General features: G+C 34.2%; 1 protein-coding gene and 1 pseudogene across 2 annotated transcripts; both read left to right on the top strand.

Moving 5' to 3' along the window:
• Positions 1–418: 418 nt before the first annotated feature.
• On the top strand, positions 419–48,034 carry EFCAB7 (EF-hand calcium binding domain 7; the record flags this gene model as incomplete). The annotated part of the gene is made up of 13 exons (XM_079728461.1): positions 419–605; positions 8,128–8,339; positions 8,964–9,050; positions 9,626–9,821; positions 10,235–10,353; positions 20,919–21,060; positions 24,765–24,874; positions 27,169–27,326; positions 28,193–28,326; positions 30,654–30,802; positions 44,461–44,670; positions 46,828–46,935; positions 47,960–48,034. 13 exons carry the CDS (start codon positions 419–421, stop codon positions 48,032–48,034), a joined length of 1,887 nt encoding a protein of 628 aa, XP_079584587.1.
• Positions 48,035–48,122: 88 nt separating this feature from the next.
• LOC307064435 (glycerophosphodiester phosphodiesterase 1-like) lies at positions 48,123–49,753 on the top strand (annotated as a pseudogene). Its single transcript has 2 exons — positions 48,123–48,143; positions 48,726–49,753. The product of its transcript is annotated as a glycerophosphodiester phosphodiesterase 1-like (transcript).
• Positions 49,754–50,667: the final 914 nt, after the last annotated feature.

Here is a 50,667-nt window from a genome sequence, read left to right on the forward strand (position 1 = left end):
TATTTAGCGCTTATTATGTGCCAGGCACTGTTCTATATGCTTCACATGTGTTAATTTACTTAATCCTCATTACAACCCTATGAAGAGTCTCAATTGACTGTCCTCTAATTCTGAGAGAATAAATGTATGCTTTTCCTTTGCCCTGTGATTCTTCTCTTGTATTTATGTTACACCTTTGTTTTGGCTTTGTTCTTTTGTCTCTTTTATATATATATATTTAGAAAGCAACTGCCAAAGGCTTATTCTAGCTTAACATATGATAATATAACTGTATGCATATTATAATGTACATCTTTTTTCCACATATAAAAACCCTGATGTCTTGATTCCCCCCCGCCCCAGTTTGAAAGGTAAAGTGACACTTGAATTTTAGGATTAACACTGACTAAAATAAAATTTTAAATTATTTTCTAATAGAATGGCCATCAGTCCAGGAAGTGATGCAGCTTTCTCCAGTCAGAGATCAACGCTTTCAGAGAGTCCTCGCTCAAAGAAATTTCCACTAACTGAAGAGGAGATATTTTATAGGAATTGTAGAGCTGCCTACTTAACTGTTTTCAAAAGCAGCTTAGATAACATTATTTCTAAAGATCAACTTTGCTTAGGTAATTTTTTTTAACTTAAGTAGCTTGCCTTATTTGTTGAAAGTTAATAGATCAGAAAGACTGCAATTAGAATTACATTGTTGAATCATTCCAATTTCTTAGTTAAGCTTGAGTAGTGGAACTACCTTATGCTATTGTGCCATTTTATATAGCTACATAGTCTAAGAGGTTCAAAATAAAACTTTCAGTGTTCGAATAGACTAGATTAGTATTTTTAAAGCTTCCATCAATTACTTGCTTAAAAATATTTTAAAAATTCTTATCTTGGTACTTTAAGATTCATAAATTCTTATGTTGGTACTTTAAGATTTATAATGATAGAATTAAAACACTTCTGGCAACTGAATTACTAGTCTGAATTTGACCTACACTGGGGAAAATGTAAAGAGAATATATATATATATATATATATATATATATATATATATATATATATATATATATATATATATATGGTTGAATGATTGTAAAAGAGTAGTATTAGAAAATAAGTGAAATTTTAAAAGAAAATTAAGAATTCTGGGTTTTGTCCTGTTCTTTAGGGGTGAGGGTTTGAGAGAGTCGATCTTTTTTTGCTTCTTTCCATTATATTTATTTAGTTTATTTTTTATTGAAGTAGAGTTGAATTACAATGTTGTGTTTATTACTGCTGTACAGCTAAGTGACTCAGTTATATATATACATTCTTTTTCATATTTTCCATTATGGTTTATCACAGGATATTGAATGTAGTTCCCTGTCCTATACAGTAGGACTTTGTTTTCTATCTAGTCTATATATACCAGTTTGCAACTGCTAATTTCAAACTCCCATTCCAACCCTCTCCCTCCTCCCCCTTAGCAAGCACCAGTGTATTCTCTAAGTCTGTGATTCTGTTTCTGTTTCATAAGTAGGTTCATTTGTATCATATTTTAGATTCCACATATAAGTGACATAATATGGTATTTGTCTTTCTCTTTCTCATTTAGTATGATAATCTCTAGTTGCATCCATGTTGCTGCAAATGGCATTATTTTGTTCTTTTTATGGTTAAGTAGTATTCCATTGTTTATATGTACCACATCTTCTTTATCCATTCACCTTTTGATGGACATTTAGGTTGTTTCATATCTTGGCTGCTGTGAATAGTGCTGCTATGAACATAAGGGTGCATGTATCTTTTTGAATTATAGTTTTTGTCTAGATATATGTCCAGAAGTGAGATTACTAGATCACATGGTAATTCTATTTTTAGTTTCCTTTTTTTTAAATAAATTTATTTATTTTATTTATTTATTTTTGGCTGCGTTGGGTCTTTGTTGCTGTACGCAGGCTTTGTCTAGCTGCAGTGAGCGGGAGCTACTCTTCGTTGCAGTGTGCGTGCGTCTCATTGCGGTGGCTTCTCTTGTTGCGGAGTATGGGCTCTAGGTGCACAGGCTTCAGTAGTTGTGGCACGTGGGCTCAGTAGTTGTGGCTTGCAGGCTCTAGAGCGCAGGCCCAGTAGTTAGGTGCACGGGCTTAGTTGCTGTGCGGCATGTGGGATCTTCCCGGACCAGGGCTTGAACCCATGTCCCCTGCATTGGCAGGTTGATTCTTAACCACTGCACCACCAGAGAAGCCCTATTTTTAGTTCTCTGAGGAACCTCCGTAGTGTTTTCCACAGTGGCTGCACAAACTTTACGTTCCCACCAACAGTGTAGGAGAGTTCCCTTTTCTCCACACCCTCTCCAACATTTATTATTTGTTTAATGATGGCCATTCTGACCAGTGTGAGGTGGTACCTCATTGTAGTTTTGATTTGAAGTTCTCTAATAATTAGTGATGTGAATCATCTTTTCATGTGCCTATTGGCCATTTGTATTTCTTCTTTGGAGAAATATATCTTTAGGTCTTCTTCCCATTTTTCAGTTGGGTGGTTTGTTTTTTCATTGTTTAGTTGTATGAGCTGTTTGTATATTTTGGAAATTAAGCCCTTGTCAGTCGCATCATTTGCAAATATTTTTTCCTATTCTGTGAGTTGTCTTTTCATTTTGTTTGTGGTTTCCTTTGCTGTGCAAAAGCTTGTAAATTTGATTAGGTCCCATTTGTTTATTTTTGTTTTTATCTCTATTGCCTTGGGAGACTGACCTAAGAAAACATCGGTACAATTTATGTCAGAGAATGTTTTGCCTGTGTTCTCTTCTAGGAGTTTTATGGAGTCATGTCTTATGTTTAAGTCTTTAAGCCATTTTGAGTTTATTTTTGTGTATGGTGAGAGAGTGTGTTAACTTCATTGACTTACATGCAGCTGTCCAACTTTCGCAACACCACTTGCTGAAGAGACTGTCTTTTTCCCACTGTGTATTCTTGCCTCCTTTGCCGAAGATAAATTGACCATAGGTGTGTGGGTTTATTTCTGGGCTCTCCATTCTGTTCCATTGGTCCATATGTCTGTTTCTGTACCAGTACCACACTGTTTTGATTACTGTCACTTTGTAGTACTGTCTGAGGTCTGGGATGGCTATGTCTCCTGCTTTGTTTTTTTTCTTCAGCATTGCTTTGGCAATTATGGGTCTTTTATGGTTCCATATGAATTTTAGGATTATTTGTTCTAGTTCTGTGGAAAAGGTCCTGGGAATTTGATAGGGATCACATTAAATCTGTAGATTGCTTTGGGTAGTATAGCCATTTTAACAATATTAATTCTTCCAATCCGAGAGCATGGGATATCTCCATTTCTTTGACTCATCTTCAGTTTCCTTCATTAATGCTTTATAGTTATCAACATATAAATCTTTCACCTCCTTGGTGAGGTTTATTCCTAATATTTTATTTTTGGGGTTGTGATTTTAAAAGGTATTATTTTTTACAGTTCCTTTCTGATATTTCATTGTTGGTGTAAAGAAATGCAACCAGTTTTTGTATGTTAAACTTGTATCCTGCTATCTTACTGAATTTGTTTATCAGTTCTAGTAGTTTTTGTGTGGAGTCTTTAGGGTGTTCTATCTATAGTATCATATCATCTGCATATAATGACAATTTTACCTCTTCCCTTCCAACTTGGATACCTTTTGTTTCTTTTTCTTGTCTGATTGCTGTGGCTAGGACTCCCAATACTATGTTGAAGAGAAATGGTGAGAGTGGGCATCCTTGTCTTGTTCCAGATTTTAGCAGAAAGGCTTTTAATTTTTCACCATTGAGTATTATATTGGCTGTGGGTTTGTCATATATAGCTTTTACTATTTTGAGATATGTTCCCTCTATACCCACTTTGGTAAGAGTTTTTATCATGAATGGATGTTGGATTTTGTCAAGTGCTTTTTTTGCATCTATTAGATGATGATGTGGTTTTTGAGTTTTCTTTTGTTTATGTGGTGTATCATAAACAAAATTGATTGATTTGCATATGTTGAGCCATCCTTGTGAACTTGGGATGAATCCCACTTGGTCGTGGTGTATGATCTTTTTTATGCGTTGTTGGATTTGGTTTGCTAATATTTTGTAGAGAATTTTTGCATCTATATTCATCAAAGATATTGGCCTGCAATTTTCTTTTTTGGTGGTGTCTTTGTCTGGTTTTGGTATCAGGGTGATGGTGGCTTCATTGAATGACCTTGGGAGTGTTCCCTCCTCTTCAACTTTTTGAAAGAGTTTGAGAAGGATTGGTATAAGTTCTTCTTCGTATGTTTAGTAGAATTTGCCTGTAAAGCCATCTGGTCCTGGACTTTTGTTGGTAGGGAGTTTTTAAATTACAGATTCGGGGCTTCCCTGGTGGCGCAGTGGTTGGGAGTCTGCCTGCCGATGCAGGGGACACGGGTTCGTGTCCCGGTCCGGGAAGATCCCACATGCCACGGAGCGGCTGGGCCTGTGAGCCATGGCCGCTGAGCCTGAGTGTCCGGAGCCTGTGCTCCACAACGGGAGAGGCCACGACAGTGAGAGGCCCACGTACGGCAAAAAACAAACAAACAAATAAATTACAGATTCTATTTCAGTTCTAGTGATCCATCTGTTCAAATTATCTATTTCTTCTTGATTTAATTTTTGTGGGCTGTATGTTTCTAGAAACTTGTCCATTTCTTCTAGATTGTCAAATTTGTTGGCATATGATTGTTCATACTATTCCCGTGTGGTATTTTTGTTTTTCTGTAGAATCAGTTCTTATGTCTCCTTTTTCATTTCTTATTTTGTTTATTTGTGTTCTCTTTTCTTCTTGGTGAGCCTGGCCAGAGGTTTGTCAGTCTTGTTTATCCTTTCAAAGAACCAGCTTTTGGTTTTATTGACTTTTTCTATTGTTTTTTTTTTAAGCTCTGTTTTATTTATTTCCTGTCTGATCTTTCTTCCTTCCTTCTGCTGACTTTAGGTTTTGTTTGTTCTTTTTCTAATTCTTTTAAGTGGTAGTTTAGGTTGTTTATTTGAGATTTTTCTTGTTTTTTGAGGAAGGCCTGTATCGCTATGAACTTTACTCTAATAACTGCTTTTTCTGCATCTCATAGATTTTGTATGGTTGTGTTTTCCATTATATTTTAAATCTTCTGGTGCAAATATCCCCCAAACCAGTGAATTTGGTCCTTACTAGGTGTGTCAAATGACTTGGAGGTCTTTAGTCTTAAGAAAGTGGGAAACAACAATACCAGATAATACTATACTCATGTTGGTTTCATCAAGGCTAATAACTTTATGAGTAGAAAAACTGAGTTTTTTTGCCAACTTTAGAAGCAGTTTCCTGAAATAAAAAATCTGACATATTCTTGCAACAGTGTCTTGGATTTATATGCAATAAGATATCTATTTGAGGAAACCCATTTTGGGAAATATAAAAATTGAAAAGATTAAAATTTATATTTTATTATAAACTATAATTTCAGTTTTTTCTCTCTATTCTTTTGAATATTGGCTGAGATCATGAATCTACTAAGTTTAAAAGTTTAACATGCTTTCTGCTACTATGGCATTTAGTTTAAATCAATGAGTATGTATTACTAAGGTGTTATCAGTCGTATAGAATTATCTGGGAGGATAATAATGCAGTGTTCATCTCTTCAACTTTTGATTTTATGGTGGGATATTCTTTGTAAAATTGTAATGATTGATTTCAGATAATCTAGATTTTAAAAAACTGGTTGTGTGAACCAGTGATGTCTCTTTCTTAAGCTTTTATGCCTTCCATCTATAACCTTCTGCCACTTATGCACATACATGTGCTTTGAAATTCATTTTGAAATAGGATAAAGCAGTACTTTATCTTATTTGGAAATGGAAAGTCAAAGAGAACTTTAGAGTTCCTTTTTTTCCCACCTTACAAATAATACAGGTATTATAAACTCATGTCAAAGCTTAAAGTAAACCCTGGCAGAAGATCAGTATTTTGGTGTAAACCTTTAAACATCTACAATTACATTGTGTTTTCACTGTTATTGGACTTAATAATGAGCTCCAACTAATTCTAAAACTAAAGATTAAAGTTAGGTTAGTATTGTACCTATTTCTTAGATATGGGAATGTTTAGTTAATACATGTTTTGGGAAAAATAATTTTATTCTGAGAAAGTTGTTCTTTTAGACAACAGTAATTTTAAAAATATTTTTAAAATATTTTGTTATTGAAGATAGCAACAAGCATTTGAGCTGCCACTTGTGGGAAAGAGTTACACATCTATTTTTTCACAGCTGGACAGAAAATACCATTTTTTTCACATGGACTTTTGACTTTAAATCACAACTTCATTTAGGTCCTACTTGTATTCCCAGATTTTAAAGGGAGGAGGCTGACTGGGGATGGAATCCTAAAACACATATGCCCTTTTTGTGATTATCTTGATAGATGAACTAAGGAATTGTCCACTTATACACTAGGCAGAGTTCTTTTATTCCTGGGCAACATGGTATTAGGGCTTTTGTCTACTTCCAAAATAAACGTGTGGAAATTTTAAAAACCATGTTATCTCCACTGTTACAAATTTCCACAAATGCTTTCTAGGTGAATGGAAGATGGCAATTGGTACAGCTGTAACTTTTGGTAACTCTGAGAGTCACCTCTAGTTGATGATCTTGTTTCTGTTTCTTTGCCACAGTTTATGTTATCTAGGTACAATGCACTGGCATAATCTGGAAGATGGGAACATTTATCTTAGTCCATTAACTTCTAATATGTTATTAACCATAAATCTTGACCACAAGTAGCAACTTTACACTTAAGGTGTGGAGTTACTATTTAGATTATAAAACTTCTTAGGAACCAAGAAGCTTATATCTTTAAAAATAAAAAATCACCTCATATTATTCTTGTGTACAATGAATGTTCAATATAATGGACTCACAAATGTCTGCATTTTATTGCCTTGATCTGGTTTCTATTTCCTTGAGGATATTTCTTTATTTAAATTATTTTTTATATATTATTCCTTATTACATTAAATTGTAGAATATCTAGATTATCAATTTTTTTTAGATTATCAATTTTTAATGGTGATTGACAATGCATAGATCTTGTGAAATCTCACCTAAGATAGTTGGAAATATCCAATATAAAGTTTTATAAAGAAGTTTGTAGTATAATTCAGGACAGTTACACCTTTTAAAATTCTGTTAATTTTGTCTGTGGTGCTTAGGAAACTTACTATTGAATCATTTTAGATAGTGTTAAGATATTAAAGCCTTAATATGAAGAGGTTAGTCTATTTGCGAATTACCAAGTTACTCCTATTCAACTGTACAAAATATCTACAATTGTTTAAAACCATTATATTTTAGTGTGTTATGACCTGCAAATATACAAAGCCTTTCTCACATTGTAATTCTTTGCCTCTCATAGTTATAAGGGCATAGCTTTTAAAATAGGAATGTCTTATGAATAACTGGTTATAGGACTATTTTTAAATAGTCCTATATTTTTAAATGTTCTGGTTAAAAATGAAAAGTAATTTGACCATTGCATCTCTATAATAGAGTTCTCTCAAAGTTTGTTGACATTCTTGATTTTTAGCAGGGCTGTAACTGCAAGTAGGATACATTTTGTGCATGTATTTGGCATTTGGGGCATGATTCATGTTCTTGAAACTAATAGCTGGCAGTGATGAACATTTTAGATATCATGACTTGTTGTCAGCGATATTCTCAAACTAATGATTTACTCATTTCATTAAGATATTTGTTGAGCCAGAAAAAGTAATAATGTGTGCTTTTTTTTATTCCTATGTCCTCAAAACAATTAAGTGAATGGTTGTTTTTAAATCTTTTTTTTTCTCCAGGCATTCTTATGAAGTAACTCAGATATTGTCAGTTAATTAAACTATGTAAGTTGAGAACCAACTATCAGAATAGGAAAAATCTATTTAATTCTGGCATTTTAATATATTTGAGAATCTTTAGCTGGTAACATATATGTATATTGTCATTTTTGAAAGTCAGGCATACATTGATAGCACTAGATTATCAACATCAAAGGTAATGTATTGGTATGTGTGTACTTTTGTATAATATTGTAGTATATAATGATTTTTTTAAAATACACTTAAATACCAATTCCAAATGTTATTGTAACAAATAATACTTGTTTTATTGGGCAGCTCTTCAGCATGCAGGAAGAAATCCATCCCAAAAGACCATTAATAAGTATTGGACTCCTCAAACTGCCAAACTGAATTTTGATGATTTTTGTTTAATTTTAAGAAAGGAAAAACCTATTTCAAAAGCAGAATTGCTAAAATCATTTAAGCAATTAGATGTAAATGATGATGGCTCTATTTTACACACTGATCTTTATAAACTTCTAACAAAGGTAAGATCTGTGAAGCAGTTTTGTAATATGAATGTCTTGCAGAACAACTTGGAATCTAGCTTTGGCTACCAAAGTCCACATCAGAAATAACTATTTCACTGGCAGGTGAAATGAATCACATATATGTTGTTTGTAAAGTACTTAAGGATCCTTTTGGATGAAAGGTGCTTTATGAATAAAAGATAAAGTATAAAATTGAGCCTGTGTTGTAATCCTCTTGTGCTCCTTTGCAATTCTTTCCTGCCAGAACTCTTTGTAAATCAGTGATAGGTTCATATGTGATAATAAAAGAGAACTAAAGTATAAATGAGATTCAGAAACCATTCTGTTTCTTGGTACAGCATGAGAAAGTATTGTTACTCTGAATTTAATAGTAGTTATTACTGAATCTATGATATATATTGTTGAAATTCAGCACACTTTTATACAATTTAATTGTGAAAATTGTGAAATTTTATTTCATATAATAGGTTCATTTTTGCTTGACATAATACTCATTCTGAGATTTTTAATGAAACCATATATTCAAATTTACTTGTAGAAAAGATTAAAATTAATTTCCACTCTCCCCATGCATAACAAAGTGATAGGCATGTTGCTTTAAAATAAATCTTTTTTTTCCAGAGAGGTGAGAAGATGACTCAAGAAGAGGTAAATGCCATAATAAATTTGGCTGACGTAAATGCTGATGGCAAATTTGACTACATCAAGGTACATAAGTTCATACTGATGTAAATTTGCTTACTGTATAGGAGAAGTATTTTTAAAGGCACACATCTTTTAAATATTGACAATGATATATTTATATATTATGTACTAATTGTACTTGAAATTTAATCTCTCCAGTCCCACAATTGTAATCTGAATGACTACCTGAAAAATAATGTAACCAAGTTAAAATACATGCATGTGCTCACACACACACACACAAGCACACACACACTCTTCTTTGAAATATGCCTCTTCTTGAGTAGAAGAATCATAAAAATTATTTAGAACAAACTCAAGTCTGCACATGTCTTGTAAAAAAATAATAATAAATCACCTTTCTTTGTGTAACATTTTATTTTCACTCAGGGTATGGCCTCCTTATTGAATCATGGCTGCATTTCACTAGGTCACTTGAGGGTGGTCAATCTGATTCAAGAAAATAAAATGAGTAACCTAGTTCAATAGGAAATATATTCCATCTCTCATTCTATCCCTTGCCTACTAATGTGCATTTTCTTTCTCCTCCCAAATGTATGATTGAATGTTTTACCCACTGGAGTACTTGTTTCCTGTAGTTTTGTAAATTATATATGACAACCAATGAACAATGTCTCAAAACTACGCTAGAAAAATTGGAGGTTGACAGTAAACTGAGGTGTCAACAGTTTGGAAGCCACGTGGAAGGGTCCCCTGAAAGGGACCCATCACCAGGACCAAAACCATCACCCAGAATCATAAGAAAAACTGATCAGGAATCATTCTCAAATAAAGGTATTTACTTTTCTTGTTCAAGAATTAAGGATCGTATTCGGATAAATTTTTCTTTCCATCTTAGCTTATCAGTGATAAAACAAACTTTTGTGAGCTACTGTTTCTAGACTCACTTAGCTATAAAAATCTATTGAAGTAAAATTTTATTATGGAACTTGGCTTTGCTCATTATATTTTATTAAAACTAAAATTTCAGGCTAAAAGATGACAGATTGAAATAAAGAATCTTATTAGTAGATCAGAAATTAGGAGCCATTAAAGTCTGATAAATGTAAAACTTTTGAGTTTATTTCAATAGGAAGAACAAAGAGAATGAAATGAATACATAGTCCTTTCATACTACACTGTGTTTAGAAACAGACTTCTTAATGACTTTTCATAATGTGAGACTGAATAACTATTACTTGTTACAGGAGACACCAGGAGTTCTTTACTGACAACTAGAGAATTCAGAACATCTGTTTCTTTTACAATTACCATGGGCGCTAATAGTAAACAAAATTCAAAGTTAACTGAGCCAAACTCAATAAAGGTATAGTATTTTAAATGAATAGGTATGACTTTTTCTGAAAACAAATTTGACATTAAGTTTATTAATAACTTTTTGGTGTTTACAGAGAACAAGTAAAGTTTATGAAGTAATTCTTTGAGGTTTTTTGTGGATTGTAGTATTTCTACCTATAAGCCAGTTTTAATAAATTTAAAGTGAAAATGATGGATAAGAATATTATTAAATGGTCTTCAGTTTAAAAATGATGACTCTTCAATTTTTGAACTTGATGAATAGATTATGCAATTATGTACTTTCCCAAGCAATTTTTTTGGTTTTGTTTAACAAATACTTTTCATAGGTGTTTCTATAAATCATTCATTCAATATCAGTTCCTTTGAGAGAAAGACAACAAAGTCACTTTGCTAAGTCAATATTTGTAGAGTGTTAATATTGATCTTCTTCCTTTGTTTTCCCTTTCTAGACTCAACCTTTACTAGTTTTCTTTCAACAGAAAATAATAGCTACAGACATATAAAACATTAACTGGAAACTGCTAGGATACATTAAAAATGTGTACCTAGGAACCTCTGTAAAAAGGGGGAAAAATGGTTATGACCACATACTATAACTGCTGTTAGAAAACTGAACTGATTGTTCTCAAGAGCTACATTTTTGTTTCAAATAACAACTCTGTATTTGTTATTGAACTCTGAAGTCCCTTATATCTTTAAATTGCTAGACAGTGACATTTGTTCTATATTAAAATTTTAAAACATTATCTCCAAGGAATTTTGTTCAGACTGTTTAGGAATCTATACACCCTAAGCAATTTGGTGTGCATGTCCAACATGTTCACACACAATATTTAGTGTTCCAACAATATTATTTTCCACCAGTGGAAACTTTCTGTATTTTGCAACTAAATTAAATGCTAACTAATAAAATCAACTTAAATAATTGTTGCTTACCTGATTCAAAAGTGTAAATAAATATAATTTTATAAAATATAAATGAATATTAATATGGGTTATATTAAAGCCATAATAAAACTTTTCTCTGTTTCATGCTCTTATTAATTGGGTACATACCAATACAGTTCCTTTAATTTAGTTCAGCTCAACAAATATTCACTAAAAAGGTAACATATGCGAGCTATTTTGCTTAGTGTAATGAGCCCTGAATTAAAAAAATAAAAAATTTCATTTAATTATTAACAATATACCAAGTTAGTATAGCATTTCATTTATTCAACAAATATTTATTTATTTATTTAGGCCACACCAAGCAGTGTGGCTTGTGGGAACTTAGTTCCCCAACCAGGGATTGAACTCGGGCCCTCAGCAGTGAAAACGTGAAGTCCTAACCACTGGACCACCAGGGAATTCCCACAACAACAAATATTTATTGAATGACTACTTTGTGCAAAGCACTGTTCTAAGGTGGTGATTAAAACCTTTGAATAGACAGACCTGTGTTTAACTTTTAGCTTTATCACTTAATAACTGTGTGACCTTTGGTAAGTTAGTCAGCAGCCCCTCTGAGTTTTAGTTTCCTTATCTATAAATTGGGAATAATTATATTTAGTGTGTTTTTGAAAGATTTAAATCATCTAACATATATAAACAATTTAGCACAATGCCAGAGACATAGTTTTACTTTAATAAATAATATTATTATTAATATTATTACAGAACTAAGAAATTACTGTAGGTCTTTATGTGGGAATAACATGACGAAAGTATACTTTAAGAAAAGTTATTATACTGTTGTATATTGTATATGGAGACTTCAAATTAGGGAGACTATAGAGAGGCTGATAGAGTTATCCAGATATAAAGTAAGTACAGCTAGGCCAAGGGTAGTACCTGAACATAGTAAAGAAGGGACAACTCTAATAGACAACACCAAAATTAATCTGTAGGCCATAGTGATTGTATAACAAAAGACTAAAGTTTTGCATCTAAGACATCAAGAGCAAGGAAAGGTACTGATGATAATTAGGAATTAGGTAAAAGATAGTAGGAGAATTTAATGATTAAAAGAAGATGGTGTGCTGTCAACTCGTAAATTCTGTGACTTTCATATAAAATTTAATGTCTTTTAGAAATACTTCATAGCTTTCATATTACTTACCTGACTTTTTATGTCCTTTTTCTGATCTTGATATTGCCCACTGTTTGTACTCTCTGATATTTCTTAGATGAGCTGAAATCATTTTTTTTTTTTTTTTTTTTTTTTTTGCGGTACGCGGGCCTCTCACTGTTGTGGTCTCTCCCGTTGCGGAGCACAGGCTCCGGATGCGCAGGCTCAGCGGCCATGGCTCACGGGCCCAGCCGCTCCGCGGCATATGGGATCCTCCCAGACCGGGGCACGAACCCGTATCCCCTGCATCGGCAGGCGGACTCTCAACCACTGCGCCACCAGGGAGGCCCTGAAATCATTTTTTTAAAAAATCTGTGATCCTTTTGCTATTCAGCAGGATTCAGTTCTTTGTTTGCATTTTACCTTGAAGTTATTTTTTTAATTTCTTAAATTTTATATATTTCTTGAGTTTCACAACAACTTTAATAAGTACTTGGTTAGGAATACAATTATTGTATAATTTGTTTTAATTGAGATTGATAGAATAAGTTACTAAAAGAAGTATTAAATTAATTTTCTTCAAATACTTTAAATCTATTTTAAACAAGTTTGGGTACCCCAGTTTTATGTGGAGTGGAGAAGTATAGAATTGGGACAGAAAAGAAAGGTCTTTTCAGAAATTAGAAAATTATTGTAATGGGATACACATAAGCCAGATTTTAAATCATAAATCTACACAATGGTAAAAGACCTGAATTATAGTCTATACATGTGTTACTTTCTGTATACCATATGTAGGTACTGTATCACTATTCTTTTTTTAATCCTGAATTCTATCCATTTACTTAGGTTTATAATGTACAAGGAGTGTCAGAAATTTTTCTTTGAGAGACATATAGCTTCAGTTGCCAGTCATGACTAAAATTAAAGAAAGCCATGAGTTGTAAGCTCCAGAGATGCAATACTATATCCAGATTCCTAGTTAGACTATGTCTACATATATTTTACATATATATGTGTTGTGTAACATATATATAATACAACATATGTGTTGTATGTGAATATGTTGTGTAACATGTAGGTTATATATGTCTATATATGTAAAACAATACAAATATAAACATTTTAGACTTGAAATGGTTGTCTAACTTAATTTTTGTGAAGCCTTCAAAGAATAATTTTCTTATAAAAGTCTCTCATTTTCAAAATGTTGATCAACTTGTCAATTAGGTGAGCAATCTATATCAAATTTTCCCCTTATAAATCATCTATTTAACCTCGTTTTTAAGTATGTACAGTTTTTAAGTATGTACAGTTTATAATTCTTTAATAACAAAAAGTTCAATAGCAGTCTACCTACTTAACAAAAAGTAAATAGCCTTCTAATAGTGTGACATAGGGTATCTTTATAGAAAACAACAGTGATGATGATGATGGTAATGATGACATATAAGTTCCTCCTTTGACTAAGTCTATGGAAGATCTACTGCTTAATAATGCTACCTCACTAAAACTTTAATAATACAGAATTGTGTGTCAAACAAATCATGTTCTCTACAGTGTTCCAAGAAAAATGTAACTTTACTGATATATTTAAGTTTTTGAGAGCTAGAATTTTCAACTTTACTATTTTTAATTTATGCTTTTAAGCATTTCCTTATGCATTGTGAATGAAAATAAATAATATTTGTATATGACAAATGAATTAACAGTTCTTTTTCCTTTTATATGAATTTATTTGAATTGGTAGAATATAGCACCACCTTATGCCCTATATAAGAATTACAAGCTACTGTTTTTTTTCTGCTTTATATTGTCAAAAATTATATCATACATGGAATTTCTTACTCTATCATTCTAAGAATTTTTTAAAAACTCAACCTTCTTCCCTTTTTCTCATAATACTCAAACTGTCAACTTAATCTATAATCCTTTCAAGTTGATTTATTTGAATGAGCCAGCCAATTTGTCAGTACTTTTTTCCTTTTAATTCATAACATTTTAGTCTAGATCCTAGAGAAAAAGCTCTCTGTGATTGAAAGTCTATTTGTTTTAAAGGAAATTCGGGGTTGAATAAGCATTGTGTGTTTAATAACTCTGACAGATCTTAAGAATTTGAATTCTTCCTTTCAAACAAGAGAGCTACAAATTCTTCTAGTGGTGTTATTTAGTATTCAAAGTAAACTGATTATCACATTGAAGTTTGGTTGATATATATAATATATAGGCTTTCTTCTATTTAATAATAGCTGTTTTCTTACCGTTTTCCAGCCTTATTAACCATGTGTTGTATTCAGAGTGATTGTCTTTCAAAGAAACTTGTAAATTCCCTTCTACCTGTACCTTTTCTAAAATTGGAACTTAGGAAAGACGTCTAATAAAAATACTTAATTCGTTCCCCAGCTAAATTTTATAAAGCATCTCCTATCAGCCAGAGATACCATAAGCACATGGAGAAACCCTTCCATTTTTGAGTTTCCCAAATGCCACAAGTACTTTGCACTATGTGTACCAGGCAAAGTGCATTGTTTTTTAGTTTCATTTAAACATTTTTTAACCAGAGAGTAGGAGGCTGCTATACCCATGGTTCCAATACAAATTTAAGAAATTTTTTAGCTACTAAAATCTACATTTTTTTAGTAAGAAAACCAAATAATTATGTTTATCTCAACACTTCAGTATATGTATAATTCTGAATGATAATGAGTTACCATACTTATGATAATTTCATAAACATGAAGTTTTAAAAATATTAGCTTTAGAAAAATCATGGCAGATATTTAAATGTGGGGAAAAAAGAATTTTGAATATTGCTAGTAGTTTGGAGAGAAAGTAAGGATAATTAGGTTCAGGTCTGGTTCTGCAATCAACGAGAATTGTGAATTAAGCATATCACTTTATTTTTCAGAGTTTCATCAGTCAAAAGAGAAGTCTGACTGGATTGCTTTTTAGACTTCTACCTTTAATATTCTGTAATTCTAAACTAGTATCCTTTACCATTCCAGTTGGGTAAATGTAAAAACTATATTTATAAGTTATATTAGATTAAATTCCACGCGTGCTGCAACTAAGGAGCCCGCCTGCTACAACTGATACCTGGTGCAACCAAATAAATAAATAAATAAACATTTTAAAAAAATTGATTGAGGGCTTCCCTGGTGGCGCAGTGGTTGAGAATCTGCCTGCCAATGCAGGGGACACGGGTTTGAGCCCTGGTCTGGGAAGATCCCACATGCCACGGAGCAACTGGGCCCGTGAGCCACAACTACTGAGCCTGCACGTCTGGAGCCTGTGCTCCACAACAAGAGAGGCCACGATAGTGAGAGGCCTGCGCATTGCGATGAAGAGTGGCCCCCGCTTACCACAACTAGAGAAAGTCCTCGTACAGAAATGAAGACTCAACACAGCCTAAAATTAATTAATTAATTAATTAATTTAAAAAAATTGATTGAAGGGAAAACAGTTTATTTTCCATTTGATGTCAGAATCTTAGTTAAACCTGTCTCAAAATTCCATATGATTGTATCTTTCCTTTCTTATCTGTGGCAGTCATCATCATCCAAGGTCATGTTGATTATGTTCAGGACAATTGGCTTTGAAATAATGTCAGCATCTGTTAGTCAATAATACATTCCCATCCAAGAGATTTACAGGGAGGCTAAATGAAAGTCTGTACATACTCTTACTCATCATTAACAGTTGAACTTGAACTTTTGACTGAAGCCCAACTTTGAACCTCATTGTGTTATAAAAATTTTGAATTTAGTACACTGAGTATATTTTCTTTTAGAAACATGATTTAATGGTAAAGCTTTGATCCAGAAGTCTTAGACTCTACACCTAATATTTCTACGAACTCCTTGTGTAACTCTGAACCCATATAATCTATGGGTATCTCAATTTGTCTGTTTATTAAAATGACTAATTTATATCTACCCCATATTGTCTTATAGGGATGTTGTTGAAATGTCATGTATAATGACTTGTTTCTCTCATGGGCAGTATACTTGTGAAGATGAATTCCAACAATTTAAGGTTACATTTTAATTTCTCAGAATTAAAAGTACACATATCTTTTTTTTTTTTTTTTTTTAAATGTGGTACGTGGGCCTCTCACTGTTGTGGCCTCTCCCATTGCGGAGTACAGGCTCTGGACACGCAGGCTCAGCGGCCATGGCTCACGGGCCCAGCTGCTCCGCAGCATGTGGGATCTTCCCGGACCGGGGCACGAACCTGTGTCCCCTGCATCGGCAGGCAGACTCTCAACCACTGCGCCACCAGGGAAGCCCAGTATACATACCTTTTATACCCCAAAGGTGTGACAGTGCATGTGTCTAATGACTGACTAAAAGCTTGAGTAATAGTTTAGCAATTATGATAATTTCTTAAAATTCAGTTTAAGAAGAAATCTCCAAAGAAAAGATGAATATAAAAATGAAAAACTTACATAATTGAAAAATAACCAAAATTAAAATTAAAGGAAATAGAGAAAATACATGCATCAAAGTTTACAAAGGTGATTAATATCTAAAATAATCAAAATAACTTATTAAAATATGTAAGAAAAATACCAAGTCCACAATAGATCTATGACAATAGGGGATAAATAGGCAGTTCACACAGAAGGAGACAAAATTATAAACACATGGGGAAATGTTCAACCTTGCTAGTAATTAGGAAAATTAATGCAAAAATCATTACAATACCATTTTAATTTATTATATTTTATTACATTAATATAAATTATTGTAAAAAATCATTAACAATACCATATACAAAAATATATGGTATACTATAATGAATATTTTATGTACTCACACCTAGCTTAAGAAAGCATCCCCAACCACTAACCAATTTTTTAATGGTAACACTACTGACCAAGTTATGGTAAGAACACATTATCACATTAGACACCATTGGTGGTACTGTAAAGTTGCATCACTGTTTTATAAAGCAGTATGAACATATGTCATTAGCCTTAAAAATGCACATTTTTAAAAAAATTTTGTTTATTTCTATTTTTTTTATTTTTGGCTGTGTTGGGTCTTCATTACTGCACATGGACTTCCTCTAGTTGTGGCGAGTGGGGGCTACTTTTCCCTGGGGTGCGCAGGCCTCTCATTGCGCTGGTCTCTCCCGTTGTGGAGCACAGGCTCTAGGCATGTGGGCCTCAGTAGTTGTGGCACATGGGCTCAGCAGCTGTGGCTCGTGGGCTCCAGAGCGCAGGCTCAGTAATTGTGGCGCATGGGCTTAGTTGCTCCACGGCATGTGGGATCTTCCCAGACCAGGGCTTGAACCCGTGCCCCCTGCATTGGCAGGCGGATTCCCAACCACTGCACCACCAGGGAAGTCCCCACATACTTTTTGCTTAGAAATTCTTCTAAAGGATATTCATCAGAAGAAAAACATTTAGACAAAATAGTATTCATTTTAGCATTATCTATACTGATAACCTACATGTCCAACAGTTTAGAAATAGTTAAGTAAGTAATGGTATACAAAATCAATGGGTAATAAAAGAACCAGTTAAATTGAAAATTTGAATATTGCTTAGCAAAATTTTTTTTATTGTGCTAAAATTCACATAACATAAAATTTACCATTTTAACCATTTTTAAATATATGAGTCTGTGGCCTTAAATACATTTGTGTTGTTGTAAGACCATTACCACCATCCATCTCCAGAACTTTTTCATCATCTCCACTTGAAACTGTACCCATTAAACAATAACTCCTCATTTCCTCCTGCCCTCAGCTCCTGGCAACTGCCGTTCTACTTTCTGTCTCTGAATTTAACCATCCTAGCTACCTCATATCAGTGAAAGCATACAATATTTTTCCTTTTGCTTTTGTTCTGGCTTCGCTTAGCATATGTCCTCAAGGTTCATCCATGTGTAGCATGTGTCAGAATTTCATTCCTTTTTAAAGCTGAATGATATCCCATTGTAGGTATATACCATATTTTGTTTATCCATTCATTTGTCAATGGACAATTTATATATTTGAGTCTTTGCTTTCAGTTCTTTTGGATATGTACCCAGAAGTAGAATTGCTAGATCATATGGTAATTCTATGTTTAATTTTGGGGGAGGAACTGTCAAACCTTTTCCACAGTGGCTTCTTCACTTTACGTTCCTATGAGCAATGAACAAGTGTTCCAATTTCTCCACGTCCTTGTCAGCACTTGTTATTGTCTGTTGTTGTTTTTTTTTAATAGCCATCCTAGTGGGTATGAGGTGGTACCTCATTGTGGTTCTGATTTGCATTTCTCTAATGATAATGCTGAGCCTCTTTTCGTATGCTTATTGGCCATCTGTGTATCTTCTTCGGATAAATACCTATTCAAGCCCTATGGCCATTTTTTTAATTGGTTTCTTTTTTTTTTGGTTTTTTTGTTGTTCAGTTGTAGGAGTTTTTAGTATAATCTGGATAATACTCCATTTCAGATATATGATTTGAAGATATTTTCTCCCACTGTGCAGGTTGCCTTTTCACTGTGTTGATAGTGTCCTTTGATGCACAAAGGGTTTTTAATTTTGATGAATTCAGTTTATCTATATTTTTTTGTTGTTGCCTATGCTTTTGGAGTGTCATATCCAAGAAATCATTGCCAAATCTAATGTCATGAAGCTTTCCCCCTCTTTTCTTCTCAGAGTTTTGTAATTTTAGTACTTACATTTAAGTCTTAGATCCATTTTGTGTTAATTTTAGTATATGGTATAAGGTAAGGGTTCAAATTGATTATTTTGCACAGGGATATACAGTTTTCCCAGCCCTGTTTGTTGAAATTTGAATTGTCTTGGAACCTTTGTTGAAAATTATTTGACCATATTTGTGAGAGTTTATTTCTGGTTTATCTTTTCTGTTCCATTTGTCTATATGTTTGTCTTTATGCCAGTATCACACTGTGTTGATTAATGTAGCTTTGCAGTAAAATCAGGAAATGTGAGTTCTTCAACTTTGTTCCTTTTCAATAGCACAATGTTTCAGATATAACATTAAATGAAAAAGGCAGGACATAAAATAATATTAATTAGAATGTAAAAAAATAGGTTTTTATATAAAGTCAGTATTAGGAATGATTACATAAGAATCAAACTAGGGTGGTAGAACTATGGGGACTTTTTTTCCTTATTTTTAAATTTCTAATTTTAAATATATTTTGATACCAAGAAAATAATATAAAATACAAATGTAATTATAATTTACATAGTAGAAAAATGGTGTGTAAGTATATGTTAAGATAGTTTAGCCTTTAAAAATGTGAGTAAGTTATCAATATCAATGTAAATAGTGTTTGTTCTTGACTCTTCAGTGCCATAGTAAATCCTTCCAAAATGGATTAATAATATATATTTTTTAAATATTTATTTATTTGGTCGTGCCGGGTCTTAGTTGCAGCAGGTGGGCTCCTTTTAGTTGCAGCTCACCGACTCCTTAGTTGCAGCTCACTGGCTCCTTAGTTGCGGCATGTGGGCTCCTTAGTTGTGGCATGTGAACTCTTAGTTGTGGCATGCATGTGGGATCCAGTTCCCTGGCCAGGGATCGAACCCAGGTGCCCTGCATTGGGAGCGTGGAGTCTTAATCACTGCACCACCAGGGAAGTCCCAGGATTAATAATATTTTTGATATTATTGTTACATAGCTAATGCATGCCTTTTCAGTTGTTATCTTAATATTATTAAAGCCTTGAGCTTATTATCTAAATATACTAACAGATAATTTTTCAAAATCATCCTTTATAAAGTCACTTCAAAACCTCATTAATATTCTATTTTTGTAAGCCATTAGGAGTGGAACAGAAATATGTCTTATAGGTAGGCAAGCCTACTAACGATAAAGTGGAAAGCATTTTTGCTCACATTTATGGTTATGGAACAATTTCTCATACCTTCAACAAAGAATCCTTTACTTTCTGCAGAAAGTGCCATCTTCAAGTAAAACCTGTTATGAAGTTCTAGTTATGAGATCACATGTAAGCATGTTGGTTTGGAACTAGGAGAAGGAATTTGAGACCAATAGATAGTAGAGCTAATTTTATAGAGAGGTCTTTCTCAAAACTGGTATTTATCAGCATTTTGCTATACCTGTGAAATGAATTCAGTCTTTTAGTTACCTAGACTTGAAACAATTATTTTGGCTTATTATACTTTATCTTTTAAATATAAAGTCCTTTCACTTTTTCTTTCAACATATCAGTTTTAACAATCCTTACTTCTTCATTCTTAGTATGCTCTAAGCACTAATCTCACCCTGATTATTGCAGCAGCATGTTCATTTATTACTTGTTTCAGTACTTCTCCAGCTCTCATGAACTGTATTTTTCATATTTCTCCTCTCCATTATCTCTTTTTCTAACTTTTTGTTATCTAAATGCTGCCTCTTAATGATGTTGCAAATTCCTGGAGGGCACTGGCTCTAGTTGACATTTCTTTTATATGTTCCCTAGGTTTTTTCTCATTGCTCTGCATGCTGGAAACTTGTAATAAATATTGTTTGAAAAAACTTTTCCTTCATTTCAGGAGTGGCAATGTGTACAATCAAAAGGTTGCTTTTTCTTAGAAGAAGATGGTGAAATCATTAGTCATCAATATAGGATGCAAATAGCTCAGAGATCCCTGGTTTATCTAACAATTAAGCCATTAAACCTGAGTCAAGCTGAAGGCAAGTTTAAATTTTCTGTATTTTTTAAAAAATATCAATTTATGCCCACTTTGAAAATACTTATGTAAGTATTTGATGGTTCTAGTTAATGAAGAAAATGATCTGCCTAAGAAACATGTGGTTACATATTGCAATACACTTAAAGAAAGTTGTTTGTACATTGACTGTGCTGTCATATTATGGAAAGAAAGTAAATTGTTTTTGTACATGTTTAAAGTATTTTTCTTTTAATTTATTTAAAAATGAGAACAAAATGTTACCTGGTTTCCTTTTGACATAGAATTAACTTTTTATCTGCTAATAAATCCTTAGCTTTTTCCATTTATCAATTTTTTAAATTAATATGCATGAGACGACTTCTATAGGAGCGTAATTTGGGACAAATATGAACTGCAGTTATTTTTGAATACCTTCAAAGTGCCACGTCATACGACTTAGATAATCCTTATTAATAATTTTCATATCCATGGTAACATTCTTTTTCTATACATCAATGCTAGATAAAAATGAATAATTTCCTAGTGTCTACAGTGGTTATTACATAATTTTTAATGAAAATTTTAGTGAAAAATGGCTATATGGGTGCTTTCCCTAGATATCCTTTTAATGTTATTGTTCTAAGTATCAACCTTTATTTTTCTTTTATTATGTTTACATATAAACATCTACTTACTAGAGGATTCTTCCCCACTTACATTACTTTTCCCTCCTAAAGTAGAGATTCTGAAAGTTTTCACTGTATATCTTGTAGTACACTTACAACATTTGGTAAATGATACTTTTAATTTTTTTAATTTTTATTTTTTTATAAATTTATTTATTTATTTTTGGCTGCATTGGGTCTTTGTTACTGCACGCGGGCTTTCTCTAGTTGTGGCGAGCGGGAGCTACTCTTTGTTGAGGTGCGTGGGCTTCTCATTGTGGTGGCTTCTCTTGTTGCCGAGCATGAGCTTTAGGTGCGCGGGCTTCATTAGATGTGGCACGTGGGCTCAGTAGTTGTGGCTCATGGACTCTAGAGCGCAGGCTCAGTAGTTGTGGCGCCCAGGCTTAATCACTCTGCTGCATGTGGGATCTTCCTGGACCAGGGCTCGAACCCATGTCCCCTGCATTGGCAGGCGGATTCTTAACCACTGCACCACCAGGGAAGCCCTGGTAATTGATACTTCTAAATGACAATTACAGTAGTCATTTTTCAGATAAAAGTATCAAGATAAGTCTGCAAATTCAATGTAGTTGTTTATTCTCTGTATTCTTATGAAGATTTTTTTTCATTTATTTATCAAATATTTATTGAAGACCTTATAAACCAAGTATCATTTTAGGTGCTTAAGATACAGATACATCAGAGTACAAAAAATACAAAATCCCTGCCCTTATGAACTTACATTCTAGTGGAGGAAATAAACAATAAATAATAAACATAATAAACAGTAAATGGCATGGTGTGTTAGAAGGTGATAAGTGCTATGGGAAAAACATAGAGGAAAAGGGGCATTGTGAATACGAGGGAATATGAGTTGCCATTGAAAGGTAGTATTAGTGTATGCTTCATTAGAGGTTGACATATGAGCAAACTTTGAAAGAGGTGTATTAATTATCAACTGCTGTGTAACAAACTACCCCAAAACTCAGTGGCTTAAAACAATTAAACATTTGTTTGCTTATGAGCAATTCTTTTGGTCTGAGCTGGGCTTGGCTTTTCTCTGTAGGGCTTACTCATGCATCTTTGATCAGCTGCAGGTTAGCTGGTGGCTGGCTTTAACTGATCTTGGCTGGGTTTTCCTTTGTATGGGTTTCAGCTGAGACAACTTGATTCAGCGTCTTATAGTCTCTTACCCTCTAGTAAGTTAGCCTGGACTTGTTCTTATGGTATGACAGGAATCTAAGAGAGAAAGCAGAAGCACCATAGGTCTGGGCTCAGAACCAGCACGTTACTTCTGTTACATTCTGTTGTGCACAGCAAGTCAAGAGGCAAGTACAGATTTACAAGGTGGAGAAATAGATTTGATATCTTGATGGAAGAGCTACGAAGTCACATTGCAAGGGGTTGTGGATACAGAGAGGGATGGCCATTTTTGCTGTCTTCCACAGGAGGCAAGGGAGTAAGTTTTGTGGATGTAGGGCTGGTGGAAGGGGATGGGTGAAGAGTGGAGGAAGTGACAGGTAGAGGGAATCCTCTGTTCAGAGGCTCTGAGGCGAGAGTGTGCTTGGTGTTAGAAGAAAAACAAGGTGGCTAGAGTCGGTATATTGAAGTAAGTAAGGAGAGAGTGTAGGGGATGAAGACAGGGAGAAACAAGGACAAAAATCAGGTAGAGTTTTGTTTTGTTTTTTGCCATAATGAGAACTTGGACTTTTACTCTGAGAGAAAAGAGGAACCCTTAGGAGGCTGCCATCAAGATTTTCTCTTCATCTTTGATTTTCAATAGTTTGAATATGTGTCTTGGGGTTTTGGGGGGTTTTTTTGTTGTTGTTGATGCTGTTTTTGAGTTTGGGGGAGGTTTTTTGTTTGTTTGTTTATCTTTTTGGTATTTATCCTACTAAGGGCTCTCTGAGTTTCTTAGATTTATGGCTTGTCTCATTACTTTTAGATAATTTTCCATCTTTATCTCTTCTGTTCTCTCTTTTCTTCCACTTATACACCTGACATCTCATTCTCCTGTGCGCCACCACTGATAAGCCAGTGCTTGCATCTCATCTCTCCTTGGAAGGGTCTGTCTTTCCTTGGATTTCAGGCTGCTTGGTTGTCCTGTGACCTCAGCTCTGACAGGTTCAAGAAATATTATGATTTTGTATTTCATGCATTTTTTCTCATTGTTAGGGTGGAAGCAACATTCTTCCAACTTTCAACTGCATTAGAGGATTTTTAAGTAGAGATGGAACATAATCTGACATATTTTTAACAAGAGCAGTCAGGTTGCTGTATTGAAAACAGACTGAAGGTACAGAAAACAAGGGGTCCAGCTAGGACTCTATTGCAGAATTCTAAGAGGGCACTGGTGTTGCTTTGAACTGGGGTGTAGAGGGGATAAGAAGTAGAGATTCTGGATATATTTTGAAGGTCAGATCATAGCATTTCCTGAGGCTTCGTTATGATACGTGAGAGAAGGGAAAAGTTAAAGATGATTCCAAGATTTTGGGTTTTAGCAACTGGAAGGAATGAGTTACTCTTATCTGAGATAGAAAAGAGTATAGATATACAGTTTTTTTTTTCAGATGTTTGGGAAAGCCAGTTTTAGACATAGAAATCCACGTGGAAATGTCAAATAGGCAGTTGGGTATATGGGTCTAATGTTCAGAGGAAAGGTCCTAGCAGGAGATACAAATTTTGGAGTTAACAGCATATAGATGATGTCACATCTCTTCTTCCTGTGCTCCTTTACAGGTAAGCCAGTGCTTGCATCTTCTCTCTTCTTGAAAGGGTTTGTTGGTCCTTGGATTTCAGCCTACTTGGTTGCCTTGCAACCTTAGCTTTCTGATAGTTTAAGAAAAGTTATGATTTTTAGAAAGTGTGTATATAGAGAATGTTTCCAACAATTTCATTGTGTAGAGATATATGCCTTATTGCAAATGCTATGATGTTTATAAAAATGGATGTGTATTTCTAAAAAAGAAATCCAAATGCGAAAGAAACCACTACTTTTTTAAATAGGAAAGAGTAAGTAGTGATGGCTTATTTTAAGATGTTTGGGGTTTTTTGTTTATAGGAAAACCATCCCCTTGGTTATCAGTTGATACTGCCTTGTATATTCTTAAGGAAAATGAGAGTCAAGCAAATCTACAGCTCATATGTTTTACTGAACTACGAAATAGAGAGGTATACATATTTATTTTCTAATGTTTAGTTAAAAATATAGTATGACCTCAAGTTTGAGGAAAATAATCATTTTTCTATATATTTTAAAACTTTTTATCTTCCCTTCCAATTAAGGTATATACAGTAATCATTTCATATTACATATGTTTTATTAATTGTGAAGGACTTTTTCTTATTTGCTGAGATTTAAAAATTGAGGATTGATTGGCCATTTTGGTTTCATAACTATAAGTTGTGTGACATTGTACTTCACTTTCCTCTTTTCTAATGCCCTGATACCCCACATGTGAATATTTTTTTGTTATACTCAATAAAAATGATTGATGCCAGTGGATTTTTCCCCCCTAAAGGCAAGCAATTCAAGGCTTTGAAAAAGTTCCTCTAGATGTTTGTCTTACTTATACTACTATTGCAAAAAAGAAAAACTTCAAGATTACTATCCTCAGGCTTGACTCATAAGGTCCAAAAATAGATTGATCTGAAGAAATGCTTTCAAATGATTTTATATGTTGCCCATGGGGTTGTTCTGATCTTTTCTAATTATATATTTACTCAGAGGCCAAATATGTGAGGCAGATACATAAATGTGGCTATTTGTTTTATGAGGACTACAAAATACATCTGCTACACAACAACAGGAATAATACTATTCAAGGGCTTACTGCAATATCATATTTAATCTTTATATAGGCCCAACGACAGACAAACATTTCCCTGATGGAATGTTATATAAAAGTCTTTATTGTTGGCTTCCAACAGACAAGAATAGTTATAGGCAAGAAACAAATAAAATGACAGCAGTTAATGTTCTGATTAAACTCTTCTTCAAAACTGACTACAAAGTTAAATTCAAGATAAAGCATTGTCTAAAACAATAGCTTTCCCACTTTGTTTCGGTTAAAATTACTTTCTTACGAGATTACATGTATAAAAATGTTAGTACATAGCAAGCCTATAATAAAATTTGAATGAGTTTCTATTTACCTCTTTACTATAGGTCTCTGTTTATCTTTAATATGTCATATTTACAAAGGATTTTTAGTTTTAGTTTCACAATTATTTTCTTTAAGAAGAGTTTTGTGCCCATGAAAGACTTTCCATTTGCCAACCACTGTGGCAGTTCAAGTTTATATGTAGAGATAAGGGAGGTTCAAGGGATAATATATATTAGGAAACAGCAAGAACTGCTTTTCACTCCTGGATATCAGTCAACATCTGGCCAATCTAAAAGATTATGATTTCCAAAAGATGGGTTTGGTCAATCTTTAGTTTTCAAAATGGTCCTCACTTTTATTGGATTGCTTCTTTTATCAAAATAGGACATGGTCACTTTAGGATGATTATGGTTCCTCTGACTTGTGAGGGTAGAAATAGGGCCGAACCCAGAATTTGGATGAGCAACTTTGTTTTGTATATGAGTCCCCAGGATGACCTAAAATAAACCTGGGATTTGAAACGAGTTTTAGACACAATACCAGACAGAATTCCCTAGGGTTATTCTGTGCTGAAGGGCAAATGGCTACTTGCTTAGATATTATACACGACTAGGAAATGCTTAGGTTTAATATATTTGACAGAGACAATCCCTAGGTTTTATAGGAAGCCACTGGACTCCAGAAAGCACCTAGAAGGTTCATAGAGGGATGCCATTTTGCTTTTTCTTATAGAACAGGAGAATAAAATGTTTTCCTATACAAATGTCTTGGCACTCATTATAAATATCCTGTGATGGAAAAGAATTTTGTATAAGGTAGGTTTATCTGGGACTCTGCCTTCTTGTTTTATAGTCCATATTACATAAACAGTAGTAAAATTCCAGTGCTTTTGTCCACATAATTGTATTTTTACCAATATGGCTAATTCATACAAATAGTGAACTCTTTTAAAATATATTTAATTTTTATGTTGTGTCATAGAAATCTGAATTACAAATCATATATTTATATTTGAATCAAATTGGGCAACTATAACCCAGAAAAATTAAGATTTTTCTCTTTGCTTCCTGTTGAAATATTTGCATAACAAACATTTTTGAAGATTATTGGGAAGATTTAGAAGTTATATAACTTCTAACCTGTTACAGTTTTAGGCAGTTGTTTTTAAAATATATAAAGAACTACATCTAATATTATTAGCCTTACCATTAACAAAAAGATTTTGAAGCCTATAAAACATTGATAGAACCATAATAGAATTGGTGAATATTGGTAAAAAAAGAAACTATTTCTAATGCTTTAAAAGTCATTAAGACTCATGGTGGTTGTTTGTTTGTTTTTAAAATTCTTTTGGAAAAGATGTTTGGATGGACTGGTGAACTAGGACCTGGAATTTACTGGTTAATTCCTTCCACAACTGGCTGCAGGCTAAAGAAAGAAATAAAACCAATAACAGAAGAAGCCCAACTTGTATATAGAGATGAAACAGGGGAATTATTTCTCACAAAGGAATTTAGGTAAGTTAAGAGCTATAGAGCTATAACATCTAGACTGGATATATATCAGTAGCCTGTCTTCCATCCTTTCCTTTGGCTAGCTGCAAATCCCAACCCCAGATTCTAATCAATAGCTCAACTCATCCACTAGGCATCTGAAAGTGACCTTCTACTCATAGGTCCGGGATTGCCATTCATTTCTGGGTTCCATACATTTGGCAAGTCAACTTTAGTTGCATATCTACTGATTTCTCGTCCACTAGAAATAGGTCCTGCTAGTTGCACTATTGACTTAGATAGCTATCAAATATGAAATCCAAATAGGGTAGTTCTCCCATACCATACATGTACACAGTAAGATCTGGCTGCAGGTAGAGAGGAAGAAGAAAGTAGATGGAGAAAGGAGAAAAGAAGAAGGGAACTTCTCTTTGAGTTCCTACTACATGTTGACATGCTGTGGTTGCTTTGGAAACTTGTTTATGTCATGTAATACTAGACTGAGTAAAATATATATTTGGATACATTAATTTTATCATTCACAAATATTGTTTTTTATTTTATTCTTTTCCATTATGGTTTATTATAGGATATTGAATATAGTTCCCTGTGCTATACAATAGGACCTTGTTGTTTATCCATTCTATATATAATAGTTTGCATCTGCTAGTCCCAAACTCCCAATTCAACCCTCCACCACTCTCCCTCCCCCTTGACAACCATAAGTCTGTTCTCTGTGTCTGTGAATCTGTTTCTATTTCGTAGATAAGATCATTACAAATATTGTTTAATGCCTTTATATTACTTCCTTTTGAAAGTTATCCTCATAGAAACCTTTTTCAGTCTAGTTGCCTTAGAGACAAATAATTTGCTATTTTTTGTAATTTTAGGTCAACTTTATCAGATATATTTGAAGTAATTGATTTAGATGGAAATGGTCTTCTCAGCCTTGAAGAATATAATTTTTTTGAACTGAGAACAAGTGGTGAGAAATGTGATGAAGATGCTTGGGCTGTCTGCAGAGGTAAGCACTTTTCTTTTTCTTAATGGATATGTAAAACATATATATATATACATGCACACATCCTTTCATCCTTAAGTGAAATGTCAAATTTCTCCATGGAATATTATAGCAATTAGGACAGTAGTAGTAGCATTAAAAGTAGTAGCATTGTTTGTAGACCATAAAAAATTAAACATTTATTTTCCTTAAATTGGTAGTTGGTGTAGTACTCAAGTTAAAAGAAAATGTGAATTACTTAATCATAATTTCTATGTTCTTTGGAGCTTAGAATGTAAAAAACTTTGTCTTAGCTCTGATAGCAGAGGGACTGACGTGGTTGAGAGACCCAAACTGCGCCCAGGAGAGGGCAGCAAAGAGCTAATAGGCTAGAGTTTTACTAAAAATTAAGAGGTTTCCAGGAAGTTGTTTATATATGTTAAGAATTCTTTTGTTTTTTGTATTTGAGTTGAATTAAGAAAGTCCAAAGCCAAAAATGCTAAGATAGGCAAAGAGAAATACTGAGAGCAAGGCGAAGTCAGTTGTCACTTGCGAGGAGTCTGGGAAGAGGGTAGAGCTTGCATATTTAAGCCAAGGACTAAAAGGTCAAAGGGGAAAGCCAGAAAGCCACAGCCAACTATAGATCACAGAACAAGAAGTTGAGGAGGCTAGAATGCAGTCAGGAGAGAGATTAACTCACATGTTGCTGTCACTGGGGTAGTAATGTGTCCTAATCCTCTGGTTCTTGAAATGGTCTGTCTAAGCTTGGCAGTCAGTGAGCCAGAGAGGAGTCTGATAAGTCTGTTTATCTAAACAGCAAGTAAGGTAGAAATATTATTAATATAAAGGTTTTTAAAAATACATCTCTTTTTAACTGAAAGTTTATATACTGTAATCAGTAACAAATGTATATTGATTTATAATAGTAAACTTCAATTAACAAGAGTGATAACACACATAATAGAGTATTATTTTTAGGAGGATGTAATCATCCTGTAACTTTAATGATATAATATTTTGATTTTCTTTGTTCCCTTGTCATATATCAGTTGAATATATTTGTATGAGTATTTTCTGAGTTCTCTATTCCACTGATCTGTTTGTCTCATCTGTTACCAGTACCACACTGTCTTGATTACTGTAGCTTTAAAGTAAGTCTTGAAGTTGGGTATTAATAAATTTTAAAAACTTAATGGAGAATTGATCATTTTAAGTTTTAAAAGTAGATTAGTTATTGATAGTCTCTATAGCATAGTATCTAGGTACATTTTTCTTGAAAGTAATAATTTCTTTGTATTATATATCAAATATTAATTTTTTACATCTTGCTTTTCTACTTAGTAGCTCCAGCTTCCATTTTAGTGGCTACCATGTCTTTCTATGATCTAATTTAATCTACATTTACTTTTGTTCCTTACAAAAGTTATGAGTCACTTTCCAAACTCTAAACATTTTAAACTATTAATCAGTCAACCAGTTTTAAGCAGTTATGTCTCTGCCTCTTTTCTCACAGTAGTGTGTGCAAAAGAGATATCTCAAATAAGAGTACCCATTTTCCTTGGGTATATTACAGATGGGAGTTGGAAAATAAGATCTTTCTTTGTTGTAGGACAATTAACAGAATGTTATCCAAAATGAGTAGCTGTTTATTATCTATATTATAGAAACATTCAGGAATTATATATATCTAGATATTTCTTCATGAATTTATGCTTATAAACAATGTTAAAATGGGTACTTAGATTTGTCTGGGACATTCATGGACTCCAAAGTGTTCCTCATTATCTAACAGTTTTTTAGGGACCAGTGGACAATTCAGTTAAAATTAAAGCAATTAAGAATATAGCAGTCTCCTTAAACCTGGCACCATCCACATTTCCCTTTTGAAACACCAGTAGTTTGGGGGGTATTACATCAAATTCATTTGCGTTTAAGTGGCAAATATATAAGAAGCATTTTAATTTTTGAAATACAGCGCTGGCTTTGGCAGCACATATACTAATTTTTGAAATATATGTCAGTATATACTTTAGATAAGCAGGCAGGTTGGAATTTACCCAGAAAAAAAAGTTTCCTCTGATTTTGGAATATATTTGCACTATTTTTGACTTCAGATCTTGTTGAAAAACTAAATCATGCACTGTGACAGTGCTTATGCTGGGTTGTGGAAAATTAGAACAGTATCTCTCAAACATGTTTTGAGTCATTCTTATTTCACTTTTGTAATGCTCACAGATTCCTAAGGCTTCCTTTAAAATAAACATTTGTGAATACTAATATATAATAGACATTTTAGTAAGTGTATGAATTTTAAAATTATGTAACAAAGAAACTTTTGGTTGTTTTGACAGAGAATTTCAATACAAAGAAGAATGAACTAACAAGACAGGGCTTTATGGATCTGAATCTAATGGAAGCCAATGATGGAGAAGGAGATCCTCGTGACCTTTGGGTAACTCTACACTCAATGGGCTACAATAAAGCTCTGGAACTGACAGAGGTAAAACAATCTTGAAGTTTTGCAGTGGGTTTAATGAACATAATATTTTACCCCATGAGCATTTTCCTGACACAGGACTTTTGAATTGGGCTCTAAAATCCTTGAACTTCAATACATGAATGAATCCTGGGCACAATAGTATGTTTCTGCTAGTTTATACAAGTTCTTACCTGAAATTTAGTTACTGCCAGCATTTAAGTAATTTAGGAACAAAAGGAGTTTGAGCATATGATATGCAGGAAAGAGATTGGTAAAATAAAAAATTATATTTCTTAACTGGCGATGGCTATTTGAGCTGCTAAAATTTCATTTCTATTCAGAGACTCTTTGTCCTAATAGAATAAAGGCTCTCATATAATAAGGAGGATATGTCTGGATGAGAACTGGAATTCTGATCTTTTTACAGAGGTACTCCTTGGGTTAATATTTGTAAAACGCTTGGAACAGCACTTGGCTCATAGAAAGCACTGTGTATGTATTAGCTATCATTATTATTATTTATTAACATGATAAGGTATAAAAGTTGAATAAGACAATAAACCAGAGGAATAATAAAAATTAGGCCTATTTCTTAAATTTTATATTTTTGTGTCCTTTAATAAAGTTTAGAATAAAGGATTTAATAGTTTTAGACCACACAATTAGGTAACAATACATTTGTTTATAAATTAAAAATAGTATCTGTCCTTTCTATAAATAAATCAACCTCAGAGGGTAACACTACCACCAACAAATTTTAAGTTTTGGGTGTATTGAGTCTTTGGTTTAGTTCCTAGTTTTGACATCATTTAACATTCCTCATAAATTTGTTTTCTGAGAAGTTCTCTATAACTTTTTTTGCCATTTTTATTAATAAGAGGTGAATAGTTCTAGTAACTTTTTACATCCTACTTTAACCTAACATTTAGTGAATCTCACATTTTTAAGCATGGTGCAAAATCAACATCTAATCTGTGAATAATATTGTGTCTGCTACACATGCTTTCACTTAACAAAGGAATTAGTTAAGAGCAAATTAAGACATTTTATAACATTTTCTGGTATCATTGACTTCTGAAGTCATAGGCAAGAAGGATTTCTGAGACAAAGATCTTTTTATTTAAATTTTATTTTTTATTGAATAGGTAATATATTCATATCATTGAATGTTCCAAAGGTAAAAAAAGAAAAAAATTTATACAGTGAAAATGTCAAAGGATGATGAGACCACCACTCAGTAGCTGAAATAAAAAGACAAAAATGAATTGATTGCTTACTACAAGGGAGAGCTATCTGGTCAGGTGTAGTTTCTCTATGCAAAGCAGAATGTTCATCTTATTTATAAAGTGTTTTGGGGAAGCATGGTTACTCAGGTGAGACTGTTGACTGGTTGGCACTCAGTGGTATATTTATTTACATGAGTCTGTCTGTGATTGCTTGACTTTCAAAAGTGAGGAGCCAACACTGGCTGACTTACAAAAGTGTGTTTATTGAAGTGAGTTGTTGCAGATCAACTAAACAGTTTTAAAACAAGTTTCTGGGGAGAGAGATCAAGATGGCAGAATAGAAGGATGTGGATCTCACCTCCTCCCACAAATACATCAAAAATACATTTACATGTGGGACAATTCTCACAGAATACCTACTGGATACTGGCAGATCTCATACAACCAAAACTACAAGAAAGATCACCACATAACTGGGTAGGATGAAAGAAAAAAACAAAAAAGGAATCAGGATGGGACCTGTACCCCTGAGAGGGAGCTGTGAAAGAGAAAAGGTTCCCTCACCCTGGGAACCCCCTTCACCAGCTGGGAGATCAGCCGGGACAGAAAGGGAGATTCAGAGGCTCAGAGGAGAGTGCAGCAATAGGCTTGCAACAGGCAGAGCAGAAAGAGACCAGCACAGATGGTCCTGGCCACCTTGCTGAACACTCCAGCCTGAGATGCGCATCTGTTGGTGTGCACAGTGACTGGGTGCTGAAACTCGGGCTTCAGTGGACAGACCTGGGGAGGGGACTGGGGTTGGCTGCATGGAGACAGCCCAAAGGGGCTGGAGTGTGGCCTGGGCCACAAATGGGGGTGTGCATGGGATGAAGCCTAGGTCCACCATAGAAGCCCTATTGTTAATGCATGCAAAGGGAGGGGCAGGGCCCCACACTAGCAGCCTCATTCTCCAGTGACCTCACAGCAGGCACAGCTCCACCTCCATGAACTCTGGGAGCACCAAGCTGCAGTTGCCCACGTGCAGAGGCAGAGCTGAAATCTGAGCCAATCCCCAGGGGCTGCTCGACTTCAGAAGCCGGGCTGAAATCTGAGCCTTGTCCAGAGGCTTTGCAACTTTGGTGGATGTATGCTGCCATCACCTTTGTAAGCTCAGCACCTGTGGGACATCTGTGCGGATTACTGGTGCTCCCATGGCTGGGGCAGGTCTGGAGTTAGCAGCTGCGGGCTTTGCAGGCACGCACATGCGAAGGCAGGGCCAGGGTCTGCGCTGATTCCCTAGTCCCCACAGCGGGTTCAGAGGCACGACTATATGTGACTACTGTGGGTCCTGGTGCCTATGAACACAGTGCCTGAGGGACATCCGGGTTGATTGCCTGCAATCCCATGGCTGAGGTGGGGCGGAGGGCAGTGCCAACAACAGTGTACTTTGTGAGCACACAACAGGTGACACACGACACCAGAGCACACTACCTTGTGGACAGCTCCCACAGAGGAATACTCAGTGGCTCTCCCAGCAGAGGTACTTCAACCCCACCTACCCCACACCGCAGCTAATTACTCCCAATGAAAATTACTTAGTAAAACTAAGTAATTCGTTCTAAGAAGAACGAATAAGTTATCTGGAAGATAGAATAATGGAAATCACCCAATCAGAACAGCAGACAGAAAGATAAACAGCAAAAAAAAAAAAAAGAAAAAAGAAAAGAAAGCAATATATGAGACCTATAGGATAATATAAAGCAAGCCAATCTATGCATAATAGGGATCCCAGGAGAAAAGGAAAGAGAAAAAGAGATTGAAAATGTATTTGAGGAAATTTTGGCTGAAAACTTCCCAAACCTAAAGAAAGAAACATATCCAGGTACAGGAAGCACAGAGGGTCCCAAACAGGATGAACCCAAACAGAACTATATCAAGACATATTATATAATTAAAATGGCAAACATCAAAGATAAAGAGCAGATTCTAAAGACAGCAAGATAAAAACAAAGAGTTAGTTACAAGGGAAGCCCCATAAGGCTGATTTCTCTACAGAAACATTGCAGGCCAGAAGGGAGTGGCAAGACATATTCCAAGTCCTGAAAGGGAAAAACCTGCAACCTAGGATACTCTACCCAGAAAAATTATCATTTAGAATAGAAGGAGAGATAATGAATTTTTCAGATAAGCAAAAACTAAAAGAATACAGCAATACTAAACCTATCCTAAAAGAAATATTGAATGGTCTTCTCTAAATAGAAAAGAAACAAGAATCTATAGGAAAGAGAAAATCACAGTCAAATCAGGCATTACACAGAAAAACAATTTCTTTGTGAAAGCAGTGATAACTACAATGAACAGCAAAAGCATAAACATGAAGATGTAAAAGAGGACATCAAAATAAAATATGGTGGAGAGGAGTAAGAAAATGTAGGGTTTTTTTTTAAGAATGTGTTTGAGCCTATATGACTACCAGTCTAAAGCAAGTAGATATACTAATGGGTTAACATACTTGAAAAACAGGGTAACCACAAATCAAAAAACATATAATAGATTCACAAAAAACAAAAACAAAAGAACTCAAGCATAACATAAAAGAAAACCATCAAACCACCAAAGGAAAAACAAAAAGAGAAAGAAAGGAACAAAGAAGAAATTGAAAATCTACTGGAAAACAAGGTTTTAAATGGCAGTAAATGCATATCTATCAATAATTACCCTAAATATCAATGGACTAAATGCACCAGTCAAAAGACATAGAGTGGCAGGTTGGTTAATAAAACAAGAGCCTACAATATGCTGCCTACAAGAGACCCACTTTAGGGTGAAGTACACACACAGATTGAAAGTGAGGGGATGGAAAAAGATGTTTCATGCAAACTGAAATGACAAGAAAGCAGGGATAGATAGCAATACTCAGACAAAATAGACTGTAAAATAAAGGCCATAAAGAAAGATAAAGAAGGACACTATATAATGATAAAAGGATCAATACAAGAAGAGGACATAACACCCATTAACATATATGCACCCAATATAGGAGAACCTAAATACATAAAACAAATACAAACAGACATAAAGAGAGAAATTGATGGGAATACAATAATTGTAGGAGACTTTAACACCCCACTGACATCAATGGACAGATCATCCAGACAGAAAATCAATAAGGCAACAGAGATCCTAAATGATATAATAGACCAGTTAGACTTAATTGCTGTTTTCAGGACATTACATCCAAAAAACAGAATACACATTCTTTTCAAGTGCACATGGAACATTCTTTAGGATAGACCGCATACTAGGACACAAAATAAGCCTCAACAAATTTAAGAGGCCAGAAATTATTTCAAGCATCTATTCTGACCACAATGGCATGAAACTGGAAATCAACCACAGAAAGAGAAATGAGAAAAAAATGATTACATGGAGACTAAACAACATGCTACCAAAAAACCAATGGGTCAACAATGAATTAAATAAACAACTTAACCTACCACCTACCACCTTCTTAGAAAAAGAAGAACAAACAAAAATTAAGGTCAGCACAAGGAAGGAAATAATAAAGATCAGAGAGTAAATAAATAAAATAGAGATAAAACACATTAGGAAAAATCAATAAAACGAAGAGCTGGCTTTTTACAAGGGTAAGCAAAATCAACAAACCTCTGGCCAGGCTAACCAAGAAGAAAAGAGAGAGGACCCAAATAAACAAAATAAGAAATGAAAAAGGAGAAATAACAGCTGATACTGCAGAAATACAAAAAACCATGAGTATACTATGAACAATTACTTGCCAACAAATTGGGCAACCAAGAAGAAATGGACAAGTTTTTAGAAGCATAAAGCCCACCAAAACTGAATCAAAAAGAAATAAGTAATTTGAACAGACCAATCACTAGAAGTGAAATAGAATCTATAAAAAAAAAAAAAAAAAAAAAAAAAAAAAAACAACTCCCTGCAAATGCAAGTCCAGAATCAATGGCTTCACTGGGGAATTCTACCAAACATTCAAAGAAGAACTTATACCAAACCTTCTCAAACTCTTCCAAAAACTTGAAGAGGAGGGGACACTCCCAAAGTCATTCTATGAAGCCACCATCACCCTGATACCAAAACCAGACACTACCAAGAAAGAAAATTATAGGCCAATATCTTTGATGAATATAGAGGCAAAAATTCTAACAACATATAAAAAAGATCATACACTGTGATCAAATGTATTCATCCCAGGGTGACAGGGATGGCTCAACGTACGCAAATCAATCAGTGTGGTACACCACATCAACAAAAGCAAAGACAAAGCACATGATCATTACAATAGATGCAGAAAAAGCATTTGATAAAATTCAACATCCATTCATGATAAAAATTCTTACCAAAATGTGGTTAGAGGGAACATATCTCAACATTATAAAAGCTATTTATGACAAACCCACAGCCAACATAATATTCAATGATAAAAGCTGAAAGCCTTCCCACTAAAATCTGGAACAAGACAAGGATGCCCACTCTCACCACATCTCTTCAGCATAGTATTGGAAGTCCTAGCCATAGCAATCAGACAAGAAAATGAAGTAAAAGGTATCCAAATTGGAAGGGAAGAGGTAAAATTGTCATTATATGCAGATGACATGATACTATATTTAGAAAATCCTAAAGACTCCACGCAAAAACTACTAGAACTGATAAACAAATTCAGCAATGTATCAGGATACAAGATTAACATACAGAAATCTGTTGCATTTCTTTACACTGACAATGAAATATAAGAAAGGAAAGTGAAAAAAAATCCCTTTAAAAATCATATCAAAAAATTAAATACCTAGAAATGAACCTGACCAAGGAGGTAAAAGACTTATATGCTGAGAACTATAAAACATTGGTAAAGGAAACTGAAGATGATTCAAAGAAATGGAAAGATATTCCATGCTCTTGGATTGGAAGAATTAATATTGTTTAAATGGCCATACTTCCCAAAACAATCTGTAGACTTAATGAGATCCCTTTCATGACATTTTTCACAGAAATAGAACAAATAACCCTAAAATTTATATGGAATCACAAAGAACTAAAATTGCCAAAGCAATCCTGAGGAAAAAACAAAGCTGGAAGCATAATCCTCCCAGACTTCTGACAATACTACAAGGCTACAGTAATCAAAAGAGTATGGTGTTGGCACAGAAACAGACATATGGATCAATGGAACAGAATAGAAAGCCCAGAAATAAACAAACACACCTACAGACTATTAATCTTTGACAAAGGAGACAAGAATATACAATGGAGAAAAGACAGTCTCTTCAGCAAGTGGTGTTGGGAAAGCTGGACAGCTGCATGTAAATCAGTGAAGTTAGAACACTCCCTCACACCATACACAAAAATAAACTCAAATGGCTTAAAGACTTAAATATAAGACATGACACCATAAAACTCCTAGAGGAAAACATAGGCAGAACAGTCTTTGACATAAATTGAAGCAATATTTTTTTGATTAGTCTCTTAGAGTAATGGAGACAAAAGCAAAAATTAATAAATGGGACATAATTAAACTTAAAAGCTTTGCACAGCAAAGGAAGCCATAAACAAAGTGAAAAGGCAACCTATGGACTGGGATAAAACATTTGCAAATGATGTGACCAACAGGGGATTAATCTCCAAAATATCAAACAGCTCATAGCTCAATATCAAAAAAAAAAAAAAAAAATAAGCAATGCAATCAAAAAACAGCCAGGAGACCTAAATAGACATTTCTCCAAAGAAGATGGCCAACACACACATGAAAAGACGCTCCACATCACTGATTATTAGAGAAATTCAAATCAAAACTACAATGAGGTACCACCTCACACTGGTCAGAATGGCCATCATCAGAAAGTCTACAAATAATAAACGCTGGAGAGCGTGTGGAGAAAAGGGACCCTCCTACACTGTTGGTGGGAATGTAAATTGGTGCTTACACTATGGAGAACAGTGTGGAGGTTCCTTAAAAAACTAAAAGTAGAGTTACCATATGATCCAGCAATCCTGCTCCTGGGCACATATCCAGAGAAAACTCTAATTCAAAAAGATACATGCACCCCAGTGTTCATAACAGTGCTATTTGTAATAGCCAAGACATGGAAGCAAACCTAAAAATCCATCAACAGAGGAATGAATGAAGAAGATGTGGTATATACATACATACACACAATGGAATACACACACACACACACACACACACACACACACACACACAATGGAATACTACTCAGCCATAAAAAAGAAGGAAATAATGCCATTTGCAGCAACGTGGATGGACATATAGATTATCATAGTAAGTGTAGTAAGTCAGACAGAGAAAGACAAATATTATATGATATCACTTATATGTGGAATCTAAAATATGATGCAAATGAACTTATTTACAAAACAGAAACAGACTCACAGACATAGAACAAAAACTTATGGTTACCAAAGGGGAAAGGGTGTAGGGATAACTTATTAGGAGTTTGGGATTAGCAAACTACTATATATATAAAATAGATAAACCACTGCATATAAAATAGATAAAAAATAAATAAAATTTAAAAAAATAAAATAGATAAACAGCAAGGTCCTACTGTATAGAACAAAGAATTCTATTCAATATCTTGTAATAAACTATAATGGAAAAGAATATGAAAAAATATATATGTATATAATATATATGTACATATCTGTGTGTTCATATATATACATACATATATAACTGAATCACTTTGCTGTACACCAGAAACTAGCACAACATTGTAAATTAACTATTTTACTTATAAAAATTAAATATATATTAAAGAAAAAAACAGGTTCTGATGACTGCTCATTACCATCACGACAGAATAATCAGTTTTTTCATAAGTTTTTGGGCACTTTTTTATTCCCAGTCTTTCCTTTCGATTTTCATCCAGCTAAGGCTGCAGAAAAAACCATCAAAGATTCACTCAACCACTGATGTTGATTCTCTTTGAAGAGGTTTCCTCTGTGGAGATCTAATTTTCAGTTTGTGCATGTATCATGATTTCATCCTGTTTTTGCCTTTAAGTCATCTGTTGGGAAAGTAACTTTTTAAGTTACTGAAGCATTTTAAGATTCTGGACAACAGTTAAACTCTGAGACAAGTACAACTAGAAGTATTAAGAAAGGACTGAAGGGCACTCCAGAATCATGACCCCAGAGTTTCCAGACTTGGCCAAGGAAAGTCCCAAGGACTCCTTAAGTCTATTTTTTATAGCCTTTTGTAGTTTTAGTTAGTTTTACTTCTAGTGTTAATCCAAGTACAGCCTGAAGTATTAGCATTAGCGCAGACTCCTCCCTGATTGTTCAAAAGAAAGTTGAGGCTTTTTTATTATCTATACCTGTTTGTGCTAAAGAATTTAACAGAACTGGCTTGTTGTGCCCCCAGGGCTTAGGCTATATTAATTACTGTGTCAACCAAAATGAAAGAGCAATGTTTTGGTGATCATGTGGAGTGGCATAACTGCTGTGAATTGGCTTACTATCTTCAGGAGTCTTTTGCAGAAAGAGTTTTATTCTTTTGGGGTGTATGTCAGGAAATATAACCCACTGAGGGTATTGGAGAGTCATGCCCTTGGAATGACCTAACTAATAGCTGTACAAAATAACTTACCTTCGTTCTGGGTTCGCATTAAATAGTCTGATTTCCACATAGAAGCTGCACATGTCATGTAATCATCCTTTGTGGGATTGTAGGTATATTGTTTCTTGGTGCTGTGACTAATAATAAATATTGCATTTTTATTTCTCATAGTTCAAACATATTTTCCTTAAAGCCTAGACTTAGGAAAGTCAGTATTACTAATAAGGAGAACATGATCGGCTAAGTCAGACATATATACCCTTAAATCAGTAAAGAGGAAAGCTATGTATAAACAAGAGTGTTCAAAGAAGACTGTAACCTATAGAAGAATCTTGCTCCAGTGGTCTCGAGAGGAAGCTTCTTACTTCATATGGTCATGTGCTTATTGAAAGGTTTCTGGGTTAGCAGTTAATTCTGTGTACTGCTGGCTTCTGGAGGTTCTCTGGAAAACCTCACTTTAGGATCTTTAAAGGATGTATCTTTCTAATTCTGTTAAGGCCCTTATCGTTTTCCCAGAGATTTGGGAATGATAAAGACAAAAATGTTTTTGAGTAAGGAGCAAAGCAAAGCCTTACATAATCCAAATTTTTGAATAATTGTTCCAGTTAAATGTGTCCCTTGTCATGGGATCAGTAATTTGGAATGTCCTAGGCAGTCATGGTTGTGACCTTTCAACAGGGAAATATTTTGATCCATTCTGAAAAGAAATGTGCTATTATTAGTACAACATATTCAGAAACCATGGCAGGAGAGGCAACTGTATAAATTCAATTTGGACATGCCCAGAGTCTTTTAGAGCATAGTCTCAGTTCATGTCCCTCAATTTTTTTAGGTTAATTTAGTTACAAATAAAGCATGGACCGACTTTATCCTTCATCATCCTCGGAAGGTTTTTTCCTTAGTGTTTGATATTATAGCCAGTTTGTCCCTGTTGGAATGAATTGTTTCACAGAGGATTTTATCCTTTATTTTTGTAGTCCAGGTGGCTATTTTGGTTTTGTCAGATCTTAATCCTTGTGGTTCTTATAACCTGATTGTACCCATTGTTTCTTTTCAGAATTTGGGAGGCCAAAATTTGTATATCTACAATGGAATCCTTGAACTTTTCCATGGATTTTATTTTATTATTCTTACAATGCTTTTACATAAGGACTTTAGTCAGAGTAGTCTGTTTAATATAATGGTATGTTAAAAGTATTTGTATAGTACTTCTAAAGTATTTCTGTGGTATCTATAGTATAGATATTAGCTTCTATAGAACTTCTTTTACTGTCTCTTCCTTTATGATAGCAATTATTTTAGGTATCAAATAATGTATTTGTTGTTCATTTTTAAAGAGTACTTGAGAAAGCGCAAAAAAAACCTTGTTTTTTTCCTATAACATTTTTAAAAAGTCAATTATTCTAAAAGCATACTAGCTGTTAGCTTATATGTATTTTACTCTCTTCTTCTAGTGATTTGCTATGCCTTAGAGAGAGCCATAATTTAATCATTTGAGCTAAGCTATTTCATGGTAAGGAAATAGATTTTACAAAAGAGACTAGGCTACTTATTATATGTCAAGCCTGGTATTGTCCTTTTTATTTTTTTAATATAACCCCATCAACAAACAATATTAAGTCAGGATTTGGTATTGAAGCATCCAAAATTTTTTCCTGGGCATGGATACTTCTTGATTTACAGAATCATAATGAGGAGATTCTCCTCATTCAGTAAGGGTTATAGAGTTGTTGGATTGAAAGTATTAAATCAGCAGATGGTAATACAGGGAGAAAGTAATAATTCATAATTAATTAATTGGTATAAAAATATTGAATGCTTCCATTAATGATAGGGATATACACGTGATAACATTTTATTTAAAGAATTCATACAAAATCTGAAGGTATTTGGACTCATTTAGTTTTGACTGATACCTGTAAGTACTCTGAGACAATGAGCCTCTTCAATTAAGGTATTGGCTTTGATAGGCAATAGTTCTTTGATGTGTGCTATGTTACTGAGTTAATATACCTAGAGCATGACCTAACATTTTCATGTTTGTAAAAAAAAAAAAAGTTTTATGATAATTTAGGAAGAATCCATTTAAAATCTTATGAGCTGTGTTCTAATTGGTTTGAATATGTCTGTAGAGTCTTTTGCCCATAAGGATTCAGGAACCGTTTTTTTTGGCAATTTCTTGAGTCATATATTATGTAAGTAATCTAACGTCTAAATGAGCTATATTTTGATCCCACCTATTAAATTAGTAGGTATTGTGTCACAAAGACCAACCAAAGTATCAGTTACAGGTTAGGATTTAGGAAAGGGCTTAGGTTTGTTTGAAATCTCATTAATTGAATGGTTTTAGTAAACCAAAGTTTATTTTAAGCATTCTATAAGTTACTATATACTCTCAGTTTGTCTTATTATTTTCCTCTACAATCAGGCACAGCCAGTCACTTTTACTTTATTTTTTCTTATTAAACCCCCTAATTCAGTTTTAGAATTATAGGTTATCCACTCGCTCTATCAACTTATAAAGGCAGATCCTCTTTCAAAGAGCAGCATAACTTCTTTATTGTTCCTCCTGCAAGAGCATTGCCCCTATGTCACCATAACAATAATTTGTTCTTTATTGGACGTTGATAAGCAAAACGTATGCCTAGTTTTTTTCCTTTTTTTCCTTCTCTTCTTTTTTTTTGTTTGTTTTTTTGTTTTTTTGCGGTACGCGGGCCTCTCACTGTTGTGGCCTCTCCCGTTGTGGAGCACAGGCTCCGGACGCGCAGGCTCAGCAGCCATGGCTCACGGGCCCAGCCGCTCCGCGGCATGTGGGATCCTCCCAGACCGGGGCACGAACCCGTGTCCCCTGCATCGGCAGGTGGACTCTCAACCACTGTGCCACCAGGGAAGCCCCCTTCTTTTCTTTTTTAAAAAAGAATTTCATGGTATAAATTCCTTTTGGATTCAGAACTGGGAAAAATTTCCTTCTTTTTTTAGATATTGGGAGCTATGTAATACACTCTCTTTCACTTTTATGTTGGCTAACAGGTAGCTAAGAGCCACACTTTGTGCAAAATTTTAGTAGCATGCCTTAATCTAGGTTTTTTTATTACAGTCTTCCCCGTCTTCCTTATTATATATTGTTAATATTTTTACAATTACCAATTTACAATGAATTGTTTTCTTCCTTATTGTATGCTTCCTATATTAACTTAGTAGGATAAAAAAGATAAGTAAATAAAAGATCAAGTCCATGAACAGAAAAAAGTAATACGGTTAAAGGGCACCATTTTTAGAGTAGATAAGATTTTATTTAAAAATTTTAGGGAATACGTCTTTAACAAAGACTTTAAGATGTTTACGGTCAGTGATATCTGAATGTAATATTGATACTCTTTGGTCAAATAAAACAAATAAGCAAGACTTGAAAAATGGTAGAATAATACCAGAATCTATTCAGTACTGAAAAAATAAATTAAACCTTTAAAATGCCATAATCATAATTATTACAATTTTTTTTAGAATTCTATATTGTGAAATATTTTGACACATATTACCTGTTAGGTATTTCTAGCAACTCTTGGCAGGATATATACTGTTTATCCCCACCTTCTCAATGAAGAAACTGAGCCTCATAGAAGTGAACTGACTTCCCCAGATCACGAAGTTAGTAAATGGCAAAACCCAATTACAAACTCTTATCTTCTGCTTTCTTTTCCAATGATTTTTCAGACTACTATCTCTTAAAAAGGTGACTTTATTATTGCCAAAGGTTGGAGTCATTAAATATTTTTAAACTTTAAAAAAAAAATTAAAATGTATATTATTCTACTAAGTTCAGACTTTTATCTTTTGTCCCCATAATAAAAAGTTGATCATCAATGTGTGTGAATTCATTCATTTACTCAATAAATACACTTTAATGCCTACATAAAGTAAGCTTGTAATAAAGAGGCACAGTGATGAATAAAATAGTCAAAAATTCTGCCCTCATGGATTCCATGAAGGAGGATGACTAATTAAATGCAAAATTAATAAAGTCATTTCAAAAGTGTTTTGAAGGGAACAAGCCAGTGGCCAAAGTAGAGAACAGTGGGGGAGTAAAGGAGATTGGGGGACCAGAGCCTCTGTCTCTGCAGAAGTGACACTTAAGCTTAAACCTGAAAGAGGAGGATGAGATATATATGTGAAAAGGTATGAATCTTCTAAGCAGGGAGAATACTACATACGAAATCCCTGACACAGGAAAGAGCTTTATTTGTTCTAGGATATGAAAAAGCAGAGTAACTGGAACGTCTCCTGCAAGGCAGGAGACTGGGCTGTATAGAGAGGCTACCGTGTGCAGTATCTTGTAGGCTATGGTAGAGACTAAAGAGTAGACATTAGAAAAATCTATTTCCAAGTGCAGAAAATCTCTTTAGATCTCAGATTTTTAAAGGTGCTTTTACACTAACTATAAACTGTGTGAATTAATTTTTCTACACTTAGTTATTTTTGGTGCTGTATATTCGTGTATTGAGTTTCACGTAATTTCTTTAGAGCCTGTTGTTGAATTCTTTCTGTAGTCTTTCTGTAGTTAGGAAAGGAAATTAAGTAACTAACATGACATGAGTTAGCTTTAGAGCAAATGGAGGGGTTGGCGTAAAGGAGGTTTCTTTCCTTTTCTATGAACATTATCAGTTAACATGCAGCCAAAAAATCAGAATTTCATGCTTTTTTATTAATCAATTCATAGTACTAAAATTTTCCTCATAAATGTGTATCAGAAGGACAAGCTAGAAAGTATGTTCTTAAGTCATATGATATACATATTAATAATAAATAATTTAAATTCTATCAAAAGGCTAAAACAAGGTTTGATTTATTTTTCATTTCAGGCATGCCCATTTGTCATCGATATCTATGCAGACAAATGCAAGCCAAGAATTAAAACTGTCCATATGGAGGCATGCAGTGGGCAACTTGAGAAGGCCATTTGTAAATTTGTTCTTAACAAAGGCAATGCCAAATCAATGGATGGCTATGAAAATATAATTGTACATACTTATAAGTGTGACACTTGGATAACATCAGTTATTGAAAACAAGGTATCAGTTATAAGGTGGTTCTCCTCATAACAGCAATGTTTGCTACTATGTTCCATCTTCTTTCTCACCCTATTCTTGCATAGTAATTAAATACCCCATTACATTAATAATATCTATAATAGTCAATTTATTCTTTTTTCTTTTTGAGTTTATAACTCAAACTGGGCATGATAATTTTTATATTTTTTAAGGTATATAATATTTACTTTATTCATTAGATATTTATTTTTTGTGTTTCTTTATGAGACAATTGTTTTTCTATTAAAATATTATGAAAATTAAATAGTTAGAGATCTATTAAGATAGAGCATAATCTGGGCACAAAGTATTTTATTTAGTTTGTTACTAAAAGTCTTCACACATACATAGCTATTTTAAACAATGGACATCATGTTTTAAAGAAATATAAACAAAGTAAAGAAAAGAATTTAGCCCAACTGTTTTATACAAACTTTGCAGTATCAGAAATCCTACAGATTATCATCATTTTATCTGATTAAATATATTCTACTGTCCAGGACCTGTTTTTATCAAGCCAATTATTTCTGGCTTTGGCCATCTTCTCCGCTACTGTCGATATTGCAGGTCAAGAGACTACACACATAAATTCTTAAAGTCAGATATACTGAGTTTTCTAGAAATTATAAATTTTTATAAAATCTTACTCAAGATGGCTAGGTTTTTAGAACTGTTGGCTTATTTCTTTTAGTTCCTGGGTGAAATTTACATTATTTTTATGCCTGTCATAAATTTTTTAAAGTGCTTAAGGTTTGGCTGAGTATTGAGTCAATGTGAATATATATTATGTAACTCTCATAGTCACCATAGGGGCCACTAGAAAGTATAACATGGTTTCTGCTGTCAAGGAGTTTACGGGCTAGTTGTAAAGGCAAAATTAATACTCTCGAAACAACAGTTAAATGTTAAATTACATAGTACTGTTTGTATGTGCAATAGGAATTCAGCTGTATTTGTGTCTCTTGTACTTGATGTTAGTTTGAACTATAGAAGTTGGGGAAGGGTTTGTGATTAGGGGGATGGGAACTGATTGGGATTTAAACATGTGTATAGGATTTGAAGGATAACTAGAATTTAGATACGCAGAGAGGCAGCCTTTAGAAGCAGGAGAAACAGTATAAGGAGAAATATGAGTAAGAGTTAATGTGAACTATAGATGAAAAAGTGAGAATATCTCCTTTGCAGAAACAGAGAGCTTTATTTGGAGAAGTATTTGAAAGGTAAATAACATAGGTTGAATGGGTCCAGATTATATATGTTATCTTGAAAACAAGATAGAAGAGTTTAGACTTGATGAAATAAGATAGGTTCCCCAGCCAGTAGATTGCAGTCTTCAAATGGATCATAACACTTTGGAGAGTGGTTCGTAAGATCCAGCATGTTTCTGTTGCTGCCCTCTATGTTTTCTTGTTTGTTTGGTTTTGGTTGTGTGTGTGTGTGAGCCCTCTACATTTTATTAGAATTAAAAGGGTGGAAGCGAACCACTACCTTACCCCAATTCCTCTGCTCTATTACCTTCATTTCTCAACCCTCCATCTCCTTTTCCCTCAAGGAAAATTAAATTTCCCTTCACCAAAATGAGGTAATAATAATATTTTAGAGCTTACCATGTGCCAGGCACTTTAATGCTTTTACTTCTCACAACAACCCAATGAGGTAAGTATTATACTATTCCTGTTTTACACACAAGGAAACTGAAGCACAGGGATGTTAAATAACTTACAAAAGGTCGCAGAGCTAAGTAGTAGAAGAGATGAGAGATGAATCCAAGTAGTCTAATGTTATATTGCCCCTTTGTAGTCATTAGAGAGTGATTACAGGTTCTTTAGCAGGGGAATACTTTGACTCTTACATTTCTCTTATTTATCAGCTTCATTCTGCTTTCTCTTGTTTGCTATTCATCCTAGAGGCTATCGTTATCAATGATGTATTATCTCCAGTATCACTTCTTCCTTAAGGTCTTCTGTGATACCCCAGTCTGAGCTAATGTTTCTGTGTTTCTATAATGTCTTCTTTGTTTCTATAGAGCCCTCTGAATATCTCTATCACAAGACTTGCAAAGTGTTTTGCAATTATCATTTTGTTTGTGTGTATTTAGTAAAGAAAGGAATAGCAACTTATAAAATCTTTCTTTTACAGTCAGATAATAAAGTGATTATTCACATCAACAACGAGCTGAGTAAAAATTGTGTAAACAACAGAGGACTTGACATATTTGCAGTAGAAGTGGCACCAAAATCTACAATGGTAATGCATTATTTTCTAATTAAAGCCTTTTGTTTTATCAATTTGAAAAAAATATTTTTGCTATTAATATTATGGATAAATATGTAGATATGAAATAAAGTAGAAAATTATTTTAAGTATGATATTTGTATTAGTACCATCCTGTACTACAAGATAGAGGAGACTGGTTCTAATCCAGTTCTCACTATTTGGTTCAGTGATTATGGGACATTCACTTAATTTCTCTGTTTCAGTCTCCTTTTTGTTTGTTTCAGTCTTTTTAAGTGTAAAATTAATGTAATGTCACCAGTTTTAGGTACTTCACAAAATTAATGTAAAGATAAAAATAAAATGATATATGTGAAAGCACTATTGAATATTATATAGAAATACAAAGTAGTGTTAATAGTAACAGGACTTTTGATAACTCAAAATATTTTTATCCACATTATTAAAATTTTCTGAGGTAACCTAAAAGAGAAAATGCCTGTGAGTTTTAGATAACCAACTAAGTCAAGAGCTAGGAATAGCTGAAGTTCTGGTGTTAGCAGAACTCTGGGTTTCTGATTTAGCCAGGAGTTCAAAGGCAGGGAGAGATCAGTAGACCCTGAAACTAGTTTAGTCAAGGGAAAAAGGAAAAAACTTTCTATTCTTTCCCTTTTTTTCTCCATACTGTCAGTGAAATCCTAAAACATGCTAAAACAGGATAAGAAGAGTTTATCTTTTCTGTTATCCCAATCATGGTTTTTTTAAAATGTTCTAGGCTTAGTGAGGAAAGAATATTTACTTCCCTTTCTACCACTCCTCTTTACCCACATTCACAAATACCAACTACCAAATACTATATTATGTAGAATTTAGGCTGGATTATCCTGTTAGACATCAGATCGTAGATTGCAGGTCCCTGCTAAGGACAAATATTAAAGAATTTTATCTGCACAGAGATATTTTTTATATAGGTTCTAGAAATGTTGTCCTATTGAAAAATTAGCCCAAAATTACCGTATATAAAAGGAAGGTAAAGGCTTTCTATTTTTATATGCAGGTTTGTCAACATGTAATGCCTCTGAATGAACGACAAGAATGGATATATTATTGTGTGTATTCCCTTATATCTTAAACACTGTTTTTAGGAAATAATTTTGCTTGAGACTATCAAACTAAGAATAATTACTTCAAGTTTAGTCTCTTATTTGTTGATCAACAAAATGCTAATCACTTTAACTGATGTACATAATAATCTATTTAATTTGTATGCATTTACATTTCATGTCCATATTATATACTTTATTATTAAAATAGAAATAATATTTTAATGTGTGGCCTTCTTATTAATTTAATGGGAAATCTGGGCATATTTCATTTATGACTAGTAAATTGAAATCAAAGTACAGGTAAGCTTTTAAAAAGTAATACTCGGGCTTCCCTGGTGGCGCAGTGGTTGAGAGTCCGCCTGCTGATGCAGGGGACACGGGTTCGGGAAGATCCCACATCCCGCTGAGCGGCTGGGCCCTTGAGCCATGGCCGCTGAGCCTGCGCGTCTGGAGCCCGTGCTCCGCAACGGGAGAGGCCACAACGGTGAGAAGCCCACGTACCGCAAAAAAAAAAAAAAAAAAAAAAGTAATACTCAATGAATTCTATAAAATCCTATACACTTTTATTTATCGAAAAAATCCTGGAATAAAATGTAAATGGGCAAGCTGCAGTGAGTGCCTTGTGCTTTATCCCTGTGCTCTGGCCTATCCAAGGAGCCCAGTGGATCCAGGGTTCCTATCCTCACCGGTATAGTCACAGGCATGTGGCTGTGAGAGGACCAGGAGTCCTCCTTCCTGCTGCTGCTGCTGAAGCTGGTGACGTGCAGCCCCTTCACTGCTTACTTCTTCACCAGCAGCCTCTATCTCCTGCTGCACCTCTTCATCCTTGAGCATGTACCCTCCCACAGGGCTCTGCTGGTGCTCAAGCCCCAGGACCGAGTTTCTGCCATTGGCAGTGGCAGTCACAATGAGTCAGAGAACAGTTGGATGTTGCGTTTACTTCTGATGAGATTGCTATCTTAATGCACAATAGCACAAGTAGATACAAGGACTGATGGGACTGGTCGATGTGTGATTTGACACTTGAACAAATTAGAAAGTTTAATCCTGCAGCAGATCACAGATTCAGGAATAACTTCCCTGATGAGAAGATCCCTGCCCTGAATGAAGTTGGAGCGGAGTGCCTGAACCATAACGTCACAGTCTTCTTTGATGTCAAAGGCCATGCAAATATGGCTACTGATGTTCTAACGAAAATGTGTATGGAATTTCCTCAACTATACAATAGTAGTATTATTGGCTCTTTCTTGCCAGAAGTTATCTATGAGACAAACAAGTCACAGTGTAGTAATGGCTTTAACTCACAGACCTTGGAACCTTGGCCATACAGCAGATGGGACTATGATATTCTCTGGATACAATCCATGTTTGTGGTAATAGATGTTTCATTTGCTTGTAGCATACAAGCAATATAATATCTTATGGTACCTGTGTGGAATTTCAGTTTTCCTCATGCAAAAGGATTTTGTATCCCCAAACTACTTGAAGAAGTGGTCAACTAAAGGCATTCAGGTTGTTGCTTGGACGGTTAATACCTTTGATGAAAAAAAGTTACTATGAATCCCATCTTGGTTCCAGCTCTGTCAGACAGTGTGTTGGAAGACTGCACATCAGTTCTAGAATCTCCCCCAACCCCCTCCCCAAGGAAACATGTACAGAAACTGCCTGCTGGTCTCATGCAGGGATATCAAAATATCCCTTGTGCTAGCCCAAACCCTGGGAGATCAGGTAGCTCACACAAGTAATAGGAACCAAAGCAAAGTCTGGTGTTGCCAACATGCTCCATGGAATGCCTGAGTTCAACACTTGCTCTTGAAAATCTGGGTCTGCAAAAAGGTACAACAGCTCCTCCCCTGACCTAAGTGAGGCATACACCTTAACCTGGTGAGGATAAGCACAGACTGAGTTGTGAAATTTGGGAGTACAGATGCAAATACATGGGAAATGCACCATCACTCAGAGTTGACATTTTAAAACTTGCCATGCTTTTGTAACATTTATTTCAAATACTGTATTCGGCTATGTTATCAAGGTATTGTGGCTGTCAAACTTGTGACCACACTAAAAATCATTAAAAGGAATAAAAAAGTGAATGCAGAAACAGCCATTTAATTATATACTGTATTTAGTTTTCCCATGAGGAAATATAATTAAGCAAAATTTGGAGAAATTAATTTTTGTATTAAAGAAGCCAAATTCTAATCACAACAGTAGGAATATTTTGTTCTGACAGTAAATTGTTTAATGGATTTACTTGTGGAGTATTTTTAATTAAATGTATTTTGAAATAATAGAAATTAAATCAAATAGCAATTAATGAAGTAGTACAGTGCATGAAGTACTATATTAAGCAATTAAGAACTGTGTAACCATATCAGTAACAGAATACTTAGCTAGTAAATGTCAGCTTTTGAAATATGAATACCAGTATAGCAGTATATTATTTTTACCCAGCACATGCTAGCACATAGTTTAAATGTCACTTGGATTTTTGGCCCTTGATTAGATGTCTGTAAAATGGGTTGTCATTCTCTAGCAGTTTGAATTCTTCAGATGATGTCTTAAAAAGTAATGCAATGTGAAAGCATTTTATTAATTGCCAGATGCTTTGTAAGTCAAATAAATGTGGCCCTATATTCTGTTTCACAAAGTATTGAGT

This window comes from Hyperoodon ampullatus (genome assembly GCF_949752795.1).
Source record: "Hyperoodon ampullatus genome assembly, chromosome: 2".
NCBI lineage: Eukaryota > Metazoa > Chordata > Mammalia > Artiodactyla > Ziphiidae > Hyperoodon > Hyperoodon ampullatus.